The sequence below is a fragment of the Perissodus microlepis genome, chromosome 4 (genome assembly GCF_051167445.1).
Source record: "Perissodus microlepis isolate ML-2025 ecotype Zambia chromosome 4, ASM5116744v1, whole genome shotgun sequence".
Classification (NCBI taxonomy): domain Eukaryota; kingdom Metazoa; phylum Chordata; class Actinopteri; order Cichliformes; family Cichlidae; genus Perissodus; species Perissodus microlepis.
The window spans coordinates 14,727,891-14,788,838 of record NC_140464.1 but is presented as its reverse complement, the minus strand read 5'-3'; the positions used below and the strand labels follow the sequence as shown (position 1 = coordinate 14,788,838).

Genomic DNA, 60,948 nt, shown 5'->3' with positions numbered 1-60,948 from the left:
GGCTGTCAGTCACGAACTTGGAAAGAGAGCAGCTGTGAAATCTGTCTTTGTTATTATGCTCAGCGTCTTTTAGTTTACATTTTGACTGCACAATTGTGAGCTCTTTGCTATGCACAAAAACAACATAGTTTTCTTTTATTTATGGAGCATTATTATTTAATAAATGCTCATAATTTATTTTTTAGTAGTTTTTTCATGTACATCTATGCTGTATGTTAATAAAAGTGCCCGTGTGACATCTGGGACACAGCTTTGACTAAGAACTCTATTTTTGTTCTTACCTTATGACTTTAAAAAAATATCGAGATATATATCTTATATCGCCATCCAGCTAAAAAATATCGAGATATGAATTTTGGGTCATATCGCCCAGCCCTAGTGGTGCTACAAAATACTTTTTGGCAGGTAGCTTATTTTTAGTGTCAGAAAAAACAAGATCAGGATTTGAAAAATCATGTTTCCATCTTACAGCTATAGAATCAATACAGAATAGAAACAACAGAAAACAATATGATATAATAGCTAAAGCAGAGAAAGAGACGTATTTTTTTGCTGCTGCTTTATTACTCATGTGACAACCATATTAAACCATTGTATTACAGTAAATAATATTTCTGTTAGAAATGTAAGAACATGGTATACATAAGTCATGTGCTATAAAGGTCTCAAGAATAAAACTGACAAATGCATCATGAATATAAATGAATCATGACTAAAGACATTAAATTGTAATATTCAAATTTACTGCAAGGGAAAGAAAATCTGCTATTGAAAGAAAAACAATCCTTAAACCTGAAAAGAGTCTGAATATCACAGTATTCCTGTGGTTTAAGGCAGTAAAATTAAAATCTGTAACATTGTTGTTCTACCGCTGTATCTAATTTTCTGTATAACTAGGGTCTACAAATAATGAATAAATATGACAAAAGGGGGGAAAAAGAGACCAAAACATTTTTGGACAGAGTGCTGGCCATTTGGTTTAGACCCTCACAATTAAAACCGTAATACCCCTGGGAGGAATTAATACTTAAAATTCTTAATCCATCCATTTTCTTCTGCTTATCCAATCCAGGATTGCTGGAGCCTTTCTCAGTTGTCAGGCGAGAGGCAGAGTACACCATGAACAGGTTCCTAAGGTTATTCCACTCAAATAAAACTAAAGTAAAAACTAAGACTAGATATGACTATTTTAGTTAAACAAAATAAAAACAATAAACAACAGAAATGATTAAATGACCTCATATACAAATACAAATGAGTTTATAGAGGAAATAGCCTTAGTTTCAGTATTTGTTAGTTTGGTAAAAATGTTATTACAATGCGCCTGACATGGTATTGATGGACATGTTTGAGATACTGGACATGTACAAGACAAATGTTGTTTCTACTGGTTTTCCTAAATTTTGCCTCTGACGTTTGCACTAAATACAATAATAATTACAAATACAACAATAATTAAAAAAAATTATAACAGTAATAAAACCCAACTACTAAACTTTTTCAAACAATAAATTGAAACAAGAACAGTCTTGAAACTTGAAATAAAAACAAAAAGTCAAAATGAAATAAAATAAAAATTAATGACAAAATACAAAACTATAATAACTGTGTCACACAGCTAACTATCATTCTTGCTCACATGCACATCTATATCCAAGATCACCAATTAACCTAACCCCCACGCATGTTTTTGGCCTGTGGGAAGAAGTTGGAGTACACAGAGAGCACCCACACAGACACAGGAAGAAAATGCAAAGTCCACACAGAAAGGCCACAAACTGTATTCAAACCCAGGACCTTCTCTCAGTGAAGACTGAAAAATCTCATTTCATCAAATTCATAAAAGTCAAACACAGCATTCAAAGACAGCAGGCAACACAACAGAAATGCCTGTGGTGATATCCAGAGACCTCATGCTTTTGGTCAGTGTTCCCTCAGAGATGTTTAGTGGGTCATCAGCTTTCTGCTGTTACTGTGTGGAGCAAATCTGAAACATCCAGTAATAATAAGCGCAAAGATTTTTAACACTCAGTTGCTCAGGCAAACAGAACAAGTGTCAGTACTTAAGATGTGCTTTAAGATGTCTTGAAGGCTTCTCAGCCTAGAATAGAAAATCTTAATATCTGTTGTTTCTGTTACTGTTTGTGTAGAAAATCATTTTTGGAAACACTTTATTTTAACATGTTTGAGGTGACTCGGATGTAAAAAGGGTAAAATAACACAAATTATAAGTGGTGATATTATTCAAATACTTCGTCTGTGCACAGCAATAACAAATTCGGCATGTTTACCTCAGCTGTCAGTCCGATAGGAGTCAATAAGTCACTTCTGTCCAAAGACTGTGGACAATATTCAGGGAAGTATATCCTGAATTTTTATGTTGGTAGTGCTTCTGTTTTCACCACTGTTAACAGTTGTTTAGCAGCTCTAGCAGCTGCTAAACTTCTTTTAAAGTAGATGTAACATTGTGGTGTCATACTTTAACACTGCATAACATTACTTGGCACAATGCTAGCTAAGAACCAGCTGGTTTTTTTTAGCTGAGATGATGAACATACAAATGGACAGCTTAAATGGCCATATGTAATTTAAAATGGCTATTTCTGATCTTAAATTATGGCAAACTTATTGACACTAAACTCAAAAAATTTAAAAGTTACTGTATACTTAGGTGCTTAGGATTGTCATCAGATTTCACCCTTTTTCCTTTGAGAATTCACAGGAACTTTTAAAGTAACATGAAATAACATTTATATATTTACCTGGTTACTGTGATGTCATTTCTCCCTCTTGACTGCCCTTACCTTCATTGTAATGTTGCTGGACAGTTTCAAGATGCTCTGAAACATCTGAAAAGCAAACAAATAAATAAAACATGCTTTGGCATTGTTCAACATTTTACTAACAATTTACTTTCATAGCCTATATTTTCTTTACCTGGGAGACTCTCACTCAAAGCTGATGCCTTGAGTGAGAGTTTAATGGAGTGGTCCATGGTTTCCTTCAGTTCCTTGCAGATGATCATCTAATTAAACATCAGAGCTTTTATTACTTTTCACAGAGTCAAATATTGAGGTTTAAAACAACTGAAACACCTGAATTAATGGGTGGGTGTTTGTTTAGAGTTCTTGTGGCCAGTTTATGCTTCAAACTGTTCAGTTCAGCTCATCATTGCAGACTAAATCTTTGTTACCCATATGGAAAAGAAATAGTAAAAACATATATGATTTACTCATGAAAGTGGCCACTTTCTCATTACTTTCATATATTTTTTTAGTAAGTATCCAAAACATACAAGTTTCATTATATAATTTTTCAAGGGATCTTATATGTGTTTTCACTCTTGTATGCTTTTCATACAAGTTTCATACAAGACGGATACAAACTTTATAAGATTTATATATATCTTTTCCATATGGGTATGCTCAAAAATAAAAATGTTAACAGCAGCCTCACTAATGTTTAGAGAATGTCCAGACTGAGCAAAAACACTCAAATGTAGAAAACCCCCAACATGGTCTCATTATAATTTGTAATGTGACAAACCATCAGTTCATTCATCTTCTTCATCATGGTCTTTTTTGCATCCTCATACATGTTCCTATTTAAGGATACATGTTTCTCAATAGTCTTCCTCATTTTTTTGAGTGCATCATCTCCAGAAATTTTTCGTGCATCTACAAGAAGAAAATAAACTTTGTCAAAACATTTTTTATGTACAATTGTGATTTGTGACAAGCTGACAATCTTCTTACCTTCATAGCACTTTTTCATGTTTTTCTCAGTTGTCTCTGTTAGACTGTTGTAGATTATTTTCTTCTCTTTTAGGATCATTTTGTTGAGTTTTGCCTTAATTTTATCCTCCTTAAAAGCATCAAACATGGATAAGTTAAAATACAAAATGACAATTTTTTCATTGTATTGGTAAATTCTGCTATAATAAACTGACAAACTGGATTGTTTCATGTCGTACCTCTGTCTGAAGAAATATCAGCTGCAGTTTGACATCTTGGTATTTTTGAATCAGCGAATTTGTGTCAAGTGAAAATCTACTGATGACTCCATTGAAAGATCCGCCTTTAACATCATTTCTGAAAAAATGTTTGATGATGGCAGTATTGACAAGTTTGCTTTAATCATTTTAAGTATAGTCTAATATGGTACAGTTTAATATTTGTTTATTCTTACGGGAAGGTCTTTCTGAATTTTTCATCAATGCTGTCAGTCAAGCATGAAGCTAATACTGTGTTGAGATTTATGTGTTCCCCTTTTTTTGTTTTGTGGATGCCGTCTTTTCTAACCACAGCCTGTAGTGTCTTGAAAAAACTAGGCTCTTTCTGAAACAAATCAGGAAACCATTTCTAAACACATGCTCATATAAAGTGCAGAATCTGTTGCTATGATGTTAATTATAATAATTATAATTCAGATACGTACATCACGGTCCAAAAAGGATTTCAGTTTTTCTTCAGAGGCTTTGTAATTTTTAACGCCTTCTGTAAGACATTGTTCAAAATCCTTGATTGCTTCTTTTACAGCTTTTTTCACTTCATCAAGTTGTTCTGTTATGTTTTTCTCCAGGACTTTACATACATCATCTGCTTTTCCAACACCCTGAAATTAAAACAGTATATTTATTTTTTATAAAAGCAGTAATAACATAAATACAACTCTTTTTTTTATTCATCATTTTGAAATGTTGTCACTCAGTGCCTGTCAAGAAATCTTGATAACTAAAATCTTGTTAGGTGTCAGATTTATGGAAACATTTGAAGTTTTAAATTTGTCATTAAAATATTGTTCCACCATTGACCTCACCTCTTTTCTGCACTTGGCACCTTGAATCAAAGACAGAATCCCATAAGCTCCACTCACGTAGTTTACTGTCTCTGAGTGACAGTCATTGAGATCTTGCAAAAACCCTTTAAGTTTTGGTATTTCTGTTGAGAAGAAATTTCAGTGCCACAGTTTAACATTACACACTTTAATTCAAATTAAATAATTCTTCTTTCAGTCAGAGCAAACTAAAACATCATGTGCATCAAGACTTCACCTACCAGTCTCTTCTGGACTTAGATGCTTCCCTTTTAGGAACTCTTTGGAGCTCACTGTGAACACTTTGACACTGTCATCAGTGAAGTGTTTCTGGGGGAAAATGACTTGATTTTAAAGCATCCTTACAACTATGGAGAGTGTATTATTTTCTGTAAGCCTATAAAACTCACCTTAATCTTGGTTCGCTTGTTGAATTCTTTCCTTACTCCATCCTTGGCTTGAATGTTTCTTTTAACTATTCGATCAAGGATATCAGCTGATGAACTACAAGAAATGTGCAAATATGTACTGTTACCATCATCACTATTATCATCACCATCACCATCATTAATCTGCGGCAGGCTGGGTGGTTTTATTTTATTGTTGGCCTTTTTGGTGAAAATATGGGAATCTCCCTTTCTGACCAAGCTGAGCTTTCCCTGACTGTTGCACATCTTTAACTCATTGTTAACACGTAGATTGTATTTAAAAACTGGCTGTGAATCCGGCTATAGAGCCACCTGCCATTGCACTCAACCACAGGCTCTTCTGTCCTGATTGGATCTTCACCGTTCACTTCACTGTTTTTTGACAATACCTTTGCATCTTTTGCTCAGCTTTCTGATAAGTTTAATCTCCCACGTACACATCTTTTCAGATATCTGCAGATCAGACATTTCCTCCAATCTCAGATTCCAAACTTCCCGGTAGCACCAGCTGCAAGCCCAGGGGATATGCTCGTTACCCTAGTTCCAACACAAAAAGGATTTATCTCTCTTATGTATGACAGGCTGGTGAGCATGAATGGTTTTTCGATAGATCAGATTAAAATGGCCTGGGAACGAGATTCAAATCAATCATTGTCTATGGATACATGGGACTAGGGATGGGTATCGAAACCCGGTTCTTGTTGAGAACCGGTTCCCACTGTTTGAATTCCTTTGGAATTGTTTGCCATTTTTGCAAACGATTCCCTTATCGATTCCAGTCGCCCCGAATGACGTCACCACGTTACGGAGCGTCATTTACCTGGCAGGAAACATGGCGCCTAACGCTCAAAAGTTTGGTTATACTTTACGAGAATGGATGACAACAGGCCAACTTGCAATACTTGCAAAGTAGATATTTCATTTAAGGGAGGAAACACTACGAATATGCAAAAGCATTTGCTCACAAAACAAGCGATGACCTTAAATGAATGTCGTGTTTTAAATTCCGCTCCGGACTCGTGAATCTCAACGCAGCAGCGGTAACGTTTACACGTCCTCTCCCGTGAATGCGTCAGGTAAATAATCAACTAACAGTGCATATTATGTTAGCGCGATCTGCCTTATTACAAAACCTGCCATTACTGTGCGCTGCATTTAGGTGACCATGATGAGAGAGACAGAGAGAGTCTGGCTGGCTCAGATGCTGGCAGTTCTCGCTGCAGTCTACCAGTAGCGTCTCCTTTCAGGCCAGGATAGACGAATGACACCGAGCAGTGGATTTTCGGCAAGTGAATGTGTTTCATTGTAGGCAGGGACATTACTGGATATTCTTGTGTAATTGCTAAAGAATAATTTATGTTATACTTTGTTATTGCTACAGAAGAATATTTATTTTATTATTTTACATTTACAATTTTTTTTCCTGGGGACCCTGTGACACCCCATTGAAGAGACATAGGCTGTGGATCTCACTGTTGGGTTTGTAAGGCCATGTTACTCCTAAATTTCTATCTTGTTCAAAGAGAATATATATAATCGACCTTAGTGTTCTCCTTTTTTAAAAAGAATCGATAAGAGAATCGATAAAGAATCAAATCGTTAAACAGAATCGAAAATGGAATCGGAATGGTGAAAATCTTATCAATACTCATCCCTACATGTGACTTAATACTCAAGTTAGTGAACTCCACATCCCTATGTGCCCGCCACTGTCTTTTACAATTTAAGGTTGTGCATAGGTTCCATCTCTCCAAAGTCAAACTATCTCGTATGTATCCAAATGTTGACCCCACTTGTGATAAGTGTGGGAGTGCGGAGGCTTCCCTTATCCATATGTTCTGGGCGTTCCCTAGCCTTGAAGGATTCTGGAGAGATATATTTCAAACTTTGTCCCTAATTCTTGGACACCATATGGATCCTAATCCATTAGTTGCACTTTTTGGCACCACTGGGAAGGCTGATGCACGGTTGACCTCGTCACAGCATTGCATGCTCTCCTTCGCCTCCCTTGTAGCTAGACGTGCAATCCCACTTAGATGGAGGAGTACCCCTTTGCCCACCCAGGCTCAATGGCTGAGGGACCTTATGTACTATCTGAGCCTTGAAAAGATCCGGTATGCGATTAGTAATAACAGCGGTAAGTTTTACAAGGTGTGGGGGCAATTCCTGAAATACTTTTCCAGCCTCCAGGTTGCGAACCCGACTTCCAGCATTATAGGTATGGGCAGGGGGTAAACTGATAAAACCAATTATAAGACATGTGAGTGTGTCATTAATCTGTATTCTAGTATTTCAGTTCAAACAGTCACTGTGAAACTTACTTGTTTGCTGTTTAACAATTCTGTGTGTATCTGTTTTTCTTTGTTGCTTCAATTGAATAAAAATATTATTGAGGAAAAAAAAAACTGGCTGTGGCAATGTTTCTCTACCTGATGGTGGTGGTTCTCCAGTTTGTTGCATTCTAGTTTTAAATGTCTGGTCTGGGTAATATCCTCTCATACTCCTACTTTCTAACCTGGGTTGTCAGAGCCTCTCACTAAAATATTTACTGCCTGTTATTGCATACTCTCCCCCAGACCACCACCTTAGGATGGTGCTCTCCACTAATTCACCAGTTCATTGTATATATTTGTTTCATTGGAAATAAACCTATTGAGCTTCAATTGTGCGAGTCTGCCTCGCAGGTCCAGTCATTTATGATGATATGACTTTATTTGTTAAACGTATTTATTTTGATTGTTTAAAAAACAAACAAACTCGCAAATATCAGAGATTGGTACCATTTATTCTTAAAGCACTCAGAGAAAGGCCAGCATATTTTATTTGGAGCGTGACGTCACCACACGCAGACATGCTTACATACAAATGTTTTTTTGTCACAGCAACTACTTTAACTTTGTTGCTGAAGGACAGTGTAAATTCCCCTGCCTGTCCCACTCTCCACTATCCCCCCCCTCTCTCTCTTTGTTACTCTGTCCACCATCTTCAGTAAACTTTATATGATTGTATCTGCCTCTGAGACTCATTTTGACCCAAATGTTCTGCATTCATTACAACAAAGGCTCAACTCTGTGTTTCATTCTAGCCTGGATTGATCTTACATGAAAACACTGTGTAGTTGATCAGCATGCAAAATCTACTTACAGATCATCGGAATCATCAAGAAGATCAGACTTGGTGCAGATAAAGTGAATTTGCTGACATTCGCCACCATTTCCAATCAGACTACTGACACTTTCCAGGATCCCCCAGGCTGCTTTTTCTGATGCTGCTCGATTAATTTCAGTCACAATCCACACAGTAGAACAATCTCCAACTATCTGCAAGGAGAATAACATGTCTCAGTGCTTCATTGAAGGATGACTGTTTACAGACAACACAGTATAAGCAAAGAGCAGTAGATATGAATTACCCCTTTCCACATCTGATCTCTGCTCTTGTTACAGTCACCATTTCCAGGAAGGTCCACAAGTGTGACATGCTGGAGAAAAGGATTGTTTGGCACCCTGACAGTCACACACTTCACAAGTGGCCAAAACCATGTTTTTCCTTCATTACCTTCTCCTTGTTTTGAATCACTTCTTGTGTACTTGACACATTTTGCAGAGAGTTCATTAGCCTGCAATAAATAAAAAAAGCAGTGCAGTTTAATTTTAATCCTCAGTGCAAGTGCTTTACAAAAACCATTAAAAAGTCAGTGACATAAAAATAAAAATTCAGGTCATGTGAAATCCTTTTTAGAACAATCAACCATTTGATAGTTTCAAGAAAGTGCCTAATTATTATTCAAAACCAAAATGAAAATACATTTTTATGATTTATTTAAAAGTTTTTATTCTGTATTTAAAATCACACTAAGTACACTCTTGGTCTCAAACAGTTAGTATTACTATTGGCAGAAACTACTTGATCTGTGTATTTTGCAGTTGTCCACCACTTTGGGACATTAATAAGCTACTTTAGGGTGCTCCCTTATTTACAGGGAGCACCCTATTCACTGCTCAGCAGTGAATTTCTACAGAGCGATTTAAAAAGGGTAAGTAGGTTAAAACAAGGAACTGATCACTGTCGTGTGAAGAGGTAAAGGTTCTTACTGCGATTTAAAAAGATAAATAAATCATGCTCTACATCAGTGTTTCCCAACCTTTTGGAGCCACGGCACATATTTCACATCAGATAAATCACACGACACACCACCAAAGAAAAAAAGACAAAAAAACATATTGATAATTTTTCCGCGTACCAGGTATAGCGGTTTGTCTCCAATATACCTTTTTAGCTTTCTTCTGACCACTACTCATGCTAGGGCCTTCATCTGGGTCACAATTTTCTCCAGGACCCAGGTCAGATTTACTACTTTTTCTTTTCAAATATTTATCTATTGTTATTACGTGCTACGTCGTGATCATCTAAATGTGATTATGGGATCTCAGTAAGATCTGTTTCGTTGGGCTCACTGGATCTGTTTTCAGTGTTTTGTGTTTTTTAGACTTTTGAATCTATGCTGCATTCTGTTTTCAGAAGTGAGTTATGTTTCCATAACTCTTTTGTTAATTTGGTCAGTTCCCTTTTGTGTCCAGGTTGTCCTGGTTTCACCTGTGTGCATTTCCCAGCATCCCCAGTGTGTAGTCTATCACCGTTTTCTGTTATAGTAGTAATATGAGAGTTTTTGTCTTACTGATTCACATCTCAAAATCTTCCGCCTGGATTGGAGAAATTCTGGAATTTCTTTGAAATATTTGCGGTCCATGAGGTTTTCAAAGGACTTTTCCCATTCTTCTCCATACAGTGCTGACAGCTTTTCAACAGCATCACGATAATCATCATCTTCCTTTTTCTGATTTTTATTATTGTCAAGAAACTGACAAAATGACCACAACTCTTCTTTCCACTCCTACAAAAATAGATGACATGCCATTTATTGAGGTATGTACCCAGCCTTAAACCCCAAGAACTGCAGTGTGACACATGATTTAGCTTCAAAAACAAATCAAACTTTGAGAACTCATTTTACCTCCTTTGTGATGAACTCAATTTCTGCCTCATACTTTAAGCTACCTCTGTTAGCTTCCACTTTGATCATGACTGAGGTGCAGGCACTGACACTTCCTGAAGGTAAAAGATTCTTCTCTTTGATGATGGCATTTATCAAAGAGCTCTTTCCAGCCCCGGTTTTACCAAAGACACCAACCAGCTCCCTCTTGTCTGTCTCCAAATCACTGATCTTTTTCCTGTTGAACAAGATTTTAAATATGTTTAATTGATTTAAAAAAGAGAGTTTAAAAGAGAGTTATAATCATGGTAGTGATTTTCCAATCAATGATCACTATATATTTCAGTTTTATACACTTGTTCCACTAATTGTTTACTGTATGTTGTTTTGATCTAATAAATAATGATATAAAGTGCCTTGAGGTGACTGCTGTTGTGATTTTGCGCTATATAAATAAAATTGAACTGAATTGAATTGAATTGATCCACACCTTCCTTTTTGTGTCAGTTAAAGTGAAAATGTTTCCCCCAAGAATGGGTAAATACCAGCAACAGGAAAAAAAAATGTAGCTAAGTCACCAAAACTTCCTAAAAATATCCGTCTTTGTTGGTCTTAACTTGGATAGTTTTAGTTTACTACTGAATCATGAATGAATGAATCTTTGTCACTTGCAGTTGCCTGTATTGAAAATTGGACCTTGCTGACCGTAAATACAATACACAAACATCACATTGAGGAGACAGGTCAGACTAGGTGGCATAAAGGAAAAACAGTGAAATGTATAACACAAAAGGGCAGTCGAGGAGAAAAAAAAGAAACTCTGCTCATACTGGTCCCCAAAAGGGAATCAGTATGAGAAGAAAACAAAAATTCCATAGCACAAAAGAGGCTCTGATATTTTCCCACCTTAACACCATGACAAACAAGACAAGCAACAGGCGGGGAATAGGCCAATGTGCACAGCTGCATCTGGGACGCCGCGATCGTGCATCCGAAGTTGAGCCGCTGTCCACATCGGATGGGAGGCATTGGGTTCGGGGAAGGGTGGGGGGTGAGTGCATATCAGTGGCAGTGTACGTGTGTGCATGCGTGTGAGAATATGTGTCCTGTGTTCAGCCTGAGAAAGTGTCCTTTCTCCCAGTTAGGCAAAAATCAACAGTCTGCAGCCTACGCAGGTGGCCTTGCGGGATCGGGCAAGAGAGTCAGTGAGTTATCGTTTCTCAGGGAAGAATTGTTTTGTTCTTGTCGGCATCGGCCTTTAAGCGTCCAGCTGGCACCGTCGTGTGTGTGTGTGTATGTGTGGGGGGGTTAGCCTCATGAAAGATGTTGGTTGTGTTGTTTTAGGACAAACGGACTGCATTTGACTTTTACAGTTGTTGCATACATTACAAAATAGGAAAAAAAACTTAATACTCACTTTAAGAAATCACTGAGTTTGTCTTGCTTATTTAGTCTGGCATGTACAAATGTCATGATGCTTTTCACATCAGACAGTATGACTGGTTCTGTTGGCATAAAAGTCAAGAACTATTTAGAAAGAATTATAGACTAGAATAACCAGAAAATGTAAAATCTCATGTTAAAAAAACAAACAAAACAAACCTGTGTGAATTAGAGTATATCAGGACCATTATGTGACCACTTACCAATCAACCCTAATATACCATGCATCATGTGACTGTTAAATTTTGACAAAAGCCCAAAGAAAAAGTAATTTCTAGCATCAAAGATGTTGGACAAATTGTGCTGCACAGAGGTTTAGCCCTTAAACTGTGACACTGTTTAGTAAGAAACGTAAATACCTTCAAATCCTGGCATAGACAGACGTTGTCGCTTAGCTGGTGACTGCAACCTGATGGTGTCACTTTGAAGGTCTGATTTTCTCTTTCCTGATTGGATAAAAACAACAACAAAAAATAAGAACAAAAAAACGGTTTTCTCTCAGCACTGAAAGTTATTCTTAGTAAAGTTATGTAGATTGCAAAAAATATTGGTGCCTCTAAAACACAGAATAATATGAGATGCAATAAATACGATGCATGTGTCTCACCTGTATCACTTGTGGATGGCAAGACCTGAGGATGAATATGAGTTATACAGGAAATTATTACTATTTGCATTGGTATTGCTCTTTAACAAATTTTAAAGGACACTAACATATAAGTTTTACAATCAACAAACTTAAATGCAGTTATTTTTTATTAACCAGCAGACTGATGAAAAATAAATTACAATAACCTTCTTCTTACTAAATATCAGTGATCCTACGAGACAGTTGTTTTACATAATTAAGTCCCAGTCCCAATGGAGCTTTACTTTGTCTCAGGCAGTTGGCTCATATGTCTGAAATTCAGTATAACCCTTACCTGAACCACATCAGCTGCTTCTTCATGCTCCTGTTCACACTGCAGATAAAAAGTGCAAAGCAGTGTTTAATATTAACCTCTTAAACATGTATTAAAATTGTATTTGTCGTATGGACATTCAATCTGAAGGAAAAAAATGTTTTAAACTGACTTGAAAAGAAATGACTGTTTCCTGATTTGAGTTTTATTCTTCCTGCCACAAAAAAAACAACTCAAATTATATTAGTTAAGAATTAATAAAATTACTCTACAAATAATTACTGCCAGTGAGATGCTGTCAAACACCAGTGGGTCACTGGTGTTCGCTCTCTGGGGTAAACTATCACTTCTTGTTCCAACACACAGTGATGTTTTTATGTAACTTATCTGCGTAGCCAATTTAATTAAAAACTTATAACTTATTTCAAGGTGTAATCTTCACACACTCTGTGTATTCACTCACTGTGTCTTCAGGGGTTCACTAGCTTAGCTTGGCCATAGCAGCATGGCCTTTTCACCTGTCCCTCCTGCACTTTCCTGCTCATTGTGTCAGATGTTTAGTTACTCCTCAGCCTCCTGGGGCGACCGTGGTTCAGGGGGTTGGGAAGCGTATCTGTAACCGGAAGGTCGCCGGTTCGATCCCCGGGCTCTCTGTCCTGGTCGTTGTGTCTTTGGGCAAGACACTTTACCCTACCGCCTACTGGTGTTGGCCAGAGGGGCCGATGGCGCGATATGGCAGCCTCGCTTCTGTCAGTCTGCCCCAGGGCAGCTGTGGCTACAACCGTAGCTTGCCTCCACCAGTGTGTGAATGCGAGAGTGAATGAATAGTGGCATTGTAAAGCGCTTTGGGTGCCTTGAAAAGCGCTATATAAATCCAATCCATTATTATTATTATTTAGCAATAATGATACTTGCAATAAATGTAGCCTATTTGCAGCTCTGGAGGCCGGGATCACAGAATTGTAGACTCTGCTTCACACCCTTAAAAATCCCATAGCTAGCCAGGCCTCTTTAGCCCGTGCAGCTAAAGGTAGCGTAGGCCCCGTTAGCTCCCTCAGGCAGATTGTCCTGAGCAGTCGGAGAAACAAGATGACTGGGTGATGATGAGGAGGAAGCATAGTATTAAACAGATGCCCCGGGCACATTGCTAACCCATTCATGTCTCTAACTGTTTTTCCCCAATTGGTGAGACACTGGTTACCTTAATAGGAGGTCACTAAAATTAATACTGTATGCCTAAAGGCAAAAGAAAGGAGTTTTATTTTGTCTCAGGCAGTTGGCTCATATGTCTGAAGTTCAGTATAATCCTTACCTGAACCAAATCAGCTGCTTCTTCATGCTCCTTTTCATGCTGCAGATAAAAAGTGCAAAGCCAAATATAATGAGGACTTAAACATGTACAAAATTTTTTTCTTTCTCGTATAGATACTAAATCTCAAGGCAACAAAATAATTTGCATCTTACTTGAAAAGAATTGACTGTTTCTTGATTTGTGTTTTGTTCTTCCTGTACAATCAAAACATTGTAAATCCATATTAGTAAACATTTAACAAAAATGACACTGCATAATATTACTGCCAGCACATTTTTCAATATCCAGATAATTCTAACAAAAAATTCACCGCTGTACACTAAAATAACAATGATTGTTTTAAAAAAAAATGTAATTACCTTTAACAGTTTGAGGTTCTTCTTGAATCTCATTCTTGGTCCAGCTTTTGTGATCAAATTCTCAATTTCTCGATCATCAAGCTCACAAATAATTCCTGCATCAATTTCTTGATCTACAATTAAAAATAAAGTTGCAGAGATCAAGATTATTCTTAACTTGTTTCAGGAATACTAAATAAATGAAAAAGCTATGGGCACAGATCTATGAGCTGTTTTAAAGTTTACAGATCCCATCAGTATCAATATCTGTACCCATCACAGATTCACGTTAATACTTTACCTTTAAATTTCTCCACCCACTCACTTAGCCTCCATTCAACCAGTTTGGTTCTTACGAAATCATCCATGACCAAGAAATGAAACTGTAAGATAAAATGCAATATTTAACCAGACAGTACTGCTTTAAAGATTAGATATTGTGACAAACTTCTCCATTAATGCATATATAATCAGAGACACTGATATTAAATTCAGATTAAAAGTTCAAACTCACCTTTTGTTGAAAGTAATGCTGGAAAAGGCTGCTGAGGGAGATGTGAAGTAAGCAGTGAGACACAAACAGGAAACAGGCGGGAAGAAAGAAATCGAGCAAAAAGCAAAGTCCACAAACAGATACGGTTAAAAACAAACTGGAACTGTGTGGCTCAGACTGCACAATTGCAACTGCATCTATACATAAAATACAAAAGTAAATCCAACATGAGTAAAGTGAGCGCAGGGAAAAGCAGAACTGAGAAAAGCAGGAAGAGGAGATGTTTGCTCAGCGTAGATGGGAGTGGCTGGCAGACGGGTAACAACCTGCCTCGGAGAAAGTGGGCTTTTGTTGTTGTTTAAAATAAATCAAAGGGATTAAAGTTTTCAAATATTACAGGTTAAAACAAGACAAAAACACAGTTTTATGTATACTTAAAGTACACTGGAAGTCAAAACATTAAAAAAAAGAAGAAAAAACACTTTCAGCTGTTCCCTTTTTCACAAGAGCTCATAACAACAGACAGCTTCATATGTTAGTAATTTGTGCAGCTAATCAGGATCAAACCAGGGATCTTTCACTTCTCGGGCAAACAGAAAAATATCTATATTATGGAGCCACTAACGTTAGGCAAAGTTGCCTGACTAAATTAAGGTACTTAGATTAAAAATATCACCATAGGTTTTATTATATGCTGCCACATGTTGGCCAAGTACAAATAATAAAGGTGCGAGACAATGTTGGGTGATGAACACTTTTTAAAAAATTCTTAATTATTACTATTCCAGTCAGTCCAATTCAGTTCAATTCAATTTCATTTGTAGAGCCCCAAATCACGACAACAGTTGCCTCAGGGCTCTTTCTATTGTAAGGTAGTGTCAGGGCTCTGTGTGCAGGCAGGCGGAGATGAGGATCCAAATGCAGGACTCGGAAAACAGAATGCAACTCAAAACCTCAGCTTTATTGCTGGCACGAAAACAAAACATGAAGTGAACACTGAGAACAAAAACACACAGGCATAATCTGAGGGTATGACGTGACACTGAGCAAGGGCAAACACAGGGCTAATATACACAGGGAAGTAATCAGGGAATGGAAAACAGGAGGGAGACACAGCTGGGAGAGATAGGGGCTAACGAGACAGGGGGAGCGAAGCTGGACACACTGACATAAGACAATCCTTCAAAATAAAACAGGAAACAACACAAGGACGCAGACTGAGAAACACGGACTTTACATGGGCAGAACTAAACCAGAATAAGCTGGAACATACTAAATAATCATCATCATCATCATAATCATCATCATACAATAGATCAAGAAAATAACCAAAAATACAAAATCAAACCAAAACATGAAATCTCAAAATACTGGGTGAAAACTGACCCAGAACCGTGACAGGTAGACCCTACAACAATACATACAGAGAAAAACCCAACAATCTTATGACCCTCTATGAGTAAGCACTTTGACGAAAAAGAAAAAAAAAATCTTAAAAGTAGAGATGGTGTCTGTCTCCCGAATCCAAACTGGAAGCTGGTTCCACAGAAGAGGGGCCTGAAAACTGAAGGCTCTCCCTGCCATTCTACTTTTAAATACTCTAGGAACAACAAGTAAGCTTGCAGTGGGAGAGCAAAGTGCTCTAATAGTGCTCTAATATGGTACTACAAGGTCATTAAGATAAGATGGGGCCTGATTATTTAAGACCTTGTATGTGAGGAGCAGGATTTTGAATTCAATTCTGGATTTAACAGGAAGCCAATGAAGGGAAGCCAAAACAGGAGAAATCTGCTCTCTCTTTCTAGTCCCTGTCAGTACTCTGGCTGCAGCATTTTGAATTAACTGAAGGCTTTTTGGGGAGTTTTTAGGACATCCTGATAATAATGAATTACAGTAGTCCAGCCTGGAAGTAATAAATGCATGAAGTAGTTTTTCAGCGTCACTCTGAGACAGGATATTTCTAGTTTTAGAGATACTGCACAAATGGAAGAAAGCAGTCCTACATATTTGTTTAATATGTGTATTGAAGGACATATCCTGGTCAAAAATCACTCCAAGGTTCCTCACAGTGTTACTGGAGGCCAAGGTAATGCCATCCAGAGTAAAAATCTGGTTAGATACCATATTTCTTAGATATTCAGGGCCGAATCTAACAACCTCAGTTTTATCACAAATCTTTACTACCGTCTTTAATCCTCACAAATACTAAGAAAAATATAAATTGTCAATGTTATCTGTCAAAGCTGACAGCCCAGCCACACACAACAAATAACATGCAACTGTTAAGTTTGACTTGCTGAATTATGCAGAGTGATAAAACTGAGCTTATGACCACTGTAATGAATGACTGAAGCTTTTCCCAAACTTCTCAATGTGAAATTTTACAGAGAGGGAGAGAAACAACAGAATGGGATTCACAGAGCAAACCACATTTGGCAAGACAAAGGAAGGGGGTGTAACACACATGTCCAAATTGTTAAATCATCTTCAGGCCTGGATGAGCCCATCCTCCTTTCTCTCATTCCTCCCAAAATCAGTCTTAGGAATCTACATTAGAGTAGATTAATTACATAAGTCAAATTCAAGGGCTTTTATTAAGTGATGATTATTATTAGTTGATTTTTCCTTTGCTCCTGCTAAATTTCTTTAATTTAATATTCTGCATTCAAAAAGTCTAAATTGTAGACATTGGTCTTTTAACCCTTTGTGAAACGGTAAATGTAAAGGTTATAAAAGGTAACTTTGGCCATAAAAGTTCATTATTATAGAATCATAGAAGAGAGATGCTGATAAGAAATGTGACTGGAGGATTGTATTTGACCTGTGAGGCCACTTAGACAAGAACCCTTTTTGATGAAGCAGGATCCACAATCATTTGACTTCTGGTTGATAAATGGTTTGTGGTTCAGTCTTTACAGTTCATAGATAATTTTGCTCTTTGTTACAAGCTACTGTGGTACTGCAAAGTACTTTTTGGCAGGTAGCTTAGTTGTAGGGTCAGAAAAAAAACACAAGAACAGGGTTTGAAAAAACATGTTTCCATCTTACAGCTATAGAATCAATACAGAATAGAAACAACAGAAAACAATATGCTATAATAACTAAAGTAGAAGGACATATTTTTGCTGCTGCTTTATTACTTATGACAACCAAAGAAACCATTGTATTACAGTAAATTAATATTTATGTTAGAAATGTAAGTAAAATGGTATACATAAGACATGTGCTATAGAAGTTTAAGAATAAAACTGACAAATACATACAAAAAGAAATATTCAAATTTACTTAAATTGAATCCTTAAAACTGGAAAGAATCTGAATATCACAGTATCCCTGTGGTGTAAAGCACTAAAATTAAAAATCTGCAACATTGTAGTTGTACCGCTGTATAATTTTCTGTATAACTAGGGTCTACAAATAATGAACAAATACAACAAAATGGAGAAAATAGATATCAAAACATCTTTGCACAGAGTGCTGACCTTTTGGTTTAGACCCTCACAATTACAACCTTAAAAACCCTGGGAGGAATTCATGCTTAAAAATCTTCATCTATCCATTTTCTTCTGCTTATCCAATTCGGGGTTGCTGGAGCCTTTCCCAGTTGTCAAGCGAGAGGCAGAGTACACCCTGAATAGGTTGCTAAGGTTATTACACTCAACTAAAACTAAACTAAAAACTAAGACTAGATATGAATATTTTAGTTAAACAAAATAAAAACAATAAACAACAGAAATGATTAAATGACCTCATTTGAAATACAAATCAGAGGAAAAAGTTTTAGTTTCAGTATTTGTTAGTTTGGTAAAAATGTTATTACAATGTGCCTGACATGGTATTGACGGACATGTTTGAGACACTGGACATGTAACAAGACAAATGGGTCAACTGTTTTCAAAAAGTGAAACATTTCTATTGTTTCCACTGGTTTTCCTAAATTTTGTCTCTGATATTTCCACTAAATACAACAATAATAAAAAAAAAAATAAGTAAGGCAAGGCAAGTTTATTTATATAGCACAATTCAACAACAAGGTGATTCAAAGTGCTTTACGGAGACATTAAAAACAATAAAAAAGCATGTTTAAAATTGATTAAAAGAAAAAAAACAGTAGATAAAATCAGAATGTAACAGTAATAAAAACCAACTAAAACTAAACATTTTCAAACAATAAAAAATAAATTGAAATTGTAAGTCTTGAAACTAAACAGAAATGAAAAATAAAAATGAATGACAAAATACAAAACTAATAACACCAATTAACCTAACCCCCACGCATGTTTTTGGCCTGTGGGAAGAAGTTGGAGTACACAGAGAGCACCCACACAGACACAGGAAGAAAATGCAAAGTCCACACAGAAAGGCCTCAAACTGGATTCAAACCCAGGACCTTCTCTCAGTGAAGACTGAAAAATCTAATTTCACCAAATTCATTAAAAGTCAAACACAACATTCAAAGACAGCAAGCAACACAACAGAAATGTCTGTGGTGATATCCAGAGACCTCATGCTTTTGGTCAGTGTTCCCTCAGAGATGTTGAGTGGGTCATCAGGTTTCTGCTGTTACTGTGTGGAGCAAATCTGAAACATCCAGTAATAATAAGCACAAAGATTTTTAACACTCAGCTGCTCAGGCAAACAGTAAAATTGCCAGTGCTTACAGCTAGCTTTAAGATGTCTTGAAAGCTCCTCAGCCTAGAATAGAAAATCTTAATATCTGTTGCTTCTGTTACTGTTTGTGTAGAAAATCATTTTTGGAAACACTTTATTTTAACATGTTTGAGGTGACTCGGATGTAAAAAGGGTAAAATAACACAAATTATAAGTGGTGATATTATTCAAATACTTTGTCTGTGCTCAGCAATAATTAATTCAGCATGTTTACCTCAGCTGTCAGTCCGATAGGAGTCAATAAGTCACTTCTGTCCAAAGACTGTGGACAATATTCAGGGAAGTTTTTGAGCAAAACCTGAACTTTTATGTTGGTAGTGCTGCTGTTTTCACAACTGTTAGCAGTTGTTTAGCAGCTGCTAGTAAACTTCTTTTAAAGTAAATCTAACATTATGGTGTCATACTTTAACACTTAGTGAAAAAAACTCTCATCCAACGTAAGAATATAATCAAACATTTTATCAGAGAGAAATGAGGATTTTTAGGGCACCGATGCATAACATTACCTGGCACAATGTTAGATAAGAACCAGCTGGGTTTTTTTTTTTTAGCTGAGATGATGAAAATACAAGCGGACAGCTTAAGTGGCCATATGTAATTTAAAATGGCTATTTCGGATCTTTGAATTATGACAAAAGTTAATGTATATTTAGGTCCTTAGGATTGTCATCAGATTTCACCCCCTCTCTTTGAGAATTCACAGGAAGTATTAAAGTAATTTAGCACAAAATGGTTAATAATAATAATTCTGTGACATGAAACAACATTTAAATATTTACCTGGTTACTGTGATGTCATTTCTCCCTCTTGACTGCGCTTAACTTCATTGTAATGTTGCTGCACAGTTTCAAGATGCTCTGAAACATCTGAAAAACAAAAAATAAATAAAACATGCTTTGGCATTGTTCAACATACATGATTTACTTTCATAGCCTATATTTTCTTTACCTGGGAGACTCTCACTCAAAGCTGATGCCTTGAGTGAGTGTTTAATGGAGTGGTCCATGGTTTCCTCCAGTTCCTTACAGATGATCGTCTAATTAAACATCAGAGCTTTTATTACTTTTTCCAAAGTCAAATATTGAGGTTTAAAACAACTGAAACATCTAAATTAATGGGTAGATGTTTGTTTAGAGTGCTTGTGGCCAGTTTATACTTCAAACTTTTCAGTTCAACCCATCGTATCAGACTAAATCTTTGTAATGCTGAAAAATAAAAATATTAACAGCAGCCTCACTAATGTTCAGAGAGCAGGGGTGGGCAACTTCCAGGCTTCAAGGGCCGGTGTCATGTAGGTTTTGGATGTGTCCTTGATCCAACACAGCTGATTTAAATTGCTACATTACCTCCTCACCATGTCCTGAAGTTCTCCAGAGGCCTGGTAACGAACTAATCATTTGATTCAGCTGTGTTGACCCAGAGTGATATCTAAAACCTGCTGGACACCGGCCCTTGAGGCCTGGAGTTGCCTAGCCCTGGTTTAGAGAATGTTCAGACTGAGCCAAAGCACTCAAATACACAAAAAACACAACTTGGTCTCATTGTATGTTATAATTTGACAAACCATCAATTTATTCATCTTCTTCATCATGGTCTTTTTTGCTTCCTCATAAATGTTCCTATTTAAGGATACATGTGTCTCAATAGTCTTCCTCATTTTTTTCAGTGCATCATCTCCAGAAATTTTTCGTGCGTCTACAAGAAAAGAATAAACTTTGTCAAAACATTTTTTTATGTACAATTGTGATTTATTACAGTGACAAGCTGACAATCTTCTTACCTTCATAGCACTTTTTCATGTTTTTCTCAATTGTCTCTGTTAGACTGTTGTAGATGATTTTCTTCCCCTTTATGATTATTTTGTTGAGTTTTGCCTTAATTTTATCCTCCTTAAAAACATGAAACATGGATCAGTTAATAAACAGAATTAGTATTTGTAGAGGGACTAGGTCAATTCTGCTATAATGGACTGACAAACTGGATTGTTTCATGTCGTACCTCTGTCTGGAGAAATATCAGCTGCAGTTTGACATCTTGGTATTTTTGAATCAGCGATTTTGTGTCAAGTGAAAATCTACTGATGACTCCATTGAAAGATCCGCCTTTAACATCATTTCTGAAAAAATGTTTGATGATGGCAGTATTGACAAGTTTGCTTTAATCATTTTAAGTATAGTCTAATATGGTACAGTTTAAAATGTGTTTATTCTTACGGGAAGGTCTTTCTGAATTTTTCATCAATGCTGTCAGTCAAGCATGAAGCTAACATTGTGTTGAGATTTATGTGTTCCCCTTTTTTTGTTTGGTGGATGCCGTATTTCCAAACCACAGCCTGTAGTGTCTTGAAAAAACTAGGCTCTTGCTGAAACAAATTGGAAAACCATTTCTAAACAAATGCTCATATAAAGGTCAAAATCTGTTGCTATGATGTTAATTATAATTCAGATACGTACATCACGGTCCAAAAAAAATTTCAGTCTTTCTTCAGAGGTTTTGGAATTTTTAACGCCTTCTGTAAGACATTGTTCAAAATCCTTGATCGCTTCATCAACTGCTCTTTTGACTTGATCAAGTTCTTCTCTCATGTTTTTCTTGAGAACTTTACATACATCATCTGCTTTTCCAACACCCTGAAATTAAAAAAAGTATATTTATTTTCTATTAAAGCAGTAATAACATAAATACAACTCTCTATTTTCATTCATCATTTTGAAATTTTTTTCAGTCAGTTCCTGTCAAGAAATCTTGATAACTAAAATCTTGTTAGGTGTCAGAGTTATGGAAACATTTGAAGTTATCAATTTGTCATTAATATATTGTTCCACATAGATAACTTGATCTCACCGCTTTGCTGCACCTGGCACCTTCAATCAAAGACAGAATCCCATAAGCTCCATTCACATAGTTTATTGTCTCAGAGTGGCAGTCGTTGAGATTTTGCAGGAAGTCTTGAAGTTTGGGTATTTCTGTAAATAAAAGTAATTTAATCTAGTAACTTCTTCCTGGTTTACATAGAGGGTAAATAAAACAAGACATGCATTGAATAAGATTGTTTTCTTTTAATCACAAAATATTCTGACATGCTTACAACCTACCATTGTCATCTTCTTTTACACGTTTTCTTTTCAGGAACTCATCAGCACTCACTGTGAACACTTTGAAACCTTTATCGCTGAACTGCTCCTGAAATAATGTGTTTTAATTTTAATGAAGCTTTGCCTCGCCATTACAGAAAACTGAACATCTTTAAAACTCACACTCAGTTCCTGGAATTCGTTCATCACTTCTTCCTTGGCTTCCTTGTTGTTTAGAACTCTTAAATGGATAGAAAGGAAAACTGGACTCAACATATAGCTTAATCATACAGCAACACATCAAGAAAATAGCTGAGTGTTTGTCTTTCAAAGGATTTGCATGTGGAGTGCAAGATACCTTTACCACTTCAAAAAGATGTGTCAATAAGATCAGCATAATTAAAGGACTGACCACTTAAGGCCCCGCTTTTCTGCCTTCTTTTTATTTTCTGATGGATCTTGCTTTCTATTATTCCTGACCTTTTTTTTTTATTGTTTATGGTTTCATTCAATGGTAAATGGCCACATGCTTATACAGATTCTGCAGACCACAGTAGTTAAAGTAATAGTTCTGACTGCTAGTGAAAATAGTTTTATTTACAAATAACTGAATCACTGAACTAACACAATTCCTCAAAATGTTTGTACTCTCTGCTTATATTCCTTCATATTAAATAATTTTTAAATAACTTATTTTAACATTGCATTCAACAACAAACTTAAAGGGCCAAATTGCAATATATTTTTTCACGTATATATATAGGCTGCAAGGAGGGGGGGGGGGGGGGGGGTGACGTGGGCCGCAAGTGGCCCCTGGGAAATGAGTTTGAGACCCTGTTCTGAAGTATAAAAGGACAACGCTTTGTGATTTTCTAGAAAGTTATGTTTAGCTATGTGTATACCACGGGATATATTAAAAGTGGCACCTTTTTGTCAAACATGCTGAAAGTGGAAAATGAGAAACATGTCCCATGCTGTACTTGAACCCACAACCTTAGATAAACAGATATAAACTGTTTCGCATTCGTTTTGTATGGTAGTGCTAAATCACTACAGATGTAATGTACTTTTGTCCACTATGGTTTTCCGGCGCTGTTTCAAATCTGAGTCGCCGCACTTTTAAAACTTTCCACTTCCAGAGAAGAAATCAGATCTCAGAGCTCTGTGATCATTAACCACAGGTAAGAAAAAGGTTATCTGAAATAAGAGTAAACCTACAGAACAAATATGCAGCTGTGTTTTGAAGGGTTATCTGATTTATGACAGCTAGCGTCCATCATTTGGTTAACCCTTTAAGACCTACCATAGAACCAAGTCCGCCAGAGCTTATATTATATTTTTACATGGTGTGGTGCCATTTTTGGGAGCATTTCAAGTTGCTATACATCAATACAACAATTATAGCCCAGATTTTAATAATATGTATTCATTAAGTGCATAGTAATTACATAAATTGCAAAAAAGTGCAATAAACAACAAAAAAATTGAAAATCGTTTTTGCTTTTTTAACATATATTTCTAGTTAGAGAAATTTAAGAGGCTTATCCCTCAAAACTGTAAATACAAAAAAGTTGCACAAAATAGTTTCCTACCACAGGAAATTTATTTTGAGTGTCTTCATAGTTTTATTTTTGAAATACACCAATTTTTATACACTGCAGGAAAAACGAAAATAAATATTATACTGCAAATATGCAAAAAAGCAGCATATGCATCAAAATAAACTATTTCCAGCAGTGCAATATGAGTCCTAAGCATCCCAGAAACGACACAGAAAGTCATAAAGTCAAACATAACTTTTAAAAACACCAGTATAGGCCCTGAGGCCCTGATGGTAAAAAAGACTACATTTCCGCGAAAATGACGTCACTTCCGGTTTCGGGCAGGTAATGGCGGACATGCAAAAGTTCGCGCTGACGTCTATTCCGATGGAGGAAGTGTTATGAACAGCTGATCAGATCGTCAAAGCGTGTTTCTGGAATATTATGTTTTTGTTGCTGCAAGCGCTTTTTATGCAGTTTTTGCAAAGCTTTATGTGGAAGGAAACCGTGACCTAGGACAAGCTGATGGCATAAGATGTAAGTACAACTCCTCCGGTTTCATATGCAAAAAAAATTATTGCGCTAGCTCAAGTGGTTGCAGAGCTACCGGGATTTAAAAATAGTTACGCAAAACAGAGCGTGCCCGCTCCGACCGGCTCTAAAGGGTTAAACAGTTGTGTCAGTTGTGCTGAAGTGACGAGCTAAATGATGAATGAACGGGAGGTTTCAGTTATTCGTGTGTTGCTGTCATGTTGTAATGGTAAATAAGCTGGGTGGGTTTCTGACAGTGTTGTGTTCATATCTTACGAACATTAGAAACGCTCACTGACAGAAATAGAGCACAGACCTGCTATTTTCATTTCTTTAAATAAAAATTTCATTCAAACACTTTTTTCTATATCCAAGTGTTTTATATCTAACATTCACACTAAGATGAATACATCAGATGGTCGGTTGCGTCGTGTGTCTGTAGCCGGTGTATCAGAAAAACTTAGGAGAGTTTTCTCCAAGCATGACATCCCGGTGCATTTCAGACCCAGCAACACGCTCAGACAAAAAACTGGTTCACCCGAAAGACAAAACGCCAAAACACAGACTTAACAATGTGGTGTATGCTGTACAGTGCAGCGAGGAATGCCCAGACCTCTACATTGGAGAGACCAAACAGCCACTTCACAAGCGCATGGCACAACACAGAAGAGCCACCTCCACAGGACAAGACTCAGCAGTCCATCTGCATCTTAAGGATAAAGGACACTCTTTCGAGGATGCCAATGTTCACATTTTGGACAGAGAGGACAGATGGTTTGAAAGAGGAGTGAAAGAAGCCATCTATGTCCACTGTGAGCGACCATCTTTGAACAGAGGCGGTGGTTTACGACACCAACTCTCTGCCATCTATAATCCAGTTTTGAGATCCCTTCCCAGACGCCTTAACGCCCACTCACATCCTGGGCCATCTGACCTCAGGAATTCGCATGATAAGGTGGGGCCAGGTTTCACAATGAACACACCCGAAATTCTGGCTGATTGGGACCCACACCCAGTTTCACACCTTGGCTCAGGCGATTAGAGGATCATCAGGGGGTCCTTTTGTCCCTCTGTGGGGGGATACTCCCACTAGGTTTATATCTGGGACTCTCCACCATTTGACCTTAGAACTGAAGAAGCTTCTCGGATGAGAGGTGAAACGTCTTCAAGTAACTTAAAGAAGTCCAGACGCTTTTCTTTGCAAGCTCCTTTGACTACGATGACCTGGATGACTGAGAACCTTCACAGACATACGTCGTGTGTCTGGCGACACTCTTTATGGAGGACATTGAATGACATCTATCAATTCGGAACCACGATAACAGAATTCTGGCTGATTGGAGCTGGCTCGGACCTGGCTTATTGAAGAACAAGAAGTGGCTACAGCTGTTCAAAATCCCACAAGGCTGGCTGACATGATAGACGATGGGCAGGGCTGTGAGTACACAGACTGTGTTTATTGAACGCAATATGGATAAGATCTTGGAGAAGAAGATCAGCTGAACACGGAACACACACACACACACACGCGCATGTACACTGACACAGACCTACATTCACCCCCCACCCCCTCCAAACGCCTTGGAAGTGTCTTCTATGTTGTCAGATGTGATGATTCATGTGCTATGTGCTGAGGTGTTTTTTTTTCTGTGTCAAACTGATCTCCCTGTTGGAGCTCAGTCTGGGGGGAGTTCTTTTTTCTCCTCCCTAACCCCTAACCCCTTCCATTGTTATACCTCTCTGACCTGTCTTCCCCATGTGACGTAATGTATGTATGGTCGGAAGGGTAAGATGGCGCTGGCAAGGCTGGCAGCAACCCAATTTCCCTCGGGATGAATAAAGTATTATGTCAATAGAAAATTGTACTTAGTAGTCAGTATAAGCTTTTAATGATATAAGTTTACATGTGATAGAATACTGCATGATGACCTTTTTATTACTTAGAACTGATTGTTCTTTATAAAACTTGTTCTGATATTTTTATCTGAATCTTCCCACAGCGATAGTAAGATCAAGCAGTTCTGACCTCTTACCAGGAAAAAGAGCTGCTTCCCACATTCCACCACACACACACACACACAATCACATACGCACATGCTCACGTACCAACATTCCACTGAACAAATGTATTCATTATTGTATTACTTTTCTCGTGTATAAATAAAGACAAGTGCAAGAACAGAGCACTGATCACAGGGCCCCCACTCTCGTGTGAGCGCTCTGTGACCGCCCTTGCAAGTAAAATCTGCAGCGTGTGTGTGTCTCCACTCTCTGACTCTCAGCTGAAGAAGTGTCATTTAGAATAAATCTCTTGACATATTATCAATCAATCAAGAGCAAATCAGGGGTCAGCATCTTGCCCAAGGATACTTGCATGCAGACTTTCTTTACTGCCCTTCTAAATTATACTGTCTATACAGAGATGCTTCCTGGTGCAAAACACTGTCTTTGCATACACCTAAAAAACAACACAGGATTATCATGGTATTGTTACAACCCCCTCTGCTAGGGGACAGGGAGTGAAATAAAGGTTTTATTGCGAAATTCAAACAGAAAACCGACAGGGCCGCGTACTGCAGACCACTGGGCATATAACCAGCACAAAATTAACTAAACCTAAAACCTAAAGCTAACTAAGGCTAACCTCACGATCAGTAACACCACAAAAATCTAATCAAGCTAAGTTCAACCATAGTTAGGGGTTAACAAGCAGAGTTCAACACTATGAACAGTGTTTAGCGAGCAGGATATCATCTCAAATGTACTTCATGAAAGTAATTAATGCAGAAACACAGCCTCAAGGGTGGTAACACTATATAATATAATTTACAAATAAACAAGACAATCAAATAAAATCATAAAGTAATGTGAAAAATTAATGTTACCTACATTATCTAAGTACAAACTGGTGTTTATCCTTTGATAATGTAACACAAGCTTTGTCCCTACCAGGCCTTGAACCTGTTCTCTGACGGTTCTGTGTAAGCAATCTTTTTTTATTTCATTGGCTGTTGCTGCATTCACACTGAATGCATTACAGCCAATACGCAATGGCCCCCCACAGAAAGAGTAGCAGTTTACCCACTAAACCTCTCAGTGAGACAAATGACAAGCTAACAAACTGTAGATGAGCCTTGTGATGAGTATTACCTCATAGGTGGGGCCCAGACTATGGTGAGACACAGACAAACCAGTACACAAATTATATTCAAATGAGGGATGCTGTAATAGATTGAATTGTTGCCCCCCCAGTGGTAAAATACTGAAGTGCCTGTTACAGGGCTAGTTCTTGGTTGGCCAACATATAACAAAAAAGGTAGCTTGTACAACGCTAAGAAAAACAAGTTTTTTGGGAGTTGCTATGCCCTGCTGTTCAATAAAGCACGTATCCACGTTCTTCTGTCCTGATCCTTCCAAAGAGTCTAACCCAGAATATCACAGATGCGTGATGTGAAAAACTGGCCCCTTTTCTCTCTGTCTTGAGTGTGAGAATAGCGCTTTGTACAGCTCTCACAAAATGGCTTATGAACTGGGAAGTGAACGTGATATCGATGTGTTTTAAAAACTGTGGGGATCCCAAGAAGTTGTTCTACACATGTGTGGATTTTTGTTTGTGTAGAGCTTAAATTTAAGGTCACAAGTGCGAGTTAAAAAATGTTCTGTAAAAACTTTGCTCCAAAAGTGGTTGGTAAAATTAAACAGGGAGTGAATTTCCGGGTACTGTTTATAAGGCTGGGGAAACCTGCAGTAAGCTTTCGTCACGACGAAACATTTCTCCCACTGAAAACACTATGTCCAGTTGAACAGAATCAACTTTTGGGGATTAACTTACTTGGATGATTGAGCATGTATCTAGATGTTAAAGAAAAAAAATTCTCCCGAGGATTTGTGTGCCTCACACTAGCCTCATGCTAACTCTCCAATACACATGAATGGGGAGGGATTTGAGAGACAGAAAAACTGTAGAAATGAAGTGAAATAAATATCTTAGTTTTGCAGACAGTTGCTCTGGTCAATTTGGTGTAACAGTAGGGTCTAAGTCAAACGGTGTGGGAGAAATATGGCCTAAAAGAAGGAAAGTGATTCAAAGTCAATGTGACCCTATCAGCAGAAAAGAGGAATATTTCAGAAAGTGTATAAAATTGTAAAAATCTGAATGGAAGCACGCAGCTCACGGACAAGCGACAAACGGTGTGAGACTAGTTAGCGGCTAAAGACATAGATTAATAATAAACAAAAATGGCTGCTGCTTTACAACGATCCAATGAAAATACAAATAAGCAAAATGGCCGCTGACATTAACATCCATGGCACAATTTATTCTTTAACATGCAATTGGAACACCTTAAGTCTTTTCAAAAAATTTAAAAAATCCCTGCCCTTGAAATAATAACAAAGGAATAACTAGAGAACACATTTCGTAAAGAAAACTCAAGTGTGAATGCGGATAGCTGAATTGTTTGAGATGAAATGTTATAACTTCTGAATCTTTGGTTGGAAAAATATCCATTGAGCTGAAATACACCGAACCATTCATCTGAAAGTGCAGAATAAGTTCACAAAGTCTAAATTTTCTTTTGTCATTAATCAGCTTATTCTGTTCAGCTACTTTCAAACTCTGAAACTACTTCTGTGTGAACTTCTGCTCTCATGTGAATGAGTTGGTGTATTCAGTGTACACACTGGTGTACAAGACTAAGTAATTATAAAAATTCAACTCAAACCATTCAGCTGTCAGCGTTCACACTGAATTTTCTTCAAGAAATGCATTCTCTAGTAAACTGGTACTATCTTAGTCTTGATAATAGTATGTGTCTTTAATATGATTTTTGATATCAGTTATTGAGTACTTTTGCCAACACATCCAGCACTGTGTGGTTTGGTAATTCACTTACCGATCATCTGCAGGATCAGACTTGGTGCAGATAAAGTGGATTTGCTGACATTGACCACCATTTCCAATAAGGCCATGTGCACTTTTTAGGATCTCCCAGGCTTCAATTTCTGATGCTGCTCGAGTAATTTCAGCCACAATCCACACAGTAGAACAATCTACAACAATCTGAAAGAGAATCATAGAATGTCAATTTTAAATAATTACACAAAACAATGTTCAGACAACACAGGACAAAACAAGATGCAGTGGATGTGAATAAAATACCTGTTTCCACATTTCGTTCCTGCTCTTGTTATGATCACCATTTCCAGGAAGGTCCACAAGTGTGACATGCTGGAGGAGCTCAATGTGTGGCACCCTGACAGTCACACTTTTCACTAGTGGCCAAAACCACTGCTGTGCTTTATATCCATCTTCCTGCTTTGGTCCACCCTTTGTGTATATACGAAGTTTTTGAGATAGCTCTTGGGCCTGCAATAAATGAAATATATACGATAATGCAAAACATGTAACCTGTACAATCACTGAACGTGTCTTACAAATTGGATTAAAGAAGTAGTGCAATGTAAAATATGACTGAAGAGCAACGATAACGTGTAGTGAGTATTGTAGCTTTTAGTGATACTATACCTGAATACGTACCTATACCTAACTGAATTTCCCAGAGGAACCAACCCGTGGAATTAATAAAGTTCTATCTATCTTTACAATCTTGCTAAAACTTACAATTACAGTAAATTAGGAGCAGAAAACCCAAAATACAGCACAGGCTAATGTAAGTATGTACAACCATATGTACACTCTTGACCTCAGGAGCTACTACTGACATCTTTAGGATGAAAAACTTTTTGAAAGCTTTTCTCATACCATCTATCCATAACATGATTTTTTGTTTGTTTCAAATCCTCTAAATCCATTTCAGTGGAACTCAAATTTGTTTGTTTTTTTTCTCCTTTTTAAAGCTATTCCTTGATGAACTTGCTGAGTTGCACAGCGACTATCACTCATTCTGTTAAAAAACTAAAAAACAAAAAGAATTAGAACCTGCCCTGGTACGTTTGGTTGTCATTTTATGGATTTGGAGGTGTGATAAATAAAAATGTTTTCAGTTACAAATCCACTAAACTTGCAGTTAAATTAGTCCAATTTCTATAGAGTAGGCTGACAGTAAATTATGTCACTCTTCGCAAACTGAAAACATAAATACTTTCTCAAAGAATGCATTATTTAGAGTTTCTGAGCTTACTGTGTCACATTCCAAAGATTTCTTCATGGAGTTTAAAAATTCTGGAATATGTCTGAAATGCTTTTCTTCAATGAGGTTTTTGTTTTTCCACTCTCTGAGTGCTCAGATAAAGTAGAAAAGGTCTATATAAGAATCAGTCTTCCCTATTTAAGTAGGATGGCAGGACCTGACAAGGGAGCTCAGTGTGCTGAGCTGCAGGAGGCAGCTGGAAAACATTGTAAATAAACATTCACGTTTTTGTTTGTGTCTTTGGTCCTTTGATCACATCTAGTTTTCAAACTGGTCAAAAGCAGCACTGAGGTTTGATAAGGCAAGAACAGATTTGTTTTGTGATTTTGGTCTGTAGCACTTATCAAAGATGCATTATATTCTACTCTGCTTCTATTTTTTTTTTCTTTCTTCATTTTTTTAATAACAGTTAAAGCCCAATTTGCATAGAGTAGGCCGTCTATAAATTATATCAATTTCAGACTTTGCAAACAAATTTCACTCAGTAAAACAAGAAACATTCTAAGTAATAGAATAGCATTTGACCTTACTGTGTCACAATTCAAAGATTTCCTCTTGGACGCTAGAAATTCTGGAATATTTTTGAAATACTTTGGTTCTATAAGGTTTTCAGGGGATTTGTCTTTCCATTCATCTCCATACAGGGCTGACAGCTTTTTAACCATGTCCCGATAGTCATCGTCACCTTTCTTGTAAGTTTTCAGTGACCATAATTCATCATGCCACTCCTAAAACAAGATAAAAACAAAAACAATCTTTGGGTTTTCTTAAATGTCATGCAGACTAACTAGAAATTATAATTATTATAATTATGTATTATATAATTATTATATACATACTTATATATACATATACTGTAAAAAATAAACATTCATTTTATTGTACCTCTTTTTTAATGAACTCAATTTCCGCTTCATACTTTAAGCTACGTGTGTTAGCCTCCACTTTAATCACGACTGAGGTGCATGCGCTGATACTTCCAGTGGGCAAAAGATTCTTCTCATCAATGATGGCATTGATTAACGAGCTCTTTCCAGCCCCAGTTCTTCCAAAGACACCAACCAGCTCTCTCTTGTTAATCTCTAAATCACTGATTTTATTCCTATGGAACAAGAGTTTAAATGTGAGTTAATTTATTCAACAATGAAATGTATCGCAAAATTAGAAAGCCATCTCTTTGTGAACACCTTGTGTGTATGATTTCCGTTCATCAGAATGGTCTTACAAAAGAGATCTGGATCTCATATAAATAAAGCTTCATTATACCTTAAGTAAAAGGTCTTACTTAAATGTTTATATACCCACTTTATAAAAGCACCAAGTTCTTCTTTGTCGTTTATATGGTCCTGGATTTGTTTCATTATGCCTTTCACTTCAGACAATATTCTGGTGTCTGTCAAAGTGAAAGTAAAGAAGTGTTTAGCAGGAATTATGAACCATTATAAACACACAATGTGATACACTGATATCCAAAAAGGGTAATGTATCAGGTTCTTATGGACCACTTACCAAGTACTTATGGCACAAGTTGATTGTTCAATGTTTGATTTGAAATAAGAAAAATTTAATATAATACCTCAGATACCAGCAACCTGATGATAAAGTTTTTCTTGCTATACAAGAAAAATTTCATTGGATATGTTGTTTAGAAACAAATAAAAATACCTGAGTCACAACGTCTTTTAGCTGCTGGGAAACATTTGAGGGACTCAGCCTGAAGATCCGACTTTCGCTTTCCTAAGCCACAAAAAAATATCTGTTTGTTGGCTGGGTCTCTCTCGATATCCAAACTTGAGCTCAATGGAATCATTTAGTCAAAATAAAAATATTTCTGCTTTGAAAGATGAATATCAGATGTAATAGATAGTATATATCTTACCTTTGGAACTTGTGGATGGCAAAACCTGAGGATGAATATCAGCTATACAGATCACTATTTGCATTGGCATTGTTCGTTAACAACATTTAAAGGACACTAACATACAAGTTTTACAATCAACAAACGTAAATGCAGTGATTTTTTTTTTATTAGCCAGCAGACTGATGAAAAATAAATTATAATAACCTTCTTCTTAGTAAACATTGGTGATACTATGAGACAATTCTTTCGCATAATTAAGTCCCAGTCACAAAGAGCTATAGAGACGGTTGGCAAACCTCATAGCTAGGGCAAAATGTATATTCCCCAACCCCCTATGAATTAAGTTTTTAGATTCAGTCATTTATTGGCTTCTGTAGAGAGTGGTCGGTCTCTATAAACCAGAGAATGGAGCTTTACTTTGTCTCAGGCAGTTGGCCCAAATGTCTGAAGTTCAGTATAATCCTTACCTGAACCACATCAGCTGCTTCTTCATGCTCCTGTTCAAGCTGCAGATAAAAAGTGCAAAGCAGTGTTTAATATTAAGCTCTTAAACATGTATTTGTCATATGGACATTAAATCTGAAGGGGAAAAAAACTGTTTTTAACTTACTTTGAAAAAAACAATTGGTTCCTGATTTGAGTTTTGTTCTTCCTATCACAATCAAAACAATTAAAATCTACATTAGTTAAGAATTAATACAATTAAATATAATTACTGCCAGTGAAACACTGTCACCAGTGGGTCACTTGGTGTTTGCTTTCTGCATTAGAGTATGACTTCTTGTTCCAACACACAGTGGTGTTTTTGTGTAGTTTATCTGGGTAGACAATTTAATTAAAAACTTATAACGTATTTCAAGGTGTAATCTTCAACCATTCACTCAGGAACACAGAATTGGAGACTCGACTTCACACCCTTAAACATCCCGTAGCTAGCCAGGCCCCTTTAGCCGGCACAGCCGAAGGTAGTGTAGGCCCCATTGGCTTCCTCTGGCAGATTGTCCCGAGCAGTCGGGGAAATAAGATGACTGGGTGACAATAGGGCTGCCACGATTAGTCGACTAGTCACGATTACGTCGACTATCAAAATTGTTGACGACTGATTTAATAGTCGACGCGTCGTTTGAAGCTTTGTAAGATCCCAAAAGACTCAGGAATGAGTAGTAGGATTTAAGAGTGTAATAACGGACTGAAACAGAAGATGGCAGCACTGCATGTACAAGGATGCCAGCTGCCGTTAAACCCCGAAGAAGAAGTAGCTGTGTCCCAGAATTCATAGCGTGGCCCAGCTCAGTTTCCAACAATGGCGGCAGCTAGTTAGTGTTAACATTACTCTTATTATTCTTTCTGGGTCACAAAATAAACGTTTAACATGTTTTCAGGCAAGAATGTAACTGTGTAAACTTCAAATATCTGCTCAGTTTATCAAGACACCACATATTTTCAAAGGCGCTCCGACGTTTTCGTAGGCGTCTGTTACCCACTAGCTCGATAGCGAGCCGGGGGCAAGGCTCACTTGAGCCCGTGAGAACACCGGACTCCCGGCAAATCGTTTTCAAACCCACCACCGTCTTTCGCTACTCAGGTTAAACATGATATATAAGTCATTTAGATAACTTAAAAATGTTATTGTTTGGCCTTTTTTAGTATTTTATTTGTTCCTGAGTAAATCGGTTTGGCTGAGATTAAAGTTATAGTTTTTACACAGCTGAATAAACGTCAAGCAGACAGCTGATTATCAGAAGTGTGAGATGCTCGAGAATATACTCCAGTGTCCTGTTATATTTTAGATAGCAAGGAGTTTATTAAACTTCACCGAAACAATCTGCAAATTTCATTAAAATTTAACAAACTATCATCTTGTCTTTATTTTTAGTTAGCACATACCTTAAACACTTAAAGCTGTAAGCTAATGATAGTTATATAAGAGCAGATGCTGCTGGTGCAATAAGCTGTATGTTTTATGTCCAATGGATGCATGATCTGATTAGTCGACTAATCGCAAAAATAATCGGTGACTAGTCGACTATCAAAATAATCGTTTGTGGCAGCCCTAGGTGACAATGAGGAGGAAGCCCCTGGTACACCACCAACCCATTCATGTGTCTAATTGTTTTTCCCTACTTGGCGACACACCCACAGGGGATCAAACTCTGGTAATTGGTGATTCTGTTCTGAGACATGTAAAGGCTAGAGACATCAGTCAAGATGGCCTGAACAGGCGACAGTGAGGGAAATTTAAAACTGCTGGCTAAGGGTAAACATAAATTCAGTAAAATTGTAATTTACGTTGGCAATACTGACATCCGGTTATGTCAATCGAAGGTCACTAAAATTAATATTCAATCGGTATGTAACCCTAGAGGCAACAGAATGAAACTCTATTTTGTCTCAGGTAGTTGGCCCAATGTCTGAAATTCATTATAATCCTTACCTGAACCAAACCAGCTGCTTCTGCATGCTCCTGTTTACCCTGCAGATAAAAAGTGCAAAGCCAAATAAAATACTGAGCACTTAAACATGTATTAAAAATTGTATTTCTCGTATAGATACTAAATCTCAAGGAAACAAAATAGTTTGTAACTTAATTGAAAAGAAGTGACTATTTCTTGATTTGTGTTTATTTCTTTCTAGCACCACCAAAACATTGTAAATCCATATTAGTGAAGAATTAAAAAAAATTATGCTACATGTTGTTACTGCCAGTACATTTTTTTAATATCAAGATAGTTCTAACAAAAATTAAACCTCTGTACACTAAAATAACAATGATTGTCAAAGAAATCAATTACCTTTAACAGCTTGAGGTTATTCTTGAATATCACTCTTGGTCCAGCTTTTGGGATCAAAATATCAATTTCTCGATCATCTAGATAATACAGACTTTCCGCATTGATTTGTTCATCTGTAATTAAAAGTAAAATTGAAGAGATAAAGATTATTCTCAACTTGCTTCAGAAATTCTTGCTAATGAGTGAAAAAGCAATCCGCACAGTTCTATAAGCTGTTTTACAGTTAACAGATCAAATCATAATCAATATCTGTCAATCAGATCAATACTTTACCTTCAAATTTCCCCACCCAATCACTTAGGCCCCATTCAAGCAGTGTGTTTCTTACGAAATCATCCATGACCAAGAAATGAAACTGAAATATAAAATGCAATATTTAACCAGACAGCACTGCTTTAAAGATTAGACATTGTGATCAACTTTAATCCTTTAATGCATACAGAATACAATAGAACTTTATTTGTATAGCACATTTAAAACCAGCGGTACACCAAAGTGTTTTACAGTAATACAATAATTTAAAGAAAGGAAACTAACAGGGAATAAATACACCAACAGGCAGAGAGCACTAATTAGCCGCAGCGCAGTGAAAATATGTAAAAGAAAATACAAACACAACTCGACTAGGAGATTATTCAGCAATAAAATAAAAATAAAATCATTAAAACTACATAAAAGAACATTTGCAGGATACAAATACTAACTAGGGAAGGCTAAATTGAATAAAAAGGTTTTCAACCGCGATTTAAAAGATTGAACTGATTCAGACTCACGAATAGCAATATAGGAAGATTATTTCAGAGTTTGGGTGCAGCTATGGCAAAAGCACGATCCCCTCTGGTCTTCAACCGTGCCCTAGGTTGCACTAAGAGCAACAGGCCCATCTACTAGGAGTGTACAAGCTGCGAAGTTCAACAAGATAGCTGGGAGCAATGTTATTTATAATTTTAAAGGTAACCAATAGTCCTTTAAAATCAATACGGTATTTCATGGGAAGCCAATGCAGGTCAGCGAGGATAGGGGGTGATAGAATCAAACCTGCCAGTTCCAGTTAAGAGGCGTGCCGCCGCATTTTTAACAAGCCGAAGTCTGCGGAGAAGGGGATTGGAGGCCAAAATAGAGGGAGTTACAGTAGTCTAATCTAGATGCAATAAAGGCATGGATAAGTTTCTCAAGGTCCTTACTGGGTATATAAGGCTTGGCCTTGGCAATTTGGCGTAATTGGTAAAAGCTAGATTTAACTACAGTGGAGACTTTGTTTGTTTGTCAAGTTTAAAAGAACTGTCCAAGTGCGCCATCGTCGCACTCTCATATATAATCAGAGACACTGATATTAAATTCAGATTAAAAGTTTAAACTGCTCACCTTTTGTTAGAAGTAATGCTGGAAAAGGCTGGTGAAGAAAGCAGTGAGACACAAACAGGAAACAGGCGGAAAAATAAAAATCGAGCAAAAAGCAAAGTCCACAAATGGATACGGTTAAAATCAAACTGGAACTTTGTGGCTCAGACTGCACTATTGCAACTGCAATATAATAGAAATGTACATATACATATAATAGAAAGGTAAATAAAACATGAATAAAGCGGGAGCAGGAAAAGCAGAACGGAGAACCGAGAAAGGCAGGAAGAGGAGGTGTTTGTGCAGCGCAGATGGGAGTGGGTGGCAGACGGGTAACCTGCCTCAGAGGAAGTGGGGTTTTTTTTTTGTTTGTTTGTTTGTTTAAAATCAATCAAAGGGATTAAAGTTAAAAAATATTATAGTTTAAAAACGCAGTTTCATCTATACTTAAAATACACTGGAAAAAAAAACATTAAAAAAGGGAGAAAAATACTTTCAGCTGTTCCCTTTTTCACAAGAGCTCATCACAACAGACATGTTAAGAATTTGTGCTGCTAACCAGAATCAAATCAGGGATCTTTCACTTCTTAGGCAAACAGAAAAATAACTATATTATGGAGCCACTAACATTATTAAGTTGCCAAACTACATTAAGGTTCTTAGATTAAAAATATCACCATAGGTTTTATTATCTGCTGCCACATTGTACTGATAATAAAGGCGTGAAACAATGTTGGGTGATGAAGACTTTTTAAAAAAAAGTTCTTTATTATTACTATTCGTTTCATTTCAGTGTTATTTATAGATCACCAAATTGCAACAACAACAGCCTCGAGGCTCCTTATATTGCAAGGTGGCCCTACAATAATACATACAGAGAAAAACCCAACAATCATATGACCCCCTATGAGCAAGCACTTAGGCGACAGTGGGAATGAAAAACTCCCTTTTAACAGGAAGAAACATCTGGCAGAACCAGGCTCCAGGAGGAGCGGCCATCTGCTGCGACTAGTTGGGGTGAGAGAACGAAGACAGGATAAAGACATGCTGTGGAAGAGAGACAGGGATTAATAACAGGTACAATTCAATGCAGAGAAGTCTATTAACACATAGTGGGTGAGAAAGGTGACTGAAGAAGAAACACTCAATGCACCATGGGAATCCCCCAGTAGCATAACTAAGGGAGGATTCAGGGTCACCTGGTCCAGCCCTAACTATATGCTTTAGCAAAAAGGAAAGTTTGAAGCCTAATCTTAAAAGAAGAGTTAGTGTCTGTCTCCCAAATCCAAACTGGAAGCTGGTTCTATATTGTGGGGCCTGAAAACTGAAGGCTCTGCCTCCCATTCTACTTTTAAATAATACTTCTAATATTTTAAATACTCTAGGAACAACAAGTAAGCCTGCAGTGTGAGAGCAAAGTGCTATACTACAAGGTCATTAAGATAAGATGGAGCCTGATTATTTAAGACCTTGTATGTGAGGAGCAGGATTTTGAATTCAATTCTGTATTTAACAAGGAGCTATTATACCAATATAATAGGTATAATTTAGGACATCCTGATAATAATGAATTACAGTAGTCCAGCCTAGAAGTAATAAATGCATGAACTAGTTTTTCAGCATCACTCTGAGACAGGATATTTCTAATTTTAGAGCACAGGTGTCGAACTCCAGGCCTTGAGGGTCGGTGTCCTGCACGCAGTGGCGGTCCTAGCCTGTTTGGCGACCTGGGCGAACATTCCCTCTGACACATAAAACTTTATGTGTGTGTGTGTGTGTGTGTGTATAAATGTGTGTATAAATATTAAGGATTGTACATAAAGCATAACAAACATAAAACTGTTGTCAGAACCATACTGAATTTCACCAGAGAAACATACACACACACACATGCATAGTATGCAAACAGCTACCAGACAGCTATCATAATTTGTCATACAATGAGAACAGGACAAATCAACAATTGACAATGACTAATTAATATTCAAATCTGTAACATAATGTATTGTTTGGAGTTTAGTCTGTTACTGTTACTATTTTTACCATTTCTTCTTGGAGCAACTGTAACCCACATAATTTCCTTAGGGATTAATAAAGTATTCTGATTCTGATAGTTTCAGGCTACATGACCTGCCATTATCCAATGACACATCTGCTTACCTGTATCTTTTGCTCGTTTCTCCTCTTCTTCTTTTCTCTTTTTCTAAACTGAGCACCTGATGGCTTTCAACTTTTCTTGTCCATCTTGGTTTTAATTTTGCACTCCAGTATGACCACCCATTCCCCAACCCGAGGATCACCACAACATAACCTAACAGACCTACACCTTAGTTCACAGATTCACTTTGTCTAGGGTTTATTTCTGGGATTTCACACAACCCAGGATTCAAATCATGAATACATAATGGGCTTGGATTTACAACATTATGAATTAAATGTGCTCTGGAAGTAGCCGCCCCCCTGCCCTTTCGACGGGTTGTGTGTGAGACTTTAAATCATCAAACTATAAAATATAAATTTTAAATTGTTATTGATCCCTTTACCCCCAGTCCTAGAGTGTATATTTATTTTCTTACTCTTCTTATATTTATTGTTTGTTTACTTGCACTGCTGTAACTGGAGCCTCGTCGTCTCGTCTCTCTATATACTGGACTGTATGTAGCGGAGATGCCCTTACTCCCGCAAATGGGCGATAGTAAACCCCAGTATGCGCTGGCATGACGTCGGGGCAGAATGAGTACGAACAATTTTTATTTTTTATTTTTTTTGCCGATGCCCGTGATGCCGCCCCCCACCACGATGCCGCCCCGGGCAACCGCCCGTGTCGCCCGTATCAAAAACTGCTACCGCCTGCAGATTTTAGATGTTTCCTTGATCCAACACAGCTGATTGAATGGCTAAATGACCTCAACATGTCTTGAAGTTCTCAAGAGGCCTGTTAATGAACTCATCATGTGATTCAGGTGTGTTGACCCAGGGTGAGATCTGAAACCTGCAGGACACCGGCCCTCGAGGCCTGGAGTTCGACACCCCTGTTTTAGAGATATTGCGCAAATGGAAGAAAGCAGCCCTACAGATTTGTTTAATATGTGCATTGAAGGACATATCCTGGTCAAAAATCACTCCAAGGTTCCTCACAGTGTTAGTGGAGGTGAAGATAATGCCATCCAGAGTAAAAATCTGGTTAGGTGCCATATTTCTAAGATATTCAGGGCCGAAAACAACAACCTCAGTCTGAAATCTTTACTACCATTTTTAATCCTTACAAATACTAATAAAAATATAAATTGTAAATGTTCTCTGTCATAGTTAACAGCCCACCCTCGAACAACAAATAATATGCAACTGTTAAGTTTGACTTGCTGAATTATGGTGTATACCTGATAAATTCACTGACAATTAAAGCAAAAAGAATTGATAAATCTTGGCTCTAATTTGTTGCTGAATCAGTGTTTGTGTTTTTAGAATGGCGTATTGAACATACTCAAATGTTTTATTGCTACATAAAATGATTGTGGTTCACACAAACATGCATTCTTTTCCTGCCTGCTGTATTAATTTTAAATTATGCAAAACACAAAAAGGGACAGCATGAAAACATTTGTAGGGCCACATAAAATATCTGCAGTTTGTGATGTGATAAGATAACCTTTATTAACCTTTATTAGTCCCACACGTGGGAAATTTGTTTTAATAATATGAAATGAAATAATGAATGAAATAATGAAATAATAAAATGAAAACAAATGAGTTTCATTCCAGATTCAAAGTACTAAAGACAATGAGATCCCCTGGTTCGTCTCTGTCTAAAAGTGGAAAAAAAGGACTGAACATCCAGCCTTTTTATGGGAATCGGGATACAGAGTGATAAAATTGAGTTTATTTAAATATTATTTTGTAAATAGTTATGGTAAATGGCCTGCATTTGTATAGCGCTTTTCTAGTCCCTAAGGACCCCAAAGCGCTTCACACTACATTCAGTCATTCACCCATTGGCGATGACAAGCTACATTGTAGCCACAGCTGCCCTGGGGCGCACTGACAGAGGCGAGGCTGCCGGACACTGGCGCCACCGGGCCCTCTGACCACCACCAGTAGGCAAACATGGGGTTAGTATCTTGCCCAAGGATATTTGGCATGCAGCCAGGAGGCAGCCTGGGATCGAACCACCGACCTTCTGATTAGTGGCTGACCTGCTCTGCCACCTGAGCTACAGCCACCCAAATAGTTAATCAAGTTTATATTGTGGAAGTCTAAGAGATGTGAGATTCTCTGAGTTTGCCATCTATGATTAAGAAAGAAGTTATATTAAGTATGCTGTGATTGGTAAACGCACAACATTCATGTGTAATTAATACATGATTATGCATGAAGTGTATGAAGGAAAGTACAGTGGAACCCCGGCTTACGAAGACCCCATTTAACGAAAAATTCAAGTTACGAAGGCACTTAACGGCAATATTTCTGCCCGTGGTACGGCAAAATGCCCGCGTAACAAAATAGATAAAATAGAAAATTAAATAATTTTTAATTTAATTCCATTTCCAATTAAAATCTGTAACATTGTTGTTCTACAGCTGTATAAATTTCTATATAATTAGGGTCTACAAATAATGAACAAATACAACATAAGGGATAAAAGACATCAAAACATTTTTGGACAGAGTGCTGGCCATTTGGTTTAGAGCCTCACAATTAGAACCTTAATGACCCTGGGAGGAATTAATACTTAAAAATCTCCATCCATCCATTTTCTTCTGCTTATCCAATTCGGGGTTGCTGGAGCCTTTCTCTCAGGCGAGAGGCAGAGTACACCCGAACAGGTTCCTAAGGTTATTACAGTAACCTAAAACTAAACTAAAAACTAAGACTAGATACAAATATTTTAGTTAAATAAATAAAAACAACAAACAACAGAAACGATTAAGTGAACTAATTTGAAATAGAAGTCATTTTATAGAGAAAATAGCCTTAGTTTCAGTATTTGTTAGTTTGGTAAAAATGTTATTACAATGTGGCTGACATGTTATTGATGGATGTGTTTGAGACACTGAACATCTACAAGACAAGTGTCTCAACTGTTTTCAAAAAAGTGAAACGTTTCTATTGTAATACCTGCACTGGTTTCCCTACATTCTGCCTCTGACATTTGCACTAAATACAACGATAATTTAAAAAATATATATAAAAGTAATAAAACTGAACTCAAACTAAACATTTTCAAACAATAAATTGAAACAAGAACAGTCTTGAAACTTACTGAAACTAAATAGAAATAAAATATATACTATAATAACTACAATAACCTGTGAGAAGAAGTTGGAGTACACAGAGAGCACCCACACAGACACAGGAAGAAAAAGCAAAATCCACAGAGAAAGGCCTCAAACTGGATTCAAACCCAGGACCTTCTTGCAGTGAAGAATAAAAAAAATCTAATTTCATCAAATTCATTAAAAGTCAAACACAACATTCAAAGACAGCAGAAAACACAACTTGACAAAAATGTCTGTGGTGATATCCAGAGACCTCATGCTTTTGGTCAGTGTTCCCTCAGAGATGTTTAGTGGGTCATCAGGTTTCTGCTGTTACTGTGTGGAGCAAATCTGAAACATCCAGTAATAATAAGCACAAAGATTTTTAACACTCAGCTGCTCAGGCAAACAGTAAAATTGCCAGTGCTTACAGCTAGCTTTAAGATGTCTTGAAAGCTCCTCAGCCTAGAATAGAAAATCTTAATATCTGTTGTTTCTGTTACTGTTTGTGGAGAAAATCATTTTTTGAAACACTTTATTTTAACATGTTTGAGGTGACTCGGATGTAAAAAGGGTAAAATAACACAAATTATAAGTGGTGATATTATTCAAATACTTTGTCTGTGCTCAGCAATAATTAATTCAGCATGTTTACCTCAGCTGTCAGTCCGATAGGAGTCAATAAGTCACTTCTGTCCAAAGTCTGTGGACAAAATTCAGGGAAGTTTTTGAGCAAAACCTGAACTTTTATGTTGGTAGTGCTGCTGGTGTCACCACTGTTAGCAGGAGGTCTTTTAGGAGAGGATAAAAGTCCAGAGACGTGAAATTCGGGTTCTGGCCAGCGTTCTTATAAGAGGCCCACGACTTTGGGGGTTGATGGAGGAGAACTAAGCAACCACACAATAACTCAGGTGAATATTTAACACTCACCCACATTTTGCGAAAAAAAACGAATTAAGAACTGACACTGTTCCCACATGTGAACGCTCGCCTGAAAGAGGGCTGGTAGCTATTCCCACAAGTAAATGCTCGCCTGAAAAAGGGCTGGTAGCTAATATAGGGGAAAAATCCTAAAAGTAAATGCTCGCCTGAAAAAGGGCTGGTAGCTATTATAGGAAAAGCTCTAAAAGTAAATGCTCGCCTGAAAAAGGGCTGGTAGCTATTTTAGAGGGAAAGTGTCATAATAATAACCATTAGAGCGCGCAATATTTGTCTTTTTTACTGTTTTGTTGGTGGAGTAAGTTGATTTCACAGCACATTAAGAAGGCTGAACTACTCTACTGAATTGTTTACCGTTGGTTGCTCAAGTACTGGTGGAACGAGAAAAAGGTTGTGCTTCATCACATAAAATTAACACCGCTTTCAAGAATAGCTTGAAAGTAGAAGGCTGTGTTAATAACCTCTCTCATTCCTCGTGCCAGAGAAAGCACCACGGGTGTGTGTGTGTAAACGTAAATATATCTATAAGTTGAGAGAAAATGGGTAACAAATCAACAAAACTCACTGCTGACGAGCAGTGGTTAGAGAAAAAAATGTCCAGGCGCCGGACAAATCAGTATGAATAGATGGAGAAACCCAAAGAAATTAAAATTGCCCTGCGTGGGAGGGAAAATGTAATCCCTCTGCAGTGACCACTTTAAAAGAGACCCTCCAAACAGAACTAAACAATGAGAAAAAGCCAAATGAAAATGACAAAAGTGACGCAGAAGTATCAAACCCCCCACCATATGCACCACTCCCTGGAGCAGCATCAATACTGAAGCCAACCCCCACTCCTGCTGCTGCGACCCCCCTTAAACAATCCTGTGATCCGTTTAGACCTCAACCTGGTCCTTATGCAGAGGCACAAAACATGTTAGATAAAAAGGTACTAGGTGAAAATCCACAGAAAACCACAGGAAGTACAATTCTCAGAAGATACTTTAATAGTAAAATCAGCATCAGGTCACACTACAGTGCAGTGACTGATAAAACCCTTATTAAGTGAAAACTAGAGATCAAAGTAGTTTAAAGTAGTTTAAAAAGGTTGGAAACAGACCCCACCGAATAGATATAAATATAAGAAGTACAAAAATAAAATAAACAAAGACAAAATTACATTAGAACTTATTTTTAATGTATTGAAACTAATAATAGGAAGGATAACAACCTGTAAACTGATATTAACAATGACACATAGTTGGCATGACGACCATGCCCAGAATGTATAAAATGAATAAAAGGAAATAATTCACACGAAAACCTTTTAAATAAAATAGAGAGATGCATAAGGTACATTAGGGCTGTGTCATTGTTCAGCCAAGGAAAGTGTGTGAAAAGGTAAATGTCTCCAGCTTGGGAAAGGGTGAAACTGCAGATCACCCGAAGCCCTTGATGGATACAAAATAAAATATAAAATATATAATAATAAACTACTTGGTTCGCCACGCAACAGAGAGAATGAATGTGACTGAAGGTTGGATCTGAGATGAGATAAACAGAAGACCAGTCTAAAAAGTAGGTACAAACCTGTTCAGAGAAAAAGCAAATTTGTACAGATTGGATGAATTCTAAATTATCTGTTTGCGGAGTAAGATGATCCTAACTATTAAATGGGCTCAGTAGTAGTATAGTGGTATACACTAATAAAATATTGTAATATACTATTGTTATTATATAGAAAGAAAAAGATGATAATATTAATAATGATATAATATTAATAATAAGAAGCAACCTAGTCAGTTATGATGTGAGGTGGACGATTGTTAGAAGTAATCTGCATCAAGCTTAAGGTTTGCTCAAACTCAGTATAATGACATATGAGATGAAGAAAATAAAGAAACTATCTAAACTAATTAAGTGCATAGAGGCACTTGACCTGCTTGAAAACCTGTCATTTATCCTAGATAAAATATAGAGCACACCTATAATAACAACTAATAAGCCAAACCCTGTAGACAACAGTTAAACCTACAGGATTGAGAAGCTGAATTAAATATGTGGACACCGCTAAGTTGATGAGCATGTTACACATTTTCTTTTATCTTTATTTATTTGTTTTTTAGAGCAGAAGCTGCATAAAAGCCAACACATGCAGCTGTCTGTGAGCTCAGTTTTTCCCTCACACTTCTGCTCTGTTTCAGTAGCAGCATTTTTTCTTTTGTGTCCTGACTCATGTATGTTTTCTGTTTTGTTTGATTATTTTATTTTGTTGGTTTGGAAACAAATTCGTGACCATACTTGTGGATCACAGTGACACATAGTGATTAGGCATATGATTTACAAATGCCTAGTTTTAGAACTGTGAGCAATTCAAAGTTTAAAAATATATATATATATAAAAAACCCTAACTTCAAAGTTTGAAATATGTAAGATGTGTGAGATGGGTGAATTCTTTGAAAACCTAGAAATTATCTAAAAATGCATTAAGTGAAAATGTAATGTTGCATCTATAGAGAAGAAAGAAGAAGCATTCAGTTATTTTAAAAATAGGCATTACAGACAGATACAGTTTTAGCACTGCCTGACTATGATAAGCCTTTCTACTTACGTGTAGATAGAGGAGCAGGTTATATGAAAGCTGTGATAACACAGGCATTTGGAGAAAAATAACACCTGTTAACATTCCTGGTGAAATTTAGACTCGTGTAAATTAGACTCTGTTGCGTCAGGCCTGCCTGCATATGCAAGCCTGTGCAGCCGCAGCAGAGGCAGTAAAAAGTCAGCTGCACGTATGCAGTCATACGTGCATATGAATTGCACACAGGCCAAAATATAAATATATACACTGACAGCCAGTTTGTTTTTTCAGCAGTGCACCACTTTGGAAAAATTTGGCATAACAGAGGTATGGTCACCTCTACGGATAACCCCGTGCAACACGGCAGAGCTACTAGTATCCGACTACTGCCCACAAATACCACTTGACGTACTAAAAACCGAACAAAAAGCTGCAACAATCACTGAACAGAACAAGTGGCTGAAATGTGGAGCACAACTGAAAGATGACTTAATGGTCTGTGATGGAAAACTAATATTACCAGAGTCGTTACACAGGACAGCGGCTGTAGTGACACCTGAAGTAATACATGTGTCAACAGGAGGGAAATATAGTATAGATAAACAATACACACTTTTACGCTATAAATTTTGAAACTTCAGCGAAAAATTTGTAAGAACATGCCTATTCTGTCAAAAACACAACTCACAAGGAAACTTAAGACCTAAGAGAGGCCAGTTCTCCACACCATCCACATGGATTTTATTGAATGAATGTCAAGGATTAAAATATGCCTTAGTAATTATAGATGTATTTTCAAAATGGCCAGAAATCTATCCAGTAAAAAGAGCAGATGCAATTTCAGTAGCAAAGTGCTTATGCAATCATTTCATCCCCACATACGGCATTCCCAGTCTGATAAGGTCAGACAATGGAACACATTTTGTTAATGACATAATCAGCAAAGTCTCTGAAGCTCTAGGATTTAGCATCAAACATCACTGTGCATACCACCCACAAAGTGCCGGACTAGTGGAGAGAACTAACGGCACGATAAAACTAAACAACCAACTGCCGAGTGATATCTCTCCAGTGTCTTGCAGGTTGAAACCAGGTGATTGGATCCTGATCAAAGTACTCCAGAGAAAGAATTGGAGTTCACCAAGGTGGGAGGGCCCATACCAAGTCTTACTCACCACACCAACTGCCTGCAAAATAGCAGAAAGACCATCTTGGATCCACCAAAGCCACTGTAAAAAAGTGAGTGACAATCCAAACGTTTAGACGCCGGCTCCCCTAGCTTCCAGGTGATCTATTGGTGAAGGAAGGGCTGATTGGGTAAATCCCGCCCTTTTTCTTCTCGCCAATAGTCTACTCACCAGAGGCCTAGGTGTGCCTGGTCATCATGAAGACACTTGTCCTCCTAGTGGCCTGCATTGCGCTCCTGGTGAGCCTACTAACACTCACCCAGATGAGAGGAAATAAACAACACCACCTGCAAAAAAGATGGACACATGACAACTCACACCTGTGCGACCTGAACCAAGACCATAACCACCCATGGATGAACAACGCGTGGTATAGGTATGTGTATGATAGAACACGCACCGACAACAGCACGGAGTGCTATGTGTGTTCACATATGCCAACAACGGCCATACACGCAACAATATATGGAATGGCACCTGAATTCAACGAAGCGGTGTGTGTGTTCAACAAGGCAATAACTGGCAATTGCTCACGCAGAGTTTTGATGGCAACAGGACTGGCCCTAAAAGGTCAAAGCATAAAGAAGGAAGACCGAATTCCATGGTGTAATGACGCAGACGTTAAACGTGTCACGAAACCAATTTCGCAGCGATGGGTCCAAACCGAACAGACAACTTCTGTGCCTACAATCTCACGAACTGGAACTACACCTGCAACGAAGAACATTGGGTAAACATCAAGGCCAACAACACAAAAAGCAAATCATTCGCCATAATTCTGCCGCCTGACATACAGCACCCAATGTGTTTTAACTTCTCGGACGGAAGCAGACAAGTTGGACGTAGCCGCAACTGCACACACACACTTGACCTGACCCGATCCACAGGAATACACACCTTCAAAAACGGAACTTTCTGGGTCCAGGGAGCCGCTTGGGCCTGCGGGCCTAAAACCTACTTCATGCTCCCACCAAACTCCACCGGTCTGTGTGCACCAGTACTAATTTCAGACCACACCTTCAAGATCACAGCAGAGACACAAACACGCACATCAAGAGCAAAGCGTGAAGTCGCTGAAGTCACTAAAGTATTGCCACATGACCCAATCTACGGATCAGATGTGCCTAAGAACTTCAAGCTATGGACTAATGGTCAGAAAGTCCTCCACTCCTTGTTCCCCTGGGTGGGAGCTGGAAAAAACATGCTCAGGATCGAGACACTTGACTACCGGTTTGGATTGTTCCTAAATGCCTCAATGAAAATCAACAAGGCGCAAAATGAAGAAATCGACGCAATACGCATTGTAGTGATGCAACACAGAGTCACACTGGACATGATTCTAGCTGAAAAAGGAGGTTTGTGCGTATTGTTTAACACCACATGCTGTACATACATCCCAGACAATGTGCATTCGCAAAACATGACTGACGCTCTGAACACCTTGAGAAAGATTAAGGACGCTCAGCAACAAGACTATGTCACAAGCACTGAAGATTGGTTGACATGGTTGCTAGGTGGTTCATGGAAGTCCCTACTGATTAAAGGACTTGTTTGTATTGGATTTTTGCTTTTACTATTATGTGTTTTCACAACATGTGTAATACCCTGTCTGAAGAAAATGGTGTCAAACATGGTGACGACCTCTATCAACGCTTATGTAACACTGTCTCAAATGGAAGAAGTTTTGAAAGATGATTCATATAGTGATGTCTAGTCTAATTGAACACAGGACTGTTTCATGACGTTCAAACCGAAAATGTTCAGACAAGAGGTTATGAACTGAAAAATATAACAGTACTGTCATAAAAGAAATCTAAACAACAGGAGGGAATGTCAAAGGATTTTTGCCTTTAAAGGTTTTATTATTCATATAATAATCAACTAAGAATGTTTATATTTCTGTTTGTACTCAACCAGCTGCATAGTTAACCGCTGGCTCTCTGCTCTATAACGGAAACTGTGTGCCGTCATATTATCTGTCAGCAACAGGAAACCGCCACCCAAGAGTAAGAAACGACCTTGTAGAGAACACAACGTTTTGAGAAGTCACACCTGCATGCTTGACTAGATAAGCATAGTATTTCCTTTTTCGTATGCTTCATGCTGTGTATAAATAAAGGCAGAGAGCTGCTGCAGGGTGTGAGTCTCCGTTGAGTTCTCACCCGTGCACGTTAAACTGCTGAAGTGTCTGAGTGTTATTTCATTATACACTGTAAAATGTAATATTGTGTTTAATTAAAAATATTAAATAGGCTGAACTCAATTTTTAACAATTTGTTATTAGAACTCGATTTAAATAAGTTACCAGTACTTTTTATGCAAAAGTGCTGATAAACTCAATTTATTTGAGTTGTCTTAACTTAGAAAAACTAAGTAAGCTGGAAGTTTTGCTTCTCAGGGCGGAAGGATGAAAGATGTGTTTTGAAAATGCCACGTGACTAACGTCCTCCTCCCTCTCGGATCAGTCCGCATGTTCATGGTGCATTTGTTATGGAATATGTTGAGCAAACCTGGAGCAGCGTCAGCTCAAGAGATTATTGCCATTGCTGTGGATCTTTACCTGATACACTGACTTGGTGAGTAAATGTTTACTCTTATTCAAACTGATTTTGTGGCTTCTCTTAGTTTAGCACCAGGTTTATAATCTTGCTAGCTAGTTAGTGTTAGCCTAGCGTTGCTGCTGCCGCTGTGCTCTTGTGGGCTCATGCTACTTAAAAATTAACACAGCCTTAAAAACCTTACATAAAACTATGTCTGTGAAATTTTCTGTTGATTGTTTGAAATAAAAAAGTGAGATAAGAGCCCGGACAAAATTCTTCGGGAGGTGCAGCCGTTAGGGCTGGGGTATGGGGGGTATTTTCAATCCATAACCATAACTAACTATATATATAGATATATATAGATATATATAGATATAGAGATATAGATATAGATATATATAGATATAGATAGATATAGATATATATATATATATAGATATATATATATATATATAGATATATATATATAGATATATATATAGATAGATAGATAGAGATATAGATAGATAGATATATATAGATATATCATGTTTAACCTGAGTAGCAAAAGAGTGCAGGGGGGTTGAAAACAATAAGCCAGGAGTTAGTTGTGCTCCTGGACTCTATCGAGCCTTGACCTCCCGGTCAGCTATGGCGCTGGTGGATAACAGAGCTCTCCGAAAACGTGGAAGCACTTTTGCAAATATGTGATATTTTGATAAATTAAGTAGATATTTGGGCATTACACAGTTACATTCTCGCCTGAAAATATCTTAAAAGGTTATTTTGTGACCCAGAAAGGGTAGTCTGGGGAAAAGGAGGATCGCATTTGTTAGCCGGTTGTCGGAGCCTGTGCGTACTTGTAAGCGCGGCAATGGCGGAGGAGCACGGCTAAAAAACTTATTACTTTTTCTGGGTCACAAAATAAACTTTTAAGATATTTTCAGGCGACAATGTAGCTGTGTAAAGTTCAAATATCTGCTCGATTTATCAAGACATCACATATTTGCAAAAATGCTCCAACGTTTTCGGAGACGTCCATTTTTTTCATGCTTTGTGGCAGCTTTTGAACATCTGTGGCATCTATTAATGTCAAATCTAGCCTTTATTTAACAACATAAGCAATCTCTATGTTACAATAATTGCACAGCCATTAAGGATCAAATCGGTTTCTGAAAAAATGTTCTGTTTTTTCTCCCTCTGCTTGCTTCTTACTGTCTTTGAGGCTCGGGACCAGCACTCCTGTTGTTGGAAAGAAAGACATCAACTCAGTGGTAAGTATTTTGGTTTTCCAATATATTAGCAACTGTCAGTGACATTTATATTAATCAGGCTGAACTTTAATCATACTTTAGATCAGCCTGTTTTACTTATTGTTTTATTTGTGCTTTGGTTTGGGGAAGTTGTTTCTTTACTGATCTTTTCCTGTCTTCTGTTATTAGACTTGAGATATGACTGCACTATGCTGTTGCTGTTGACTCCAGTTAATTCTACAAGACACGCTGTGTAAGTAAACAAACAACAACAGTTTGGTCTGCATTTCTTGAAAGATCACATCCCCCAAACTTAGTTTAGAGGGTCTACACTGTATATAGTCAAGTCTGCAAGTTTTCTAACAGCAAAATTTGTTTTGTGCCCAAATCATTTTGCACATCATTAGAATGAAAGTTATTGGCCATGTTTGCATAGCCCTTTTTAAAATGATGCTTTCATGACATTATTGTGTGTTGGGTGGTGGTCAGGGCTATCCAGACTGACAATTGGGACATTGAATGTCACCTCTCCGGTGGGAGGGAGCCTGAGATTGTGTAAATTGGAGTCTGTTTTATACCAAATGCAGAAAAAAATGTTTTAAGAAAGCAATTAAGTTCATGTTCCAAAAAATATGATTGTTTGCTTGCAGGACAACAGGAGAGATGAGTCCTCCGTCACAGATGGTGTGGTCAGTGAAGATGGTCGCCTGCAGGTTCAAGCTCATTGCATCTCCAACCCACATCCACTGCCACTGTACTTAAGGGAGGTTAAAGACTTTCTTCTGCACTTACATTTGGATCACCTCGATCCATGATAGTCATTCAGGCAGTAATGCCTGGACTGGAAACAAGCCATCCTTAAAATATTACAACATTCCAGCTCATGTGTTGGAATGCAAAACAAATGTGTTGTTTAAATCAGAGACTGCACTTGTGACAGAACAACAAATATTTTATTTTGATTATATAAGTAAGTACAAAACAAACTTGTGATAGGCCTAAACTTATTTTCAGAATAATTACATCTGAGACTTTGTTTCATTGTAAGATTCTAACAGTGATGGCATTATAATTGTTTGTTGTTCAGCAGAACAGTGTCCAGTATGTTGGCTGTTATACTTTGTTGTGTTTGAAAATAAAAGTTGGGCTGATTTTAACATCATTACAAAAAGTGTTGTTAATTATTTTTAATCATATTCAGGTTACCACACATTGTTTTTAATTTAGTTGAACTTGAAATGTTTGTCAGTAGGTAAACAATTAAAATTGTACAGTCAGAAATATCAAGTTATTCTTAATAGTGCAGACTTGCAATGTGTAAGTTGTCCTAACAGTCATCTTAAGTAAGCTTTACTTAGTTTTTTTGAGGCAACGAGTTTCCTCAATTTTTTTGAGTTCTGGGAACTAACAAGGCTGTACAGTGTACTCAAAATGAGTAAGTTGCCCTAACTTGGTCATCTTACGTAAACTTGATCCAATTTTCTTGAGTTCTGGGAACAAATGAGCTTGTACAGAGTACTCAAAATAAATAAGTTGGCCTAATTTAGCCATTTTTAGCTAAGCTTTACTCAATTTTTTTGAGGCAACGAGTTTCCTCAATTTTTTTGAGTTCTGGGAACTAATTAGATTTTACAGTGTATCTGAGTGTTTGATAAAAGATTATCTCTAACACATATACATATCTTGCACATATCTTTCTTGTGTAAATGTACATGCTTGTGTTATTGTGTAGATTTATGGAGAGATGCTAAACTGTGTTTCATTGTTCTTGTAACAGTGACAATAAAGAGCTATTCTATTCTATTTTAAACTTCTTTTGAAGTAGATCTAACATTGTGGTGTTATACACTGCATAACATTACCCGGCACAATGTTAACTAAGAACCAGCTGTTTTGTAAATTAGTCTGAGGTGATCTAAATTAAGTTCAAATGCAAATTAATTAATAGTGTTTTAGTCTGACTGGGTTTAATTGATTTTGCCCTGTAGACACTGAAAAAGTAATCCCATGTATTCCAGTTGTAAGGATTTACCTGCTCTCTGTTCCTACTGTATATAAACATTTGTGAATAAATTCATACATTCCCTGTTAAGTTCTGGGTCTTGTGTGTTTTCCTTTATGCATTATTTGGATATCAATAAATTGACCAAAGACCCCTAAACCGAGTTACAAGACTGTGTATTTCTCTCCAAAGTGTATCTTATGGGAAACAGATATTTCAAAAGTTACTAACAAATTTAATTTGTTATTGTGTTTTTTTAACGACTCTTAATTTATAAACACTAACTTACAACATGGTGATACAGGTATTAATTACAACTTTTAATAAATTATAACTTCATTGGTCTAAAATAGTAAACTGGGTCCCCCTAAACCTGTAAAAAGTTTGTATCTCCTGAAGCATGTTGCCTGTATGTAAGAGCCATGAATATTATATTATGTCATCTAAGAAATGATTTGCATAAACAGTATTTGGAGTACTCAAAATGTTTTTTTAACACATTCCACCTCTGTGACATAATAAAAGACTCGATGATAATCTGATAAATTTGCTCCTTTCTCTAAAGTATAAAAGGACAACGCTTTGTGAAGTGCAGGGATACTGAAAGTGGCACTTTGTGCACTGCTTTTGTCAAACATGCTGAAAGTGGAAAATGAGAAACATGACCCATGTCACACAACCTTAGATAAACGGATCAAAACAGTTTCCCATTCATTCTTTATGGTAGTGCTAAATCACCACAGATGTAATATATTTTTGTCCACTATGGTTTTCCGGTGTTGTTTTGAGTCACTTGTAAAACTTTCCACTTCCAGAGATGAAATCAGATCTCAGAGCTCTGTGTTCATTAATCACAGGTAAGAAAAGGGTTATTTGAAATAAGAGTAAACCTACAGAATGAATATGCAGCTGTGCTTTAAAGGTTTATCGGATTCATGACAGTTAACGTCCACCGTTTGGTTAAACAGTTGTGTCAGCTGTGCTGAAGTGATGAGCTAAATAATGAATGAACAGGAGGTTTCATTTATTTGTGTGTGCCGCTGTCATGTTGTAATGGTAAATGAGCTGGGTGGGTTTCTGACAGTTGTGTTCATGTCTTACGAACATTAAAAACACTCACTGACAGAAATAGACCTGCTGTTTTTATTTCTTTTTTTAAATGTATGTGTGTTGTTTTCATGTTGTAAGTACTCTTGTCAATGAGCTTCTGACAGTCTGTCCTGGTATGGGTTATGGATGATGATGATGTGCTGTGATAATACAGCTGCTGGCTTTATGCTGAGCTTGGACACTAGGCTGTTGTTACAAATACAGAATCAGTCATGAATGATTTTTATTCACAGACAGAAAAAAATACATCTTCATCACAGCTCTGATAGTGCTAGAGTTAGCTTTCACTGAGTCAGCTGAACACAGTCTTAAAACAAATGTATTTGTTCCTGTCATTAATCTTTAAATCACTTCAGCTAATCCTTGGCCTGCTTCTTTTTCTGTAAACCCAACTACACTGTGCAACAGTATTTTCAAAGATTTCTTTCAATAGCTTAGTTCTTTTTAAGTCAAGCTATCAAAGGTAATGTGACTGTTTCCTTAATTTTTCTGTATTTGTGTCAAAACAATTTTTTCTTTTTCATTGTATGTCATACCCAGAGACCACTCTGATCCCTCCTGTTGAAGCTGGAAGTTGAATTAAAGACATGTCTGCACCTTTGAGGGAGGACCCTGTGCAGCAGAATGCTCTGACTGTGAGCCTTACGACTGGAGGGGACTCCTCAGAGATGAAGGTGGTGCAGGGAGAGTTTGGGAAGTTAAAGGATAATCTTTCCTGTGTCTTCTGGAGAATGATGTCATTTAGTAAATGTACTGGTACTTATATAAAACCTTTCTACTCTACTTCAGTTCGCAGAGCAATTAATACACCATGCCTCATTAATACAGACACTTTAAAAATAAATAAATAAATGAATGAATAAATAGATATATATATATTATGTATTATTATAAATAATAATAATAATAATAATAGTAATAGTATACATATAATAACATATATATGTTATTGTCTTATGTGTATGATTTCCTTTGACCAGAATGGTCTTACAAAAAGAGATTTGGTCCTCTGTATAAATAACGCTTAATTATCCCTAAAGTAAAAGGTCTTACTTAAATGTTTATATACTCACTTTATAAAAGCACCAAGCTGTTCTTTGTCGTTTATATGCTGCTTGACTTTGTTCATTATGACTTTCATGTCAGAGAGCATTCTAGCTTCTGTCAGAGTGAAAGTAAAGAAGTGTTTAGCAGGAATTAGGAACCATTATAACAAAATGAGCAAAATGAACAAACTGATATACAAAATGAGCAATGTATCGCATTCTTACTGACCACTTACCAAATGTAAAATGTATGGCAATAAGTTTATTGTTCAAGTTAAGTTTGATTTGAAATTATGTCTGTGAAGGTTCTCAGTCATCCAGGTCATCGTAGTCAAAGGAGCTTGCAAAGAAAAGCGTCTGGACTTCTTTAAGTTACTTGAAGACGTTTCACCTCTCATCCGAGAAGCTTCTTCAGTTCTAAGGTCAAATGGTGGAGAGTCCCAGATATAAACCTAGTGGGAGTATCCCCCCACAGAGGGACAAAAGGACCCCCTGACGATCCTCTAATCGCCTGAGCCAAGGTGTGAAACTGGGTGTGGGTCCCAATCAGCCAGAGTTTCGGGTGTGTTCATTGTGAAACCTGGCCCCACCTTATCATGCGAATTCCTGAGGTCAGATGGCCCAGGATGTGAGTGGGCGTTAAGGCGTCTGGGAAGGGATCTCAAAACTGGATTATAGATGGCAGAGAGTTGGTGTCGTAAACCCCCGCCTCTGTTCAAAGATGGTCGCTCACAGTGGACATAGATGGCTTCTTTCACTCCTCTTTCAAACCATCTGTCCAAAATGTGAACATTGGCATCCTCGAAAGAGTGTCCTTTATCCTTAAGATGCAGATGGACTGCTGAGTCTTGTCCTGTGGAGGTGGCTCTTCTGTGTTGTGCCATGCGCTTGTGAAGTGGTTGTTTGGTCTCTCCAATGTAGAGGTCTGGGCATTCCTCGCTGCACTGTACAGCATACACCACATTGTTAAGTCTGTGTTTTGGCGTTTTGTCTTTCGGGTGAACCAGTTTTTGTCTGAGCGTGTTGCTGGGTCTGAAATGCACCGGGATGTCATGCTTGGAGAAAACTCTCCTAAGTTTTTCTGATACACCGGCTACATAGGGGATGACAATTACTTTTTTTTTTCATTTTATTTTAATACATCTCTGTCATGGGTCAAAAATGCTATGAGGTGCCATAAAGAACATTATTACTGAAACATTCTCCACTGAAAACCAAGTCATTTCAGATGAACAGGAAGTTATTTCCTCACAAGGAAAAAGTGGTACATTTCAAACCGCTACACAGATGTCTACTCAATAACCTGCTAGTAGCCTAAGTGAAGCAGCCGCATTACTCTGTCAAATGCAACAGCCGTGGGCAGTCGGTTGTAAGACTACGGTCAAGTGAGTCCTCACTAATATTTCAAACTAAACAGGTTTTCTAGATCAAATCCACCACCTCTCATACTTTGAATAAATTAAAAATACACACAAAATGGGCATATCACATCAATGATCGACCTGCTCATTACTATGTCCACCTTGTTACTGTGGAAAACGAGGCTTAAATTAGCCATTATCACTTATGTCAGGGGTTCTTACATTTTGTTTTTTTTGTTTTGTTTTTATCTCAGGGCCTGACGTTTTCACTACAAAGTGGCCCAGGGCCCATTCAGATATTAACACTGTATTGAATAAATTAATTTTGCTTTTGGTTTGATTTATATTTAATAAATAAATCAATTCCACCTCATTTTAAAAGCTAAAACCTTGCCAAATAAACATGATGATGACATTATGCAATGTAATAAGACATTTATTTATTACATGTATGTGAACCTGGACATAAAAAATGCCAAACAGGTCAACAATTCATGAAACAAATCAAACTGCAAGTAGAAATTGAAAGGCTCAAGTCAGGGTTAATAACACAAAAATAATTAATAATTAAATTTTACTACAGCAAAAGAGAAAAAAGGGACTGATCCTGTTGTAACGAGAAAAAATTTGTATTTTTATTCTTTCTAGAAGCTGATGCTGTATGTCTAAGGTCATGTCCATGATACGGTGGCTCGCAGTGTCGTTTGAGTGTTCTTTGCAGCAGCCCCTCCGATGATCTCATGGCACATATATACAGTGGCAGGCCAAATCAATTCAGTGCTTCAATGTATAGCATTACTCCACACTCCACACATTGGGCTCTCGGGTCCGCCTCATTTCCTCTGTTCACAAACCCACGCTTCAGGAAGTCAAAGCTGTTCTTGCACAAACATTTTGACTTTTGGGAGGGGGTTGTCACCTTTATCTTCCTTTTTGCATTTTAAGAACTTCTCCATATATTTTGCTAACTGCAAACAGCAGGCAGACTGTCTTCTTCTTCTTGAGGCTGTTTAAACAACTCCCACCAAATGGTGTGAAGCTGTATTGAGACTGAGATTGTCATGGACAGGGAACAATAACCAAAAGTATTTTGCGGCTCTTTGCCCATGGTTAAGAATCACTGACTTATGTGATGCTGTTTATACTGTAATAATAATGGATTGGATTTATATAGCGCTTTTCAAGGCACCCAAAGCGCTTTACAATGCCACTATTCATTCACTCTCGCATTCACACACTGGTGGAGGCAAGCTACGGTTGTAGCCACAGCTGCCCTGGGACAGAAGCGAGGCTGCCATATCGCGCCATCGGCCCCTCTGGCCAACACCAGTAGGCAGTAGGGCAAAGTGTCTTGCCCAGGGACACAACGACCAGGACAGAGAGACCGGGGATCGAACCGGCGACCTTCCCAACCCCCTGAGCCACGGTAAGTAACCATAAGAGGGTGGACATGCTATGCTTTAACACATCTGTGAATCATTCAGAAAAATGGAAGAAAAGGTTGATGACAGACTGATATTTATTCTGGTTTTAATTTTTTAGATTTCCTTAAAAAAACAAAAGAAAACAAACAACAACAAAAAAACAATTCGCATTCAGGATATTCATAAGGATTTCTGTGGGAGTAATGGGGGTAAAGACAATTCAGGGACTTACTTCAAAGACTTTAAGCATTAGAAAATTAGAATTAAAATGACATCTCGCTATAATATTATGAGTAAGGCTATAATGAAGACGAACAAAAATGCACAAAAATGATGGCATTTTAGGATAATTGTGCTAAAAAAAAAAAGGAGAGAAAAAAATTTCCTGAAACATATAATTGATTTCTAAGGTAAATTGGGATTAACAATGTAAGACAAGCTTTTAGAAATAATGTGATAGTGTATTTTTATACAAAATACACTCAGTTCTTTTGTGGGGACTCAAATGACACAGAGTACTAGACCTGCAACAACAACAATGGCTGTTAGCTTAGACAGAGGTGCACCTTAGACAAACTTAAATTCTGTCAACAGCGCAAAATATCAAAAAAGAGTCAGCTGATACTACTGCCAAAACAATGTTCATAATTAATTTTTTTGTGAAGAATAAAGAAAGGTGACAGGTCAGAAAGGTTGTTGGGACCAAGAAACTTACAATTAAAGAGCATAACAGGAATTATGAATGGGTCCTTGAAAAAAGCCATGCAAACTCTAAGTTTTACAAATAAATTTATGACTAGTTGTGTTTTTCATACACAAATCCATCTTATCCTAATTCAGATATTGTTTTTAAGAAAAACACCCTCTGCTGTGGCTCTAATGTATGAAAACCTGTCAAAAACACATATTTGAGTGTGAAAGGTTGAAATGAAAAACTACTTTGAATCTCATAATCAGACAGTTAATTCCATAATGAAAAGAACTACTGAAATTAAACATTTATTGGAGGAAAAGATGGACACAATGTAGAGGGACAAAACTAGTCCTGTAGCTGCATGGAGATGGAGCTACTTACCCTAACTGACCAATCAACGTTTACAAGATCAATTTTAGGATTCATTAATACTAAAAATCTTGGAACAATGGTCTGGATGACTTGTTACCTTTAAATATTTGTAGGTAAATATAATTACAATTTTAATTGTAATTTTAGATAAAATACATTGATGTTCCATTTAATTACACCTTAGTTGTGGGCTGTATTATAAAGTGTTACCATTTTTTATCTTGTGTGATAAGTAGACTGATTTTACATGTACTGAAATGTGCTATATCATTGCATTGTCATCTGAATGAACCATAACTAAACTCATAAAATAAAATGATTAAAATAGATTTGAAATATATGTAGAGTGATGTGATGTGAATCCCTTTCAGTTTTTCCTCAAACTTCTTTGTCAGCCTCAAGATTTAAAACATTAAAATATAAATATGTCTTACAGAAATAAAAGTCCACAATCACTTATAATGACATTCACAAAATCAAAGTCAAATGTCACCAAACAACTTTTAAAGGGACCAAATAAAAACAACTGAAAATGATTGAGACCAAATCGGATGTTTTTTTGTTTTAAACAGCACTTCCTCTGGGAAGACCTGTTTGTGTCCAGGTTTCTGTAGTTTCTACCTGGTCAGCAAATCTGAAACATCCAAAAAAAAAAAAAAAAAAAGGTTTAACAATGAGCAATAAGGACCTATATATATATATATATATATATATATATATATATATATATATATATATATATATATATATATATATATATATATATATATATATATATATATATATATATATATATTTTTTTTTTTTTTTTTTTTTTTTTTTAATGTAAAATATTCTATGTAATACTGATGATGACATATAAGAATTTACCCAGTTAGTGATGTTTCATCATCTGGAGTGCCTACAAGTTTATCATAATGTTTCTTCACCATCTCAAGCTCTGTTGAAACATCTGAAAAACAAAACATTTTTTGAATTGTTTCCCCCCCAAGAGTGACTCACGTAACAGTGTGTGTGACTGTAAATTACAAGTTAATTTTAAAAATAGAGAGACAAATAGGTAAATAGACTGTGCTATCAGGTGAAAGATTTCAAAGATAAAGAGAAAAGGAAGGAAGCTTTATCAAATGTAAATACAGCAAACTGTCCTGTTTACCTGGGAGTAAGCCCCCATCAGTCTTGAATGAATGTTCAATGGATTCCTTCATAGTTTCCTCCAGAGTCTTCAGGATTTTTTCCTATTTTAAAAATTGTTATTACTTATCACAGATCAAAATATTGTGTTAAAGTCAAATACAATTACATTTAGAAGGTTCTCAGATACTGCATAAAAACATAAATGGAAACATATTTTTGTGTAAGTCTATTCCAGTTAAATATGGAAAAAGCCTTCATATGTTCATCCCATTTTTTCATAAAACATGACAAACCATCAAACTGTGCAATTTCTCCAACATGGTATTTTTTGCCCTCTCAAACATGTCCTTATTTGAGTGCACGTGGTCCATAATAGTCTCCCTCATGTTGTACAGCGTGTCTTTTCCACTAAATTCTGCAGCCTCTACAATAAGACAGAAAGCTCCAATCAGATTTCTCTTTCTGAATAATGATAAATATAAATATGTGTTTTTGTGAATCTCTAATCTTATTTCTTACTCTTGTAGCCTTCATCCATAATGTCTTCAATTGTCTCTGTCAGACTGCTGTAGACTTTTTTCTTCTGTTTCCGCATCATTCTGTTCAGTTTTGCCTTAATTTTTTCTTCCTTAGAGAACAAACATGAAATATGGACGAACATCACTTGAAATCACATCAAGCCATAAAACTAAGGTTAATTTTTCATGTTTTCCATTTACTGTCCATTATGTCAGTAAAGTTTCATCTCTTACCTCTGTCTTGAGAAATCTGAGCTGCAGTTCAGCATTTTTGTACTTTTCAATCAGAGAATCAGTGTTAAGTGAAAATGTATCGATGACTCCATTGAATGCTCCACGTTCTGAGTCATTTCTAAAACATATAAACATTGTGGTTATTAATGGCAGAATTGGCAAGTTTATATGTTATAATTACATATCTTGGATAATATTATGTGACTGTTTAGAACGTGTTTTTTCTTACGGGAAGGTCTTTCTGAATTCATCATCAATGCTGTCAATCAGACAGGAAGCCAACTTCATATTAAGGTTAATTAGGGTCCCTTTCTTTGGTTTGTAGACGCCACCATTCTTAACAACACACTTCAGTACCTTGTGAAAAGCACCACCCTTCTTTCCCTAAAACAGAAAAGAAAAGAAGAAGTATTTAAACACATATTCATGTAAAATATGTTGTTTTGTTGTAACTATATTTAAAATACATACACGATACAAGAAGTTCTTGAGTTTTTCTCCGTATGATCCTTTGGATTTCTCAACGCCATCATCAAGATATTTTTCAAAAGCCGTATAGGTGTCTTCCATTTCTTTGTTGACATTACGAAGTTGGAGATTCGTGTTTCTCTCAAGTTCTGCACACACCTCGGCTTTTTTATCATCCTGA

General features: G+C 37.1%; 4 protein-coding genes across 7 annotated transcripts in view; 1 reads left to right on the top strand and 3 right to left on the bottom strand.

Moving 5' to 3' along the window:
- Nucleotides 1-517: 517 nt before the first annotated feature.
- Nucleotides 518-17,631, bottom strand: LOC146388585 (nuclear GTPase SLIP-GC-like). 2 transcript variants are annotated; one of them, XM_084925977.1, is made up of 24 exons: nucleotides 14,746-17,631; nucleotides 14,533-14,614; nucleotides 14,253-14,365; nucleotides 14,046-14,087; nucleotides 13,894-13,932; nucleotides 12,603-12,641; nucleotides 12,287-12,311; nucleotides 12,039-12,125; nucleotides 11,654-11,741; nucleotides 10,258-10,474; nucleotides 9,922-10,137; nucleotides 8,656-8,862; nucleotides 8,388-8,563; nucleotides 5,226-5,319; nucleotides 5,058-5,145; nucleotides 4,819-4,940; nucleotides 4,438-4,614; nucleotides 4,189-4,337; nucleotides 3,974-4,091; nucleotides 3,756-3,864; nucleotides 3,547-3,677; nucleotides 2,938-3,025; nucleotides 2,805-2,849; nucleotides 518-1,987 (listed from the first exon to the last, which is right to left on the bottom strand). In XM_084925977.1, the coding sequence occupies exons 2-24, from the start codon at nucleotides 14,597-14,599 to the stop codon at nucleotides 1,956-1,958; spliced, it is 2,469 nt and encodes an 822-aa protein (XP_084782103.1). In that variant the 5' UTR covers nucleotides 14,600-14,614; nucleotides 14,746-17,631; the 3' UTR covers nucleotides 518-1,955. The 2 variants fall into 2 exon arrangements, with proteins under 2 accessions (XP_084782103.1, XP_084782102.1); XM_084925976.1 differs by having other exon boundaries at nucleotides 519-1,987; nucleotides 2,763-2,849.
- Nucleotides 17,632-17,843: 212 nt separating this feature from the next.
- LOC146388584 (nuclear GTPase SLIP-GC-like) lies at nucleotides 17,844-36,982 on the bottom strand. Of its 2 annotated transcripts, XM_084925978.1 has the most exons (24): nucleotides 36,712-36,982; nucleotides 35,620-35,701; nucleotides 35,347-35,459; nucleotides 34,989-35,027; nucleotides 33,165-33,206; nucleotides 33,022-33,060; nucleotides 32,573-32,597; nucleotides 32,359-32,430; nucleotides 31,999-32,086; nucleotides 31,579-31,795; nucleotides 31,224-31,421; nucleotides 29,703-29,909; nucleotides 29,437-29,603; nucleotides 22,653-22,710; nucleotides 22,491-22,578; nucleotides 22,240-22,361; nucleotides 21,849-22,025; nucleotides 21,609-21,757; nucleotides 21,394-21,511; nucleotides 21,176-21,284; nucleotides 20,960-21,090; nucleotides 20,344-20,431; nucleotides 20,175-20,261; nucleotides 17,844-19,305 (listed from the first exon to the last, which is right to left on the bottom strand). In XM_084925978.1, the coding sequence occupies exons 2-23, from the start codon at nucleotides 35,684-35,686 to the stop codon at nucleotides 20,179-20,181; spliced, it is 2,397 nt and encodes a 798-aa protein (XP_084782104.1). In that variant the 5' UTR covers nucleotides 35,687-35,701; nucleotides 36,712-36,982; the 3' UTR covers nucleotides 17,844-19,305; nucleotides 20,175-20,178. The 2 variants fall into 2 exon arrangements, with proteins under 2 accessions (XP_084782104.1, XP_084782106.1); XM_084925980.1 differs by lacking the exon at nucleotides 33,165-33,206.
- A 9,088-nt stretch (nucleotides 36,983-46,070) lies between these two features.
- Nucleotides 46,071-48,343, top strand: LOC146388583 (uncharacterized). The gene is made up of 2 exons (XM_084924849.1): nucleotides 46,071-47,235; nucleotides 47,280-48,343. Exons 1-2 carry the CDS (start codon nucleotides 46,827-46,829, stop codon nucleotides 48,341-48,343), a joined length of 1,473 nt encoding a protein of 490 aa, XP_084780975.1. The 5' UTR covers nucleotides 46,071-46,826.
- Nucleotides 48,344-57,421: 9,078 nt separating this feature from the next.
- The window catches only part of LOC146388582 (nuclear GTPase SLIP-GC-like), a 27,327-nt gene continuing 23,800 nt past the window's right edge, over nucleotides 57,422-60,948 (bottom strand). For both annotated transcript variants that reach the window (XM_084925973.1, XM_084925975.1), the window contains 8 exons: nucleotides 60,771-60,944; nucleotides 60,529-60,683; nucleotides 60,300-60,417; nucleotides 60,067-60,175; nucleotides 59,841-59,971; nucleotides 59,567-59,648; nucleotides 59,281-59,362; nucleotides 57,422-59,044 (listed from right to left, as the gene is read on the bottom strand). In XM_084925973.1, coding sequence (XP_084782099.1) covers nucleotides 58,975-59,044; nucleotides 59,281-59,362; nucleotides 59,567-59,648; nucleotides 59,841-59,971; nucleotides 60,067-60,175; nucleotides 60,300-60,417; nucleotides 60,529-60,683; nucleotides 60,771-60,944 — 921 coding nt within the window. In that variant the 3' untranslated portion in view covers nucleotides 57,422-58,974. The remainder of the gene's footprint in view (nucleotides 59,045-59,280; nucleotides 59,363-59,566; nucleotides 59,649-59,840; nucleotides 59,972-60,066; nucleotides 60,176-60,299; nucleotides 60,418-60,528; nucleotides 60,684-60,770; nucleotides 60,945-60,948) is intronic.

Bases quoted from the DNA above. Each gene is read 5' to 3' on its own strand.
- LOC146388585 (XM_084925976.1), bottom strand. From the start codon at position 14,599: ATGGATGATTTCGTAAGAACCAAACTGGTTGAATGGAGGCTAAGTGAG. The intron at 12,126-12,286 runs GTGAGACACATG...TTATCCAATCAG, and splicing joins GCCATCCACAAGTGATACAG to GAAAGAGAAAATCAGACCTT. The intron at 3,026-3,546 runs GTTTGTCACATT...ATGTTTAATTAG, and splicing joins AGAAGATGAATGAACTGATG to ATGATCATCTGCAAGGAACT.
- LOC146388584 (XM_084925978.1), bottom strand. From the start codon at position 35,686: ATGGATGATTTCGTAAGAAACACACTGCTTGAATGGGGCCTAAGTGAT. The intron at 33,061-33,164 runs GTAAGTTAAAAA...TTTTATCTGCAG, and splicing joins AACCAATTGTTTTTTTCAAA to CTTGAACAGGAGCATGAAGA. The intron at 21,758-21,848 runs GTACGTATCTGA...AATTTGTTTCAG, and splicing joins AATTTTTTTTGGACCGTGAT to CAAGAGCCTAGTTTTTTCAA.
- LOC146388583 (XM_084924849.1), top strand. From the start codon at position 46,827: ATGAAGACACTTGTCCTCCTAGTGGCCTGCATTGCGCTCCTGGTGAGC. The intron at 47,236-47,279 runs GTAATGACGCAG...CCAATTTCGCAG, and splicing joins GGAAGACCGAATTCCATGGT to CGATGGGTCCAAACCGAACA.